Source organism: Poecilia mexicana, unplaced genomic scaffold (assembly GCF_051168715.1).
Source record: "Poecilia mexicana isolate PSO_F unplaced genomic scaffold, ASM5116871v1 scaffold_12, whole genome shotgun sequence".
Taxonomy (NCBI): Eukaryota; Metazoa; Chordata; class Actinopteri; order Cyprinodontiformes; family Poeciliidae; genus Poecilia; species Poecilia mexicana.
Window position 1 is genome coordinate 4,506,535 of NW_028263381.1, and position 66,889 is coordinate 4,573,423.

The following is a 66,889-nucleotide window of genomic DNA, read 5'->3' on the forward strand; positions in this document are numbered from 1 at the left end:
TGTTTGAAACTTTATTCTTATACATGTAAATTTGACAGATGATTCAAAAAAATATGTTGCTCAGTAACTTTGCACTGTGCTTTTTTTCTCTCTCCGCAAGACAGATATCCCCAGTTGTGCCTGAACATTAAGTCCAAATTAAACGGAATAGTTAGAACTTAATTTGGGTAATTAAATCATTAAATATTTGGATGAATTGATCAAATTCAAACAGTTTTGTTTTCTAGCATATAGTTTAATTCTTAGCTTACAATTTCCTCTGGTGGTGGAGTGCTGGAAGCACAGGTTGATAAATTAACAGTATATCCAATTATCGAGAGGATATATGGCCTAATTCAATGAACACTCTGATTAGTTAATAATTAAATTGGAAATCTATATTAATGCTCAGAAGAGTAAGGAATAACTTAAAATATTTAACTTAAAAAAACGGTTTTAAAACATGGTTAATTACGTAGTGTTAAAAAAAAGGGAAAAAAAGAAACGTAACTTCTTACAGTGTCTACATCCATAATCGTATGACCAGAATGTTATTTTGAGTCTTGACTTTAAGTTTTAAGTATCTGATTTAAATATTTTAATACATCTAGTAACACTTTTCACAGTCATATATGTTTCTATTGTGGTTTCGTGGTGGCTGCTCCATTCACTTATAGCATTTTTGCCAACTCTGGCTCTTTTTAGTTTATTAATGCGAGCTGTCCATGTTAAATAATCGGATCAAAGTTTGGTTCCGTCAGCCTAAATTGGGCTGTTACCAAGAAACCTGAAAGCTGGATCTCAGAATATGTTCTCCCATCTGCTGCCTCCCCAGCCCTCCCACCAAACGGGACCTCCAGCCCACGTGTTTCCAAGCTGCAATCCGCCTTGCCCGGGGTCCCTCCTGGGTCACACCAACCGCAGGTGGAGCGCCCCGCCGCCGCATCTCATGCCTCAATTAGCGCCACTGCCCTCCTGCACGGACTCCGATTAGGCCGTGATTTATCCGAAAGAAATATAATTATACCTCCAAATAAAATAATCAGCATTGAAGAGCGATTTCCTTAACGAGACGGAGCGGGGTGGATGTCACGGAGTGGCGCCGCCTCATTACGGCGGTAATGAGACTTTGGGGGTGATCCCGATAATTATCAAAATCTGCAAAATAAGGATCAAGTCAAATGTAACCTTAATTTGTCTGGCAATTGAGTTCAGTTATTAGTATGACTATTTAGGAAGGACTCACTCAGCGGTAATGTAAGGTGTCGTTATTTTTAGGCCATTTGAATAATAGATGGGAGAGCAGCAGGGACGTTTGGTCATTCATAAGTAACTGACAGGGTTTCCCAAAGTGCTCGTCTTTATTGTAGACATCAAGACACAATCCAGTTTAGTCTGGTTAGCAGGAACATACATGCAATTAAATTCTTCCAAATGGTTAGCTAAGTGGATTAAAATAATAAAAAAAAAGAAATGAAAAGCAATGTTAAAGTTGAAAAAAAAAATCTGAAAAAAATACATCCAGGAGAAACTTTACAGTGCATATTTGGGCTTTGATTTGTTAGAGATCATTTTTCACCGTACTTTTTATTTATTCAGAAACAAAAAGGCTAAACAAGAGAAAATAACATAATGCGAGACGACAGAAACTCGTCCCAGAGAAGGCAAAACATTCAAATTTATGAAAAGTCTCAAGAAAATGCAAAAAGCCTTTTCGAAACGTAATGGACCGAAAGTGAGCATTTAATAATCGAAAACGCAGAGAAACCCCCTTCACTCCGCAGTGTTCATAAACAATATTTCACTGTGTTCTTATGGGATTTACACACAGGAGGAGTTGAACAAATGGAGATGGGAGGCGTTAGAAGTAAACAGCAGAAACAATTACATCAAGAGCAAGAAACTTTGAGCGGATTCTGTTGGTCTCTGTGGTTCTGAACAAGGCCTGGAGAAAAGGGAATGGACATTTAAGCCGGCGAGAATCCAACGGCGAGAACAGAAAGCCGGCAGAAATTATCCTTCAAGCTTCACTGAGTCCAATACTTTCCTAGCTTCTTTGTACTCCTCTGATTCGGCCAGATCCGCTTCTGTTTCCTGCGCGCACACACACAAAACACACACCCACAGGGTTATTGCAACCACTGCATTATTCCTGACTCCTATTAAAAACATATACTGAGCTAAATGTTTGTCACCATCATTAGGAAACTTGTTACTGGGAGCTAAAATTAGCAGAGCAGAAGTCGCCGAGAGGGACGTCGCGACCGCAAAGCCGACATCTAGTTGAGTGTTTTCTGAGTTCCTGCGGTGGTCGCCGCGGTGATGGCGCCGCTAATGAGCTGTGATGAGCATGTGCACGTCTGCCTCGGTCGTAGAAGAGGGGAGGTTGGCGACTCACACCTGGAGCCGCTCGGCTGCTGCGCCGCGCTAATTGCGCTGACCCTGAGCCGCGCATGCTTATGTTTGCTTCTCGCCATATCAACTTAAATCCCCGGGGGTTTGGCCGCGCTCTCCACTTCCAATGTCGCAGCCGCGCACGAGTTCATTAATGCAACGTGTGCTTTCTGTTCATATCCAAAAGTTCACTTTATTTAAAGCAGTGAAATGGTTGCTGAAGTTCGCTTTCCGAGCAGTTTGTTGTATTTGAGAAGCATTTTTAATCTTAAGGTGCACCAATTGGGAGTTGTCTGGCCGATGTAACTTTTTTTTTTTAAATTACAGATTTTCAAAAAACCGGATCTGCAGATTCAAATTTTGTCCGATACGGATTTTTATGGTCTAAAATGTCACTAACCAAGGAAGTTGCTGAGTTGGCAACAGTGGGATGACTATTGTTAAATGCAAACTTGCAGACGTGGCCTGGTGTGCGGAGCTAACAGACAAAACTTTTGAAGTGGAGCAGAAAAGGACGGTGGCTTATTTTTATACGCTTGCAGAGGTAGAGAAGATCGGTGGATAAGATCGGCTTCACATGCAAGTATCAGCCAATCAAAATTAAGAAAATTTGGGCCAATTTATCAGCCGTCTGCTCTCTCGGTGCACCCTGACTGTAATCAACATGAAAAAAATCTTTGTGGACTGGACTGCTAATGGATCTTTATTCTAAATTGAAATGCAGATTCTGGAGGAATAATCAGTCTAATATTTTACACAATTCATGTTTTTAAACTCTTTATGGCATTATAATAGTTTCTACTGTTACAAAGCTACAAAAATCACATTTCTTATATATTCCAAGTTTAACACTGTTGTGAGATTTTTGACTGCACATTTCAGCAGCAAGGCAGTTCAAAGTGCTTAACATCATAAAAACAGAAAAAGACCCCACATAGTCAACAATTAAGAAAACCACTAAAACACTATATGTTGGTCAATATTTCATTTGTTATGGATGTAAAGTAACAGGTGGGTTTTTAGTCCTGATTTAAAGGATCTCCGTTTCGACTGTTTTGCAGTTTTCTGGCAGTTTGTTCCAGATTTGTGGCACATAGAAGTTGAATGCTACTTACTAGCAACTGCAGCAGGTCTGCATGGGCTACAGTGAGGCGGCGGCGGCAGTCTGGCACCATCATTCTGGACTCCTGCAGCACCTCCATCTGAACACACACACACACGAACACACACACGAACACACACACACACACACACACACACACACACACACACACACACACACACACACACACACACACACACACACACACACACACACACACACACACACACACACACACACGAATTTTTTAAAAATTGTCGTGAAACTTTCCCTCCAATGTCTCGGCCATTGATCTGAACAGCTAGGTACAGGCAGACTGATTGGCCAGGCTTTTGGAACATGGAGGGGAATGTGTCCACTGTGGAGAAACCTTGAGGAGAGGGTCGGGCTAATCAGAGGAACTGCACTACAGTCGAGTGCTAACGTGGAGCCCCATCCCATAAGGAGTAGAAAAGAGTCAGCTGACGCCATCAGATACACTTCTTGACAGAAACTTCCTCGCCAACCCCGCTGTAGCGCCGCAAAGTCAAAAAACACGCCAGACGAGTCGTCTAGGTGCGACAGGGTGAGGCAGGCGAGTGGAGCGACGCTGAAACGAGAGGAAAGTCACGGTGCCCTCCCCGGTGCGGTGGAATGATCCCATCAGGACGGGATGAAGATGACACTTAAAGCGTATTGATTCCATTAAAACATAAACCTCTAAGCCATCCCGCCTCACAAACCTCTCATCTTCAATAATCCATCTGGCCTCCCAATCCGCCCGTTTAACACCGACTAAGCCCGTCGCTCAAAACTGCCACAGAGTCAACAAACCCAACCCAAAAGAATCTCTGATACAAGCTCATCTTTGATTTCTGAACCACTGTGGGTCCCACGTTGAACAGATGGTTTCTTTACATCGTTTTAAAACAATAATGAAAACGGGTAAATCACACATAAAATCGTACTTTTCTCGCAAGTAAGATTTTATATTGACTGAATTTAACATTGCAATAACAGTATAAATTGCTATTAAATCAGAGTGGTGTGACTGCAGTTTTCAGGCCAATCACTGATATTTAAAAAGCCTGATCTGCTGATCAGTGATTTTTTTTTTTGCCTGAAAAGTCGCTAAATGTGGCAACAAAGGAAATAAATCAACAGCAATACATAATAATTGAAAGCACATCATCAATATCGATTATAAGTCTGATAGAATATTCTAGAATTTCAATGAACTCCGATCCAGGACCGCATGGCATTGTTGGGGATGTAGGCAGCAGAAAGGCTTTCACCACTCACCTTCTCACAACGAGCAAAACAAGGCTGCTGGCATCAACTAACTCACTCATCCAGTCTTTGGTTACCTAGCAACAACCTGTTGAGTAACTTACGCAGCAACAGTTTCAGGTTTCGCCACCGTGTCACATAACTGCCTAAAAACCAGCGTGGAGTGAAAACGGGAAAAGACAGGAAAGGTCTCGTCACCGGTTTGGCAGCATTTCAGATATTTAAAGCAAATAAAACCCTAATCAATAACTATTAGGGTCAGAACTTTAGCAAGTTAATTTCAATTAATTACATAGATTTTAACACATTTAGTCACATTTTTTACATGCAAAAGTCCAGAGCCAGAACCTTTGTATTGTGTTTCTAGTACGCTCATAAATTTGACGCACAAGTTTCATCTGCAAACAACAATGGACGACAGAGCCGCTTCTCTTTGCCCAGTGGGGGTCCTTCAAAAAACAATCTGATTGGACACTGGAAAAGACAATTGTATGCAATTAACGATTAAACATTTTAATCTAGTCCTGCCTGTAATAATTATTGATATCAACTAATATGAAACCCTTATATTGTGTTACGTTGAAAACACAGCATGAGATTATATGGGCCTGTAAACTGCTCAATTACAAACATGTGTCAGCAATCATCAAACTACAATAAGCCAACAGGATCTAATCATGTCTGGGTCAGTTTAAAAAAACTCTAATGACCCAACTTGTGGACTGACCTCATTACATATGCAAATAATCAACCAAAAGATGTGAAGCGTTAAAACCAGAGAACCAGTAAAAGTTGAACACCTGTTTCTTGATGAGGAATTCATCCCCTCCCTCTGCTTTCAGGCGTTCCACTTTCTCCTCTTGCTCCTTTGCTTCGTTTATGTAGGAGAGCTCCTCTTTGGCCAGCCTGGAGACGGACGAGAGCAGAGGAAAAGAAAAAAAAGACACGGTTTAAGGCAAAGACACTGTGTTGTTCCCGCAAACATCAAACACTCGAGACACCGGATAGACTGGACCATGAAAGGCAGGCTGTGATGGTCACTTTTTACAGACTGGGCCATTAATCTTCATGCACTTCCACTGACTGAGGGGACACAGTAGGATCATCTCCCTCAGGATACCATGGTACACACCACAGCAACAAACTCCTCTCTGCTGCCAAAAGACCTGTTAACTTCACCCTTTGACTTCATAAAAAACACCCGAGTTTGTATCATTGTTTATTGCGATACGTTTCTTATTGTGATAACCATTCTGATTTATTGGTGTCACAATAAATTCTAATTAATTGCCTTTAAACCAGCCCAAAACTGTCATATTGTTGGGATTGTTAGTTTTACTATTTTCTCCACTGTTTCATCAATGAGAGTAGAGCATTTGTTGTATCGTTTATCATGATAAATGAGAATTCTGATTCATCGCCATCATTCTCACCAACCAAGTCTCAAATGACCTATAAATAACTTAATTCTTGCACCATTTCTACTTTTGATGGGTCACATTCTGGTAAGTGATTAATGAATAAGATAAAAAGCAGTGGTCCCAACAACAACCCCTGTGGCACCCCATAATTGAGAAAAACTCAACTTAGTTAGCATCTGATAGTTTAGTTTTGAAGGCTTTCCGAAAATCAATAAAGACAGCATCGACAACATCACCTGTACTTACCTTTCATTTCCTGTTTCCGTTTATTTAAATCAAATTCCAATTTTAAAGAAGATATTTTCACTTTAAATGAAAAACATCAATCCTCTATCCATTTCTTTTTCTGTATCAACCGTCCATAGTAACTGCATTGAACTATCCGTTTCACATCTGAACATTACTAGCTGGCCCTTTTAATTCACCTTTACCATCTCTCACCCACTCACTCCCACACACTACTACTCCTTTTTAGTGATTAATTGATCATCAATTCAATCCCTAATTTGGACCAAGTCAGCTGGTAAATGGGCCTCCTCTCATTGATTGGTAGTGAAAACAGGCTTGAGTACATTGATAAATTTTGATTATTTATCAATTACGGGCCAAATGGAACTAAATCTATTAAACAGATTCAGAGCCTGATTGGCATAATAGAGTTTGAAAATATCGCTATTGGTAATGATTTCCATCTAATTGTCTTTTTCCGGCTGCGGCCGCTCGTCGGAGTGACAACACAAATTTCATTTTTCATAACATCAGCTGAGTGTAAGTGAGTAATCCTTCATTAGTCAGTCACATTACTGGGGAGCCTCGCCTCCGTGTTGCTCTGCTCCTCGCCTAACCAAGGAAGCCAACAGCACTCTGTCATATTTTACATCAATTACCCCTTATCGTAATGCGCTTCCATCAAGAAGCTTTTAAACAGGCACCATATGTAACGCCGCCTCCTGTCTTCCGCCCTCACCGTCTTGACGCGCGGTGAGTGATGTCGTCTGCTCGGAGAGGAGAAGGTGGCGCGCAGAGGAGGAAAAGACGGAGGAAAGGAGGCTGGGATAATTTAAATAAAACTGAAGGACAGTCTAATAACAAAACGTCCATTCCTCCTCCACCTTCCAGACCGGATGTTAATTTCTTATTTCTCACAGACTTGGGAGCGCAGTGTGAATGAGGGGTGGGGTCGTGGCTGGTTTTAAATAGACCTGCCACCTCGGGCTTAATGGAAAAGGCAGCTCTCTGGAAAATAGGAAAAAAAAAAAAAAGAAGAAAAGGGAATTAAAGCCAACCGACACACACATTCGGCCGCCTTCTCTGGCACTGTATTTTTAAGCCGTGGTGTAGTCTCTGCTGCGACCGGAATGACAAAGGCAAATTACTGTTGTCATTTTATTAAGGGCATCCGCCTCGCCAGGGCCAGGGAGGCGCTGACTGGAATATGACGGGGGTGGTGGGGGGCGCAGGAAGTGGGGCCCGGATAAAAGAGCAAGGCGGGCTTTACCAGGAGCCCGAACGAACGAAGAGGGCGGAGGGACTGAAGACAGAGAGAGGAGAGACAAATAACTGTGTGTGCTTAAACCCAGTGGTCTGATTAAAGGGTCATGTTTCAGAGACGCTTTTGGTCCGGAGCGATTTGAGATTTAATATCTCCTGTCTGGTGCTGAGAGAATGTCAAAGCTCGATACAGTAGGAAGGGGCAAAGACTGCTCAGTGAGACTGCACTGCTGCTTCGCCTCCGATGGCTGCTGCTGGACAGCGTGTGGCATTTCTGCCCCCCCACAACATCCTCTGAGGAAAATCATTATTACGCAAGTCTGCAGGACCCTGCTGGTAATCTAATCCACGTCAGAAACAATCAGTAGCCTGCTGCACAAATCCAATCAACAGTGGGGAATTAGAGGTCTGCCTATCAAAAGAAATACACTTAGCTCATCAAAAATACCAATACATGTTATTATTACTATTATTGTATTATTGTTTTCTCATGAAACCTACATCTTTGTTAGCTTTTATTTATTTATTTTTTATTTTTTTTTAAAAACACGGGTACATCTGGTTATTAAACTTATTTTAATGTTTGCCCAAGAACGCAAATGTTTTTCTGAAATTAGGAATATTGGTTATTTATTCCTCCTCTGGCACTAAGCATGTCCAATTTTATATTTTTATTCCAAAATGCATTAAACAAATTCTACTGCACAATAAATTGTCCCGGAAATGATTATGATAGACGATAATATTGTTGGTTTGAGCAACAAATTGATAATGTTGTAATAATGACAGTTGGTCCTTCTCAAAGATTGATGAACTTTCAATTTTATGAAGAACATTTTACATTGAAACTGGAATTTTTTATAAAATATAAAAAAATAGATTAACAAAGCGACCAAAAACAATAAATAAAACCCCACACAACCGAAGCCATACATTAACCACAAAAATGTGCAAGAAATGTGCCTTTATGTGAATTCAGGGAATATCTGGCACCATTTGCAGCCACATTGAATATGTATTGTTGTTTAATGATTTCTGTGTAATAAGAAAACCATTAAAACATTTATAACCATAAACATTAGTAAGACTGGAGATAAAAGCATCCAAAAGTGATTAAGTATCTAAGTAACATATTAATCACATAAATAAAATTCAGATTATGGGTGATATTTGATCAATTATGTCATGAGTATGTTGCAAGAAATTATTAAAATTAGAAATTACAGCAAGAAATAATTTCTTTGAACTTTGAAGGGAAAGTCTGACAGATAAAACTCATGATGTGGTGCGTTACATAAACAAGACAAATAGGTAAATAGTAAACTAAATTGTATACGTATAATGTAAAACTTATTTGTGGAACATATAAAAGTGTATTTGCAAAATAATTGTAAGTATGAGTTTCAAATTTGATCAAAAATGTTAACTTTTTTTTCTTACTTAATTGTGGAACTTTGACCTCAATACAAGACTGAAAATTACCCCCAACAGAATACAGCTGTCTTGACCCAGATTAAGCTGTTTGGTTCTATTTTCGGTCATATAGTTTGTAGTTTATATTATTACTATTATCATTGGTTAAAAATACATTATCAATAACAACTGAGTGCAACTTATTCTTCATTAGCACATCCAAAATTAAAACAAATAGAGGCAAAGCAGTGCATCACCGGTACTAGCCATCTGCTAGCAGGTTAGCTTACCTCTAGCTTTAGCGCCTCGAGGTTCTACACACAATTTACCAGTTCATTCTTTACAGTCGACGTCTCGCCTTCATTGTCAGTCTGTACCGCTAGAGAGAGTTAAACTCCAACAGAAGCTAACTAAAGATAACCCCATGCTAAGCTAGCTCTTGCGCTCTAGCAGCGATTCGTCATCGGGATATGCTAAGAGCGCACGCGGCAAATATTGCACCGTGTACGGCGAGAAGTTCCTGTATGACTTAGCTGGTTAGCTAACTAGCATTAGCCTGGGGGTTGCTTTTATGAAACCTCCGCCTTCGCTAACTAAATCTTATTTAAGCATAGCAAACAAAATACCTCTTCACGATGCCCGTTTTAATTTTGATCTGCCGTATTCTTGGCTCCGCCATGACTGTAGAAGATGAATGAACTCCGTTGCTGTGTGATCCCTCGAGCTAACTGCAGGAGGAAAGCAGATGGATTCAGGGATGACAAGCTGCTCACAGAGAAGTCTTCTTCTTCTTCTATTTGAATTTTAATGGCGGTTGGCAAGAAACTTTAGGTATGCATTACCGCCACCAACTGGTAAGGAGTGTGGACCACATGACAAAAAAAAAAAAAAAAAAAAAAAAAAAAAAAAAAAAAAAAAAAAAAAAAAAAAAAAAAAATAAATAAATAAATAAATATTACTATATCCTATTAAACAACTTACACTGTTTTAAGAAATAAAATAAGGCCTCATATCCTCTACTTCCTGAATCTTTCTGTAATAAATCAACAATATCAAATTTCATTTTCATGCTACTAAGGTTTCTAATTAAGTTATTTCTTTGCATCAAATAATTCCTACAACTGAAAATAACATGTTCCAATGTCTCATCTTCCCCACAGTCACATTTCCCTGTCTGATGTTTCCCTATTAGAAATAATGATCTATTTAGTCCAGTATGTCCGATTCTAAACCGTGAAATAATTATCTCTTCTCTTCTTATTCTTTCTGTTCTTCTCATTTGACCAATATTCTTTTGAATTTTATATAACCACCTTCCTTTCTTTTCTTCATCCCATAACTTTTGCCACCTCTCTCTTGTTTTTTTTTTAATTGTACCCTTTATTTCTGTTATACTAAAACTAACATTAATATCTATCTTCACCCGGTTAGTACTCTCTTTGGCCATTCTGTCTGCCATTTCATTACCCTTAATCCCGTGATGTGCTGGAACCCAAACAAAATTTACTGTTAGCCCCATCATATTGATTCTGTAAAGTGTTTGTTGTATTTCAATTAATATATCTGGTCTACTATCTGATTTATTATTTTGCAAACTAAATAATGAAGAACTAGAATCTGAACAAATAATTGATTTTAATGGTCTTACCTCTTCCACCCACTGAACTGCTAAAAGTAAAGCAAGCATTTCTCCTGTATACACTGAGACTCCATCACTGATCCTTTTTCCTACTTTAATCTGAAACTGTGGTACAATAAATGCTATCCCTACCTTATTAGCTGTATTTTTTGATGCATCTGTGTAGATTTGTACATAGTTACAATATTCATTTAAGTATTCTTGTATTATATTACTATTCATATTGCTAAATTTATCTTTATTGCTCTTTTCTAAGACGGAAAAATCAACCTCAGTATCATGAATTAACCAAGGTGGAACTGCAGATAATGGAACTGCCTGACATATATCTAACTGACTTAAATTAATTTCATTAACTTTAGAGTTTATTATCCATCCAAAGCTCTTTAATTGTTTCTTTGAATTTTCCCAGCCATGTTTAAGTACCTCTAATGTTGGATGATCCTGACTTTGTCCCTGTAAGTTTGACCAATAATTTAAGGATAATTGATCCCTTCTAAGTTTAAGAGGCATTTCTCCCATTTCAACCTGTAATGCTGCTGTTGAAGATGTTTTAAAAGCACCGGTACATAATCTTAATGCCTGATGTTGAATAATATTTAACTTATGGAGGTTTGAATCTGCTGCTGAATTATAACTTATACATCCATAATCCAAGACTGACCTAATTAACCCAGTATAAATTGCTTTTAATGATTTTCTATCAGCTCCCCACTCAGTTCCAACTAAACATCTCATTATATTTAATACTTTCCTACACTTATCTACTATTTTCTTAATATGCACTCCCCATGTCATTCTTTCATCAAACCACATTCCAAGAAATTTAAATTGTTTAACCCTTTCTAAATCCTGTCCATATAATTTTAATTTAATTTTTCCATCAACTCTTTTCCTTGTAAAAAACATAATTTTAGTTTTCTCTACAGAAAGTTTAAAACCCCATTTATACGACCATTTTTCTACAGCTAAAATTGCTCCCTGAAGTTTTTTAACAATAAATTCTAAATTTCTTCCTCTTTTCCACATTGCTCCATCATCAGCAAAAAGTGAAAATCCCATTCCACCCTCTACTTCTTTAAACATATCATTAACTACCACTGAAAACAATAACGGACTTACTATACTACCCTGTGGTGTCCCATTTTCTATATTCATACTCTCAGAATAGTCCTTCCCTATCCTCACTTGTATTTGTCTTCCTTCTAGAAAATTTTTGATCCATCTAAACATATGACCATTTATACCCATTCTTCTCATTTTAATTAATAACCCTTCCCTCCACATCATATCATATGCTCGCTCAATATCAAAAAATATTGCCACAACACTCTCTTTATTCACTTGAGCCTTTCTAATCTCATGTTCTAAACATAAAATTGGATCCATTGTACTTCTCCCTCTTCTGAAACCACTCTGATAAGATGATATAAGTCCCTTCTTTTCCATATAATATATTAATCTTTCATTTATCAATCTCTCCATTATCTTACATAAGTTGGATGTTAACGCTATTGGCCGATAATTTTCTGGTTTGGATTCATCTTTTCCTGGTTTTCGAATTGGAATAATCACTGCTTCCTTCCAACTTTTTGGTAATTCTCCATCCTCCCATATCCTGTTGTACATTTCTAATAAAATATTTTTAGAAGACTCACTTAAATTACTAACCATAACATAACAAATTTGATCTTTTCCTGGAGCTGATAGCTTACATTTTTTGAGTGCCATATTTAATTCATTTATTGTAAAATACATATTCAATGGATCATTTGTATCTTCCATTTGTTGCAATAAATTCTTGTTCTCCAATATTGTCTTTTGCCTTCCTTTTTTCCCCTCTTCACTAATATTTTCAGAACTATGGATTTTAACAAAAGTATTTACTAACATTTTTGCTTTTTCTATATCAGTAACTGCTGTTATTTCTCCATCATTTAGTATTGGATATCCACTTATTCTCTTAATCCCATTCATCCTTTTAATTATTGCCCAGACCTTAGAAATATCTGTCTCCTTCCCTATTGAATTACAAAAACTCCTCCAATAATCTCTTTTTGCATTTTTAATAATCCTTCTTACATTTGCTTGCAATTTCTTGTATTCATTCAGATTCTGAAAATTATGATTTCTTTTTAATACTTTGAATGCTTTATTTCGTTTTTTTATAACTTTAGTACATTCTGATGTCCACCAGGGCACCAACCTTCTGTCTCTTCTCCCGCCTTCCTTCCTTATAGCCTGATCAGCTGCTTCAAGTATGGCATTACTTATAAAAGAATTTAAATCATCAATACTACTATTCATGTCTACTTTTAACATTTTTATTTCACTACTTTTCCTAAATTTTCCCCAGTCCGCAGACCTAAAAGACCACTTCTTTATCCCTTTTATACAATACCTCTCTATATTTAGCTTTACTTCCATCCTAATAGGATAATGGTCACTTCCTATAGTTGTTTTATTTAAAACTTGCCATAAACAAACCCCTGCTAAACAATTTGAAACTAATGTTAAGTCAACTGCTGACTCTGTGTTATCTCTAAAATTAATTCTAGTCCCACTTCCATCATTTAAACAGACCAAATTTTTAACATCCATTATTTCTTCTATTATATCCCCATTTTGATCATTATGATGACTCCACAAAGAGCTATGCCCATTAAAGTCCCCACACCAAATAACTTTACCCTCTAGAAATACCCCAATTTCCTCCATTAAATCTAATGATAGTCTTTTACATGGATTATAAAAGTTGATTATTTTAAATCGTCCATTTACTGTCCAAATTTCAGTAATGATATATTCTAACTCTCTTCCTTTAGCTAATAATCTAAACTGAATTCCTTGTTTAATAAATGTAATACACCCTCCTCCAGATCCCCCCTCTCTGTCTCTTCTAATGCTTTCATATCCTTTTATAACAAAATCAAGATTTGGTTTAAGCCATGTTTCTTGAATACATATAATATCTAAATCATCTTTATACTCTCTAATAAATCCTTTAAATTCCTGTCCATTTGCAATAAGGCTTCTAGCGTTCCATTGTAGGATGATCAGTTTTTATCTTCCTGTCCTTCGACCTTTCCTTCTGCCCCTAACCTCGTATTTATGTGTTCCCAAGATATGTCCTTAATACCAAAAAACCTCTCTGCCCCTTTCACAATTATTTTGATTTTTTCTGTTTTGTGCTTAACTTGATCTGTACAATTAATTACATATGCAATGAACAATAGAATTTTTTCAACTGTTAACCCAGTTTCAGTTCCACTCGGTCTCTGTTCTGTTGTTGGGTTTGGTTGAACTTTCCTTATAACTTCCTTAGGTTTCACTCTTTTAACAGCTTCAGCATAACTTATATTATTAGTAGCTTTGACTTGTTCGATTTCCATTGCTTTCCTTCTGACTTCACATCCTCCATAAGTCACCCTATGTTGCCCTCCACAATTACAACACTTATCCTTCCCATTTTTACATTCATCATAATTATGCTCTCCTCCACACTTTGGACATCTTTGTTTTCCCCTACATGCAGCTGCAATGTGTCCATATCTCTGACATTTATAACACCTGAGAGGAGGAGGGATATATGGCCTTACAGGGAAGCACATACACCCGACTCTTACCCTTTCAGGAAGAACTTGTGTTTGAAACTCCAACATTACTGAGAGACTTTCCACCCTTTCACCTTCCACTGTTCTCATCAATCTTTTGATTTTACTTACTTCACCTCCATTAATACTGTGTCTAAGTTTTTCTAGATCTTCACCAACTGGGATACCTGTGATCACTCCTCTTACCACTTTACCCTCTCCCAAAATCTTTATCTCAGTAATCAGTTTTTTACAAATACTGTGGGCGTTCATCACCTTGTTTTTCTGTTCTTCATTCCTCACTGTGATCAACAGATTCCCATCTCTAAGAGTCTTAGCAAGTGTCAGATCTCCAAACTTCTTTTTTAATTCTCTTGACAGAGCTAACGGACTAAGTTGTATCCCTTCATCCTCCTTCCTAAACTTTATGATCAACTTAGTTTCCTGCCCAACAATCCTCTTGCAACCTGCATTATTTTCATCTGAACTATTTTCTTCTAGACTCCGTTTGCTACTACTTTGTGTCTCCACCAACCTTTCTTCCTTTCTACTTCGTTCTCTTCCTGATCCTCTACTACCACGTACTGGAGTCCAGTCACCAAAATCCATTTCATCGTCTCCCTCATCCTCAACTTGAGTCGCCATAGCAGTCCAGTCACAAACCAGTTTATGCCAACCGCCAAGATCAGCTGTTTCTGTATCAATTCTGCTCTGTCAACTCCGCGATCCACCTTCGTTAGCCTGCCAACCGATGATCCTCCACAGAGAAGTCGATCCGCGGAGTAGATTGTTATTGAATTTTCAGGTCTGAGTGGCAGGTCGAGTGAGAGCCCTATCTGAGTGAGCTGGTCTGTACCTCACTTGATTTCAAATAGAGCTATCAGTGATTTACAATTTATAAAAGCTTTGTAAATTATTATATTATATTATATTATATTATATTATATTATATTATATTATATTATATCTGTTGATAATTTTAAGACTTTACCACTGCAACAGTACCAGCAAAAGAATTTAAGAAAGAGTTTAAGTTATAGTTAAAGAGTTAAAAATCAGTGGCAAAACTAAGATTATTATTTCATGTTCACAGATTCAATTGAACTGAGCTTGATCTGTTGCCCATAAAAACTGGTTTTAAAAATGTGTGTCACGATGGCAGAGGAATTCTAAGGCAAAACAAAGTTGGTTCTAAAAGGTGTCAAATCCACACCACACTTTTCAAATTTTTATTTATACAAAAAGTCATCTTCTATTGATTTTACACTGTTGCACTACTGTATGTTGGTCGATTATATGGAAAGTTTCAGGGAATATGTGAATGTAATTTCTGGGAACTGTACTTATCCCAACATACACCAGTGAAATTTGAGTGAACACTTGACCACTTTTGTACAATCCATACAATACGTTTTTAAGTTAGTAAAAAAAAGTTTAATAAACCATATCTAAAGCACAAAATGAGATCCTGAGTGTCCCACTGGGAACCCAAACAAAAACCACCTTTCATCTGAAACGTTTTTCAAAGTAAAATCTTTAAATGTCCTGTTCATTTACAGTGCACTGCTTTCATATCTGCCTTTGCGATTACTTTGAACAAGAATTAAACACTCCACACTGAAATGTGTCAAATAAAAGGTTATAGACCAAATAAAGAAATGTATTTATTTACACAGTGTGCCACCTAAGCTAAACAATTGACATGCCTTTACAAAGCTGTTTTACAGCGACAGCGCATTCAATATCATTTGAATCTGTCTGCGTCTCGTATTGATTTGTGTGATCACAGAGAAAAGAATCAATTTCATAGCATTATCCAAGGCAACTTATGTCAAAAATATGTACTGTATTCTATGCAGTTTAGATTTTTGCCATGTGCTAATCACGATAAAGGTTTATGTACTTAAACAGCTCTCTTTTATTAATCATACTACTGAGAAGGAGGCTAAAAACTCATGCTAATATCAAAAGTGTTCATTGAAGCTGAAAGTGATGAATTTTGTACAAGCTAAACTTCTTCTATAAGAAAACAATATATAAATCAGAATTGATGCACATTAAAAAGCTCTTAATAGAGCATATGTTTATTCGTTTCGCAAAATACAAATAGGCTTTTGACAATGTTCTAATCTTTGTTGTGTGATGATGAAAAGCAAATGTGGGCAAAGAAATCCATTGTGAAGGAGGAAATACAGTGAATGTAAAGGCATTCAATTGCTATCAAGTTTCTTGGATAAAAGCAGAGGAACTGTTTGTGAAGATTAATGGATCAGAAGGAGATTTAAAACAATTCTGTGGAAAGAAATCATCACTCAGCATTTAAAGGGCAGAATTGTGTAAAATAAACTTATTTTGAGCTTTACATCATGTTATAATGTTATTTCCTCATCAAAAACACACCTAGAGTGTTGCCTTGATTATTTCATGCATATTTGAGAAATCCTTTAATCTCCAGTGGCAACCACTCAGCTGTGCAAAACGTCTGAGTGGACCTAGCTCCGCCTCCAAGGACGAAGCTCCTCCTCTGACCTACAGTTTCCGAACTCCCCGGTAACTCCATACTCTCCCTCCCCGGTATCCACACTCTGCTCCTTCAAACTAGCTAGCAGCAATTAGCAAACACTTGGTGGAACTGGATCTGCTAAGCTAATTATAGGAGCTACTTCTCAGTGAAACTGTGGTTTAAAACAAAAGGTAAGCTTTTTTTTTTTTTTTACCTTTTTGTTTAAGTAAAAAAAAAACTTGCACTCAGATTTGTCTTGCATTTAGACAAATCTTGTTGCGTTAGTGCCACTAAATCTGCTTATTTGAATAATGTACAAATGAGATTAAACTAGATCGTGTCAATATTTCTTAATAAAGATTAATATTTCATTAGGTATCCTCATTTTTTATTACTGTACATAAAAAAATACAGATATATAATATTTGGACTTTTTTTAAGCTGCTACTTTCCTGTTCTTTAAAATACATACAATTGTCCACTCATTCGAAGACAATATGAACAATCTGTCAATTTGTACTAAACATTGACAATTTTTGCGCACAACTCCTCATTTGAAATGTTACTACGATTAAAAAGACATGTAAGCTGACATAGACTGCAAATAAACAGAAGGTATAGTGCTGACTTTCTCTGCTCAAGAGCACTAATTCAGTCCAGGCTATCGCGTGATTGCATCTGAGTGGTGGTGGTGGTGGGTGGGGGAATCCGGGGCTCGTTCCCTGCATCTCCATGGCCGTTGATTATTGGTATTTTCCGAGTTTTCCAAACTAATAAATGGCACTATCAAGCATTTGGAAGCGCCGGGAGACTGCAGACGGGCTGCTCGGCCTAATTGATATTGAGCGCGGCGCTGGTAGGCGCGGACGGGGCCGCTGCTGGGTAATTTGCAGTTTAATCAGCGTTTGTAATGAGGGCCGCTGATTAGCGCGCGCTGAAAATAAAAGAGAGTTACAAGGAACGTCTGTCAGAGTCCAGCGATAATTCCCCACTAATTGTAATGATTAGAGAGAAAACTGGATGACTTTGGAGTTTTCTATCGCTTCGTCGTGACACTATGTGTTAGAGCTATACGCTGCGTGTTCCCGCGCCTTGTCCTATACGTGTCAATTTATTCTGGCAATCCCCCCTCCCATCAGAAATGACTTTTTTTTTTTTTTTTTTTGCATGCGCACCGGAGAACAAGGCGGAATAGAAGAGATTTGATTATCAAACGAAAACAGCTCATTTCTGACAGGGGGCCTTTCAGGTGGGTTTGAATGAGGGTTTGTGTGTGTGTGCGTGTGTGTGTTGGGGATGGGGGGCGGGGGGGGTGTTGGATGGACTCTGCGGCAGAGAAGGGAAGAGATGTATTCCTCGAGACGTGCCTCGACCACTGCTGGAATAGCAAATGTGAAATTAGTGAGAAATGTGTGCATGAACGCCTCTGGTCAATTAGCGGGGAGAGGAAGAAGAGGCAGGAGGCGAGAAAAATCAGCTGGTGCTCTCATAGTGCAGGCCTGACTGGTAGAGAGGGAGAAGGAGAGAGAGCACACACACACACACACACACACACACACACACACACACACACACACGCACACACACATACACACAGCTGCGGTAGCAACCCCTCCACCCAGCCTGCTGGCCGCCCTCCCTTCTCCTCTTTGAAGCTTTATGTGATTCCCACTGAATTATAATGGAGTTGGAGGAAATAACTTCTCTGACTGTGATGATGACCAGAAAGAAAACTCTCAACTCACATTGCTCCCTTTAGTGCAATTTAACGAACTGTAAATATGTTTTCCTGCTTTATTAGGTTTTGATTGGCTTTTTTAAATGTCGACCTTTTCCCTGTTTGGTAATGGACACTGAAGGTCTTGTTTTCTAAATATACTACTCAGACCTGCTACTCCAAGATACAAGTAAGCTAGGTCATATCTTAAGACCTCCAGGACAGCAGGGGGCACCCTCAAAAAGAGTTTTGTTTCGCACACAGAACATGTTCCTTGTTGCCATACCTTGTTGCTAGGCCTGTTGCAATAAGCAATAAATCAATGAATCAATTAATCATATGATCAATTAAAACGAACTCAGTAATTTCCATTTTCATGATTTATCGCTTCTCTTTTCTCTCTTTCTATAAAAACTGGAGGATAAAAGTCATCACTCCAGTGCATTGGTCTCAACTAGCACTTGACAATTTTGTTTGCTGTCTTCATAATTCATTTTATTTGTTATTTTGTTTATTTTTAATATTTAAAATGTTGTCCAGTGTTAAACTTTAAATTATTTAAGATAAATTTAAAGTTCATCCTAATGAACTTTATATTCTTTTGGATTTAATGTTTATTAATCTGTGAGCATGGGTTCTTGCATTATTATACCATTTCCATAATATTACATGAATATGATCTCCAAATAACAATATTATTGTTTGTCATAATTACTTCTGACAATTTATCGTCCAGCAAAATTTGTTATTGTGACAGGCCTACGTGTTGCATTTATTTTAGAAGTTGTAACATGGTTCTGAGAATAACGTAAAACAACAAAGTTAACTGTTTAAATAGGTTATTTAGGGTTCTATCTATCTTTCTGTTTCTGTGTGAATTTTGACATTTTAATAAAATGTTGGGTAAATTTGCAATATTTTTGCCCAAAATCATCTCGGTGCTTAAGTAGAGATGCTGTAAAAAAAAAAAAAAAAAGAACTATTCTTCACTGTCAAGACAGAAGTGCCAAGCCGAATGAGGCAGCTGTTAAAGTTTCAATATTTGGATGGCCAACACACACTCAACGGCTTCATTCACTTCCTCCGCTGCCATTGCTAAAACTACAGACTACAATCCTAAAATGGCACAGAAAATTGACATCATTGTTCACAACTTCTCCTTCTGTTTGCTGATTGGACCGGTAAAAAAAACAACAATCTACTGGAGGGATCCAAGTGAATGGAAGAAAGCCCAGACTGATCTGTGAGTGGATAAATGGGGGAACAGTGCTTCTTACGGTCGTGCCAGTCCCACGTACCCTCTATGTTCATCTCCATACATACATCTTTTGGTATGTATGTATGGACATACTTTACAACACAAACACTGTATAATGATATGTAATAATTCAAAACTAAATGGACGTTTGTAGGTACAAAACTGAAGTTGTCATTTACGAAATAGACTAAGTTCACACAGCAGGTAAAAGCGACCTAAGTCAGATTTTTTGCCCCATATTCAACTTTTTCATGGCATCCAATTCTGATCTTTTCACTCTCACAAACCCCAAAAATCCAATTTGTGCCACTAAATGGTGTTAAATAGTATACTCATCAGATTATTTTCAAAGTGTCTGTAGACTAAACAGTCATGTTGCATATTATCCCACGTCTATGTCAGCAATGTGTGATGTGTCATAATTCTGCACCAGAATAAATCAGACGCTGTAAATCCATGCATAAACAATGGCAAACATTGAATTTATAAAACAATTTTTTTAACATGTGGAATTAGGAACATGTTTTGTTGTTGTTGTTGTTGTTGTTTTACTTTAAATTTGCCAGTAAAAATTTAATCTGCAAAAATATTTGGTAACACTTTATTTGAAGGGGCGTGAATAAGACTGTCATGACACCGTCATAAACATGACATAACACCTGTCATGAACATGAATAAGCCTTCATGAATATTTATGACTGTTGTCATAAAGCATCATTCGGTAAATTATGACACTTTTAATACAAAGTTGACATTATTTCTTAGGAACAAAAATGTTCCTAAGAAAGTTTGAAGTAACAAGTGCTGTACACAACTGTACACCACACTTTTCAGAAATTTGTTGCAAACAAGTTTGTGAAATTGACTTGTGCTTGCATTCCACTTTACAAGAAGTCATATTTGTTCTTTTGATAGAAAATGACAAAATGTTGAAAAGTTTGCAAAAGTCGAAAATTCTCAACTTTTGAAATATTTTTGAAATTTCTTTGTTCTTTCTAGAAATATTCTTAGATTAATTTCAAAATATCTGAGGGTTTTCAAGCAAGTTTTCTGATTTTTCAAACTCAGAAAATGTCCTTGTTTTTCTTCCAGAAAATTTCTGAGATCAATCTAAAAAAAATTCTGAGTCCTTTCAAGCAAATCTGCAACTTTTCAAAGTCAGAAATTTACTTATTTATTTAGAAAATGTCTGAGATTAGTCTAAAAAATGTGGAGATATTTGGCGGAAATCTACTTTTTACTTTTCTGTCTACAATTGTCCTAATACGCCGTCATATGTGTATACTTTTGCAATGTATCATAAATAAAGTAACTGAGATTGAGTTTCTCACTCGGTTGGAAAGAAGCGTCTTTGCCCACCGTTTCAGGGACCCCAGCGGTTCTCTTTGGGATTCTGTCTGGTAAAAAAAAAAAAAAAAAAAACCCTATTAAAATGCAAAAAAGCCTCCCTGGGCACTGCAGCTGCACAGATGACCTGTTCGGTACCAGGTGTGATGTGCCACTACGCTGACCTTCTCAATCTGATCCTCTGGTGGGGCGGCGCGGCGCGACAGGGACCGGACGAGCCGGCAGGGGCCAGCAGGAGTTGGCGATCGATTCTCCAGCAAGGGGTTATCTATATGTGGTATTTTAATGTCACGGAGTCAGGCCAAATTGATAGTGATAAATATTTGCCGGAAGATTAGGTGAGGAGGAGTGTGTGTGTGTGTGTATGTGTGTGTGTGTGTGTGTGTGTGTGCGTGTGTGTGTGTGTGTGTGTGTGTGTGTGTGTGTGGGGCGCTCCATCTCAGACCTGTAACCCCGGCAGAGCTGTTCCTCTCTGTGTCGGATTAGCCCCATCCATCCAGTGTCAATGGCTGTCTTGTTGAGAAAATCAGTGGGTAAACACGGCTGACAGGGAGAGACAGAACAGTGAGTGTGTGTGTGTGTGTGTGTGTGTGTGTGTGTGTGTGTGTGTGTGGGTGTGTGTGTGTGTGTGTGTGTGTGTGTGTGTGTGTGTGAGTGAGTGAGTGTGTCGGGGTGAATATATGTGTGTTAGGTGGTGGATCGGCGGCTGATTACTCATACAAATAGACTCCCTGGTCTCTTTGGAAATCTGTTTTCTCTGTTCACCTTATCTCCTCTCCTTCTTCTGTCCCTCCTATATTTACTCCCCTCCCTGCTGTCTCCGAGGACCACCCCGCGCCCCGTGCCTCCCCATCCCTCCTCTGGTTCTCCCCGCCACCTGTCCTGCTGTTCCCACTTTGTCCCCATCAATCACTGCGGCATTGTGTCCTGGATGTTATATAGAGTGACTTAATATCCCCCCCTTCATCTCTATTCACTCCTAAAATCATTCTCCATGAGGGTCCAACCCTGCAGCTTCACATATGACCATGAGTGTGTGCGTGCGTGTGTGTACTTGTGTTTGCAAGAACAAAATGCAGAGTTAGAAAACAATACAAAAACCACAATATGCCACTTGAAACAAGTTCAGACTATTTTCTGAATTGAGTCTCCTAAAAAATTTTGATACTAATTTGGTTTGCATGACATCTTGTTACAGAGATCTTCAAATTAACAATGATGCTGATTCATTAAAAATGTGTGTCCTAAAACTCTGGACTGCCCCCTTTTTAATCTGAGTCTGTCTTCTTCCACCTCTAAACATCGATCTTTTTTTAGGAGTCTCCACATTTCCTCAATAACCCCTATGCCCAAATATGACAAGCAGCATTGAGCGCCCATTGTGGTGAAGCTGCTAAATAGAGCTGCACAATGCACAAAATCGCAATCAGTGCAACATCACAACCACAGAGGAATGCTTGGAAGCAGAATTCGGTCAGCTATTACATTTCAAACGCTATGAATTCACACCCTGCATGGCGGTAAGACGCTTGGCAAGTTGGATGGATTTCTAGATTCCTTGATGATATAGATAAAAGCAGCAGGAAAATGCAAGTATTATGAACAATAGGCTTGAATATAAACAGTAGATATTTACTAGAAACTAGAGGAAGTACATCAAACACGCTTTAGTTTGTATTCCTTCTGTGGACATATTCATCCATCCATTGTCTTCTGCTTATCTAAGATCAGGTTGTGGGTGCAACAGTTGAAGGAGGGAACCCCAACTTTCCTCTTTCCAGCATCATCCTCCGAGGTATTCATGGGATGCACAGTCCCTCCAGCGAGTTCTGGTTCATCCTGGTCTGATTCATGAACCACCTCAGCTTATTGCATTGAATGCAGAGAAGCAGCATCTCAACTTTGAGTTTCTCACCTTCTCGTCCCGGTCCCTTCACACACAGCAGAGAATTGCGTGCTGGAGGTCATGCCCTGAAGAAGCCAACAGAACATCAATGTCATCAACGTCCTACCCAACTACTTGAGATCCAGTGAATGACCAACACATAAGGGATCAGTGATAAGGGGCAGCTACGGTGGAGTCCACTGGGAACTGTTGTGGTCTCAGAGGGTTTTTATGACCTGGCATGGAGAGATGGTTGGATTCGTGGACGTAAGTGGCTGTGATTTGATGGATGGGCGAATGAGTGAGTTCCTCTAATCCCGAAGATTTGCTAATGGGAGCTGATGGCTGTGACGCTCCTGAAGACAATGGTGGATGATGTAGGTTTGAAGGAGATCCAGAGCAAGGTGAAGTTTGGAAAAAGGAACCAGTGTGGTTCCTTTTCAATCAGGTGTCACCTGATTGAAATCAATCAGGTGACACCAAATGGTTGCCGCTTAAAAGTCACACCATGCAAAGGAATTGATTACAGCCAGGTACGAAGGCACCAGCAGGTGGATTCTGTCCTCCAGAACAGACACATACAACCACTAACATGAATCTTAACAGGAACAGACTCGACTTTGAGCTAAGAATGCGAACACATCTCTTTCTTTGGGCATGCAAGGATTGGATAGTGGTTTCAAACTCCAGTCATCAAGTGCCAGTATTTCACATGTGTCTCTTGATCTACACACTGGACCTAAATGACTAAACTGCCTCACTAGTACAGAGCTAATCTCTACAGAGCTCTGCTAATGAGCTAATATTGAAGCCATGTGTGCTGAAGGAAAGAAACATCTAAACGTTGAAGGAGACGGGGTCCTGAAGACTGGAGTTTGAGACCACTAAAGGTCCCCAGATATCCCATAGTTCCACAGCAACCCCATCCCAAAATTATCTGGACACCAGATCTAACCGGAAAGATAATATCAAAAAATAAGCAACATTCTCAATTCAAAAACCCTTTTTGCTGCTAAATTATTGAATGAACAGACAGAACAAACAGAATATGAGCTCAATAACAATATTTGTTTTTAATCTGTTAGGTTATGCAACCATCAGATTGGTGCAAAGTGCTATCCAACCCTTTCAGCTTTCAGGTGTTTCAGGAACAATCCCTCCTAGAGCTTCTCTGAAAAAATGTGAACTGTGGACGCTGACGTTAGAGTTTGGGGCGTCTGTGCTGCTGCAACATGTTTAGCAATGTGACGCTATTTTAGGCTTGAATAGTGTAGCTGATAGGCTAACATCTTTTAATGCAACTTGAACACAAAAATAGTATTTTCCAAAGTCCCATCAGATTGTTTTTTGAAGCAAAAGTTGAACGCAAGAGAAGTGAAGTTTGTTGTCCACCGCTGTTGTGCGACAGTTTTCAGGTTGTAACGGAAACACACGAATATAAAGGTTCCTCTCTGAACTTTTGTATGTAAAAGAAAAAAATCAAATAAATAAGTGATTGTGTTAAAATTCTTAACGCATTAGAACAATTCATTGAAATTTAATTAATCAAAATTAAAACATCAAAATTTATCTCAGAAGGCTTAATTTTTGGCTTGCCTAACATACTGTTTGGATTGAACACAGATGTAATAAGTTACATCTACTTAACACACTCTCAAAAATATCTGATGGATCAGATCTTGAACATATAAGACAATTCCAGTCCACTCAGTGACTTGGTCTGTTGGGGTTTATTTTCATTTACATCTACCTGAAATGCATTCATGTCTTTTAGTCTTGTATTCAAAATGAAGACATCACGTCTCCACCGTCATCCCCGTGTTTTATGAAGGGTCCCTGACAAATAGGGGCTCCTCGCCACGCTCGGGCGGCCCCCTTCACTCTGCTCTCGGCTTGTTTACATAGCACCAGGACCATTTCCACAGATTAAACAAATCACCACCCGAGGGGGACATCCATAATCCGCTAACGGGTCACCCACAAGACAGTTAGAAACCTCTGTGCCTGGCGGTGGGGGTGGGAGAAATGTCCGTGTCCAAAGATGACCTTCTCTGAATGCAGCACCTGCAGCTGTGAGCGGTTTATTACGCCACAGCAGGAAGAAGAAGAAAAAATAATAAAAGGAAGAAAGAAAGGCTTTGTCACAAGATGTTTTATTAGATTGTTATTAAATGGTTCATTGCAATAACAAGACAAAAACAGATATTTCTAAAAAGCCAAACCTCAGTCTACTCTGTTAACGCCAGGCCCAGCGTTAAGAACCCATCACCATTTATCAGCTTTTATTGCCACATGAAAGACTTTGAGGCAGCCATAATAATAGCAGGAGCCGTTTCTCCAACAAATAGAATGGCCAGTGAAATAGATCAGTAAAACACAGAGTGGATCTTGGACCAATTTAATTCATCATTCCACATTACGGCCTTATGAATTGCTCAAATTTGATAACAAGCTCTCAATTCGCTCTATTATGTAAGCTAAATTAGACTTTGCATTTTAAAAAAGAAAAAGAAGAAAAAAAAAGTTGCGGGGTTAGTCAATGGCTTCTTGAATGAAACGTAATTTGCGAGAGAATTTGTTGTATCTGTCACAAATATTCGCAATTAGCAGCGGTAATTATTTGATAGTTTCTGCAATTACCGGCCTAAATGGTTAAATTCGGAACTGTGTGGAGGCCTAATTGGCCTAAATGTGATATTTTGCATATTTGCATAATGAGGAAATTGGTAGAAAATTGTGTTCATTCATTTGTGAAAAATCCTATGAATTTTATGAATTCCAAAGGCCTGCGCCTGCAGTCTGTGACTTTGCCGGCTGCTCCCCGAGGAGCCCAAGGGAAAGTGGGGCACAGGCAGGGCGCCAGGTGGAGGTGCATTAAAAAGGAGAGAGGAGAAAGTGAAAGTGGCCTTTTACAGAACTTCACGTCTGCAGCCACAAACTATGTCAAGCTAGCCTGGAGTAGTCATTATGATACTTAAACCGACACTGTAAACAATGAATTCTGGCGGGATTAGCCATTCACGTCATACATTTTAATGAGTTTAAGTCCAATGTTAAATGTTGGCTAGATTCTAACATTTCCAACCTTATTTTGGTAATGACTCCAACCTAAACCATTTGACTGGAATATAAGTGGAGGTGTTGAGTAATGTGGGGCGTCCAGTGGAACATCACAGTGAAGCATTTGGATAAAACGTTGTCTTTCAGAAAAAACGTCACGAGTTCGAATCTCATAATTGGGTCTTTTTAGATGGATTAGCATGTTCTTCCTCTCACAACCAAAAAAAAAAAAAAAGATTGTTACATGGAGTGAATACTCTAAATTGATGGACTCTCCCTTTTAAGCAGTGTTTTTTCAGCCTTACGCCTGCCTCTTGCCTATTGGTCGCTGGTGACGTGAACCAGCACACCACCAGGTTAAAGACAGTAGATGATTATATGGGTTATGTCATGAATTACTTTATCACTTTACTAGATGTGGTGAATTATCATCAGAGTTGTGGTTGAGAAGAATTGAAATCCCATTTTTAGCTAGCTTAGCAACAATGCTAATGCTGAAGTCCAACTTGCTACCAAGCTAGGCCTGTGAGCTAAGTTACGAACAGCGGTTATTGGGGAAAAGTTTAATACACCCTCTTGTTAGAATAAACTTAAATAGTCTATCACTTTTTTTGCTGGGTTATTAATCAATTATTTTTTTATTTTCAACACTGGAGGACAAACTGGACGTGCAGAGCAGCTAGAATTGAGCTAGTTGAGTCAGTCCATTTTTAAAAAAGTCACTATTTAACTAAGTTTGTTTTATTTTTAAACTTAAATATCAAACTGTTTTCTTTGAAGACATTAGTGAACAAATAGGATTGTGAAGGTCAAAGAGCACAGCGATAACGTTCTGGAAGAGTTTGAAGCAGGGCTGGGTGAGATAAATGGAAAACAGAAATGGGAAGAGTGTGGTACTGAACTGTTGAGCAATGAAACTTTCAAAGGCAGCAAATCTCTTTCCACAGCCAGAATGAAATTAAATGGTTTAGAAAAATACACAGAATCAGTGGCAGGGCCTGGAAATGGGTGTTTACGGACGCCTTCCTTCCAGTGTGACTGAGCTTTTAGAATTTCCCAAAAACCACTTCAGCTACGACCCATACAAAACTTACAGAGACGTCCGAAAGACTTCCCACTGCCACTGAGGTGAAAGTTGGTTCAATGAACCGTTGAATGTGGAGGCTGAACACAAGCACACATCTCACTGCTCCTTATATAATATTTAACACCATGAGTCATTTCCTTCCATGAAATGTGAAAACGTTCATCTTTCAAGTACTACAAATTAATTCACTCTGCACACATAAACACCAAACCACTTTCGATTCTATACTTGACTGTTTATTTTTCATTTTCCAAAGAAAAGAGCAGATCATTCCCTCATCATCTTAACGGGAATCACGTTTGTTTGTGTTTTGTGCTTCAGCAATCGTCCACATCAATTAAAAATCTGACAGTTTCAATTAAAACAATACAGGCCGACAATATTATGACGGGGTTCCCGTTGCCTCAAAGCGAACAGCTCAGTGTGAAGGTTGAGCGGCTGGATCATGGGGGCCTGACGGGGAGCTTTCGAGGGCGCACCTCTTTCCCCCTTTATTGTGCTTCCCTGTCATTACCCAGAACCTCATAAAGCTCATAGACAATAATGATTCTGCCATAGACTGTAATGATCCCACCATTTCATGGGGTATTACACTATAATGATGATAGTCCCCCCTTCCTTATTGCCCCCACCCTTTAACATTTGCATCCCATCCAGGCTTTAGTTGCCGAGCTGCACCTCCATCTTACCTGGCACGGGTAATTTATAGAGCAAAGGCGTGAATAAGACTCTCTGGAATAACATGATCCACCACAAAGATTTATTACGAGATCGTAAACCCCGAGAAGGCAAAAAAAATAATAATAATAATCCAACTGCATGGGAGATTTTTTTTTGTGGTCAGTGTTGAGAAATAAAGACATCCATGAGAACCCACCAATGACAGCAAGATAAAATATGATGGTGAGAGGTTGGAGGGATGGGGCGGAGGGGAGGGGGACCTGGGAGGGAATTAGGGGTGTGGCAGAATCATAAAAATGCTTGAGAGGGAACGAGCGGAGAAGTGTAAAAAAAAAAAAAAAAGAAAACAAACTCGAGTGTAGACGTGCTCTTTGGCCCAGAAATTTTTTACTCCACCGTTCTTTACAAACAGAGAGACAACGCGCGGCGCCAAGACGACACACACACACAATCGTAGAAAGGGAGTGGGGGAGGGGAGGTGGTGAGAAAAAAAAAACAACAAGCCTGTGCGTATTTTACTCTGAGAGTTAATGGGAATAAAATACCTTGGTGGATGAGTGCAGATGTGTTTGATACAAATAGTCATTTTCCTATTTGCTGCCTCATTGAGCATGATGAATGATGGGAGTCAGGGAGGCGGCGTGATGAATGGCAGCACCTTGGCTCCATTGCATGCCCTATTGATTCTCCTTCTTTATTACTCCTACAACCCAGCTGGCTGCTCCTGCCCTCCCTATACTCTCTGTTCTCCATTGACGGGGGAGAAGAGGAGGAATAGGTGTGTTTGGTGGAGAGGTTGGTGGTTTGGGGGATCTTCTTCCTACTGTAAGACCCCGCCTCTTACAGGAAAAAAAAAAGAAAAAAAAGAAAACGCAGAGCTATGTGTGTCTGTGTAAACATGCAGGTGAACAAGCACAATCTGTGTGTGCATGTGTGTGTTTGTGTGTTATTTGCAGTCTGCTGGGAATTCACGGATAGGGGGGAAAAATGAGTTTTCTGATTAGCAGATTAGAGGCCAGCAGTCTCTAATAGGGACTTGGCTGGGAGCTGCTTAGTTAGAGGGAGCGCTCAGTTGGGGGGGCAACAAATTAGCAAAAGGCTGGAATTCAAAAAGTGGAAGAAAATTTGGCAGTACAGGGAACATGTGGGGTTGCTTAAGAAAGTAAAACACATAACAGTTCGACTGACATCCTTATCAATGCAGCGTGGCTGCATGCACCATTGTGTGCAACAGAAGCATTGTAGGAACATTTGGCACACCTGTCAATGATGTGGAGGTTGTTATCAGATTTAAACTTAGAGTGAAACTCCGAATGGGAATATTTTTAAGGAAATCTTAGACAGATTTGATCCCTCCATGAATCAAAATCGAGAATATTTGGTCTGGTCCAACCTGAGCTGAATCACTGCAGTGGTGGTCAGTGGGGCGCCATTCATGCTAGAACTGCCACCGCTAAAAGAAGCGTGTTCCACAGAACCTTTAAACGAATTACATGTGAACAAAACCTTCATGAGCTCCTGAGGCTGCACGGTTTCCCTCAGCACAAGTGTATTTATTCATTGGTTCCTGGGTCGACTCAGTCACCTTCTAGACAAACGCCTTCATTGGTTCCTGCAGTCACATGATTGTCCTCTAGACAAGTGTCTTCATTGGTTCCTGTGGCCACCCTCCAGAAAAGCACCTCCATTGAGACTGTGTGGCCACAAAGGCTGTGCTCCAGATAAATGCCTTCATGGGTTCCTGCGGCCAACAGGCTGCCCTCCAGACTTGTTCATTTTCCTGCCCTTCCTTCTGAAACCACTTCTTCCCACCCACGTATTGGTCAGTTTTTGTTTGTGGACTAATTTGGGCATCTGGAATATACTCTTAACTGAGAGGTTCTGTTATCATCGTTGGGACTTCAGTCTTTTGTGTCCCGATTTCCTGTTTCTTTGTTATCTTTGGGTTCGCTGAGTTTTTGTGTACTTCTAAGTCTATATTTCAGATAGAGTGCACTTCTGTTTGTGTTTTGGTTCCCAGATCTGTCCTGTAGGGATAGAGCTCACTTCATCTGCTTGTTAAAAATCACCTATTATCAAGCTTCTCAGTACAAAAACCTCTTGGTTTTCTCACCAGCAGCCTGATTCCCGGTGTTCCTCTCATAGTTTACTATTTTGGTCCTCCCACACCAAATCACAAGACAACACTTTCCCGACACTCTTTCTTGCTTTTTAAGGAGGACTGTTCCTACTAGTCTTGTCGGGGTGTTTGTAAGTAAGAGATAAAACAAGTGTCGCATAGAAAGCTACGTGAGTGACAACTCTGTGTTTTCTGCAGAGGAGCCTTGAGAAGATCAGCGATCAGAACCCACGCTATGGGACTTCAACCCCGTTCCTGTTGGCTCCGTCAAAACAAAGGCCTGCTCATCCATCCGTCCCTTCATGTGAGTCCACATCTGAGAGGCTGGGGGGCATGGGAGGGGGTGCTCGGCCGACAGCTCCTGTGGGGAGGGGGCCAGCGAAGCGAGTGTCTTCATGATGAAGGTTTCTCTCTGGTCAGGATGCAGCTAACCGGGACGGGACTGGCTCTCAGGATGCCACAGGAAGACTAGCCAAGGGTCGTGACAGCAGACACTGGAAAGCTGGAGGCTCTAAAGAAATCTGCAGAAGTGAAGCATGAAGAAGTGATGACAAGTGTACTTCTTTTGCTCTGTGTATCTTGCAAAACTATTGACGGCCCTTGAAGTTTTCCATACTTTGCGAAGATACAATCGATACATTTGTAGGTATTTTACATTATTATCAACGCAACGTAACACATAATGGCAATAAAGTAGGAGGGAAAATGTATATGGTTCTCAAAATTAATGAAATGTGGCATGTATTTGCCTTTAGCCCCCTTTACTCAAATGCCCCTAAATAAATCCAGTGAAACCAAATGCTAATAGGGTAGTAATATCTACTGTTGTTCTGCTGAGCTATTAGAGGTTTGTCATAAAGCAGGAAACCAAAAATGACCTTTGTGACCTGCATGCTGACCTCATTGCAAAAACACAAAATATTACAAAGCATTTTTCTTTACTTTCTAGTGCAAATACCTTAATGTGTATATTAGAAATAAGACAAAACTAAGTTAAAAGTAACTTTTCAGCAAGAAACAGGGGCTTGTTGTGAGTCAGTAATTCTTTGATATTTATGAAAAAGTACCAGCAGATTATTTCACCTGTAACAAGGGGACATTTTCTTGTTATATGTGAAATAACCTTCCAGAAATTACTAAGAAATTATTTACTTAAAACAAGCTCCTATATTTTTCTGAAAGGTCACTTTTGAGTTAGTTCTGCCTTATTTCTGGAGCACCAAAATATCTGGAAAACCTGTTAGATGCTGCTAAAGACTTGAGCCTGGAGTTGAGATTAAAGCAGGACAGCAACATGAAGCAAACGACTGGTTTAGATCAAAACATATTTTAGCGTTAGGATGGCCTAGTCAAAGTCCAGATGAAAGCCCAGTTAAGAATCAGCGGAAAGACTTGAATATTCATGTTTACAGATGGCGTCTTTGTGATCTCGTTAAACCTGAGCAATTATGGTAAGAAGAACAGGCAAAAATATCAGCCTCTAGAAGCTGTTAAAGGCATTTCCCAGAAGGCTTGTGATTCTGTATGCAGTGAATATTGATTCCACAAGGTGTTGACTCAGGGGAGCTGAATACAAACGCGGGGGCCACGATTTTCATATTTTATTTGTAAATCCTTTGAGGAACACTGTACGCCTTTACTTTCAGAGTGTCTCCTGATGAGACACTCTGAACATGACAGAAAAGTTCAAAAAGTATTAAAAATATCAAAATAACAACATTCTGTCTGAAAATACATCCCGAACACTGAAACCAGTCTCTTTTCTTATGCTAATTCAAAACAATACATTGAAAATAATGGGCAGTCCTGCAGCCTGCTGAAATAAATTTTGATAAAAAAAATTTTCTAAAAGAGGCATGTTACAATCCCCAACCAATAACATGCACTAATGCTACACCCGAGGCGCACAGATACACACACACACACACACATACACACATACATACACACACACACACACACACACACACATATACACACACATACACACATATCATCCTCACACACCAGCGTCTCGCTCTCGCCTCGGCCCATACGCGCGAAGCTTCCCAAACTTAAATTACAAATGTTTCGGCGGATTGGAGTTGCAGGACATAATGAAGCAGTGCGGCACGCTGAGAGGTAATTACCCAGCAGCACTCTCTCCCGGTGTCCCCCTGCCACCCCATGCAGCCTGGTGGTGAGGTGAGAGAGGAGTAGGATGGGGGGGGGGAAGATGAATAGCCAAAGTACAAAACCACTGACCCCTCAAAAGTTTCATTTACCATCTCCTCCCTCGCTGTCTCCCCTCCCTCCTGGTTTTGGGGAGCTTGGAAGAGGTAATCATCTAGGGACAGTTTTGGTGGCTTGATGAATGGTGTGTGTGGCTTTGGTGCTCCGACGCACATGGATACCTATTTATCTGCTCCGACCTGGACCCAGCTGAGCAGGGGCCCTATTGAGTCACAAGAGCCAGCAGAGTGGAGAGACGGGAAAGGCAGGAGAGAGGGAGGGATGGAGGGATGGAGGGATGGAGGGATGGAGGGAGGACGAGACCAGCCCTGGCTTGGAGACGATCAATTCCCCCGCAAACCCCCAACTCAGCCTATCAGTCATGTCCTCTCACTCTGTCCGTTTCTGCTGATGACACACTTTCTCTGCCCAACCGCCCATTTCCAGGCCAAGGGGAGGAAAGGAAAAAAATCTGGATTTTGCCTCCTGTGTGTGTGTGGATGTTTGCGTGTGTGTGTCAGTCAAGAGTTGCAAAGACACAATTGAGGGGCGGCTGTCAGGAGGTTGGAGTAGCGTGGAGGGAGATGAGGAGGCTGGCCGTTCTGTCAAAGCCCCCCCTCATCCCCCACAGCCCCTCTCTCGCCGGGCAGCGGCCCCTCAGGTGAGGCCCCGCATCCTCTCCCAGGCGCCTCGGCGAAGGTGGCAGCATCCAAAAGCCTTGTCAATGCATAATGCATTAGAGACCCTCAACCCCCCCACTACACCCTTCTACTGACAGCAGCCCCCACTCCACTCTAGAAGCCAGGCCAGCTAATCAGAAACGACACATCCGAATGTCCGGGGCGTATACACACACACACACACACGCACACACACACACACACACACACACACACACACACACACACACACACAAACACTCACAACACACACGCACGCACACACACCCTCGTGCTCGCGTATGGGCAGAAATTTACTAATCAAAAAGTGTATTTCCTAGAGGCCGACTCCCAGGAGAAATCCGGCTGGAAGAAATTGGAATAATTTATTAGCTTACAAGTTTTCGTTGACAGTTAGCCCGAGGCTATTTATCTCCGTAATAGAGAACGTCTCCAATGTGGCAAAATTGACCAAATCAAACAGCTTTGATCAGAAAATGAATCTGGCAAGGCTGTCTGTCTCCGGGTGTCCCGGGAGGTGAGAGACAAACAAACAAAAACTGTGAGATGGAGAAGCAGACTCTGGAAGAAAGAGAGAGAGAGATTATTTAAGAAGTGACCAGAGGGATGAAGAGGAGGAGGGGGGAAGGAGTGAAGGATAGGTTCACATTGCAAGTAAAATTATGATCAAATCCACGAAACACGACCGGCGATACTTATAATGGAAGATGCTGCTGGATAAATAATGACAGCAGCAGAACATCACAGCAATTTGTTGGGTTTGCGGTCTGTCGTCATCAACTTTGAAGTGGTAGAAATTGTTCTGCTTTTTCATATTACAGCTGCAGAATCCTTGATTCACTTTGTCAGCTATGAAGTTGGTGAAAGAAGGGAGGTAAAGAAAAAAAAGAAAAAAAGACATGTTTTTGACAGAATGAATATAAAAAGAGCAGAAGACGTCTGGTCAGCTCTGGTCACTTCACGAGTTCTTGGTTTGGTTATGTCAGGGGTGTCCAAAGTTGGTCCTCGAGGGCCGGCATCCTGCATGTTTTAGTTCTCTCCCTGGTGGTAGTTGCAACCTCAATGTTCTCCTTAGGCCTTCTAATGAGCCATCATTTGATGCAGGTGTGTTAAACCAGGGAGAAAACTAAAACATGCAGGATGCCGGCCCTCCAGGACCGACTTTGAACACCCCTGGTTTATGTTTTTGGATTGGTCTCAGTTTGGCTCACATGTGTGTGTCATGATATTTACATGCAAACTTTAACAAGTATAAGCTTACCTTGCCAATACAGTACGGCCCCCTGCTGGACTGGAGGTCCTAAAGGTGCAACCAGCCCTTTAGTTGAAGTCTGGTTTACTTGCCAAGAAAGTCCGGTTCATCTGGGAAGTTTGAAACATCGAAATCTGATGTGGGCCACAAAAAAAAAAAAAAACTCTGATCCGCCTGAAGCAAAACTGGAGACCGCTCCAAAATCAGAAGGCACTCTACAACGCAGTGCATTCTGGGTAAATACAACTAAAACAAATGAATCTGTATAGTAGTAGGAGAAATAGTTTGTGGTCTAAGCTAAGGTGTATCGAAGAGGAGGTAAAGTTCCCTCAAACAAATATGGTCATACAAAAAACAAAATCACACAAAAATAACTACATTTGATGAAAAAGGAAGTTAGGCTCCCGTCTTCAGAAGTTTTCCTGACGTTTCCTTCAGTGGTTCTTGGTGCAGCGCCACCACAGGCGGGGAGGTGAAGTGTTTTTCAAAGGGTTTGGTTGGTTTGACACAGTACAGGGTGAAAGGGAACCACAGCAGCTGAAAATGTAACAATGTTGACACTTTTGGTCCCCGATCGAACCGACTCTACCGGACCATCAGGTCTGAAAGTGCATTTAAATGGTTTCTGGATGAACCAGTTGCTCACACACCAAGGAAAACCTCCAGAATTCGAAAGTTAGAGAAACCCGCACAACCCAAAATGGCAGGCTTTGTACACTAAACAAATGATACTATTTTGAATAATTTCAGACACTAAGGTAATATTTATCCCACATAATTCAACTCAAAAACCTAAAAATCTGTGTAAAAATAAAAACCTGTGATAACATAACTGCATACATGTGAACACCCTTAAACTACTGCTGTATTATTCTGAACCACCTTTTGATTTTGTTTCAGCATTCGGCCCTGTTGGATTCACACCTGCCTATGCAGTTACAGCAAAATGCGATGAAACTAAATCAGAGTTCTACTGCATAGCGGCACAGCAGCAAAAACGACTCGAGTTCGAACGGGTTAAAACCTTTGTCTACCTTGATATTGGTAACAGGCCCACAGTTTCGGTTCACGTCTTCCTCCATGGTAACACAATTCCCCTCTCTTCAATCTCCCAGCTACTTAAGGGATTTGCAGACACTTCTAAGTCAAGTCTATTTCCACTCCTGCACAGTATATATCTCTGTCACTCCGTCTCAGTGACAAAGACACTGAGACGAGCTGTAAAACACGCTTTTGACACGATCCCCACGGCATGCCTCTCGCGGCGAGGGACACATTCATTTGTCGAGCCGGTTGACAGACAGTTCAAGGGGTCATCGGGCTGACACCGAAAGGGGGACAGTAAACACACCGCAACCGTCTCAATTAGCAGCCGGGCCCTTTGATTCCCAGCTGTCACGCTCAGATCCAGAAGATAGGTCTCATTATGTTAAACGCATGTCAATCACGCAGACTTTAAGGGTAGCGGGAGACGAGGAGGCTGCAGAGGACCCAAAGAAAGTTATGCCGTGCAAACTGAACTAAAGTACTAATAACCCTTAGAAATGTTTGACATTTGTGAATTCGGTGAATTTTATCTATTTCACAAAAGTGACAATGCATATTAATCAACATGAATGCTTCACACAAATATGCCAGATTTAGCCAAAGAAGCTAATTTTCATCTGAAGTTCATTAGCAAGGTTGATGGAAAAAATTAAAAGGAATTACAATTAACATGCATAACATACATGACCTATGTTTTATAACAGATTTCAATGTATAGCTAAAAGTAGTGTAGTTTATAGTAAACATTTATAATGAAAATAAAATTTTTAAAAAGTCACATCTGTAAGAAAAAAAATATTAGGCACACTTTCAACATTGAAGTTCAATATCTTCACTGGGAGTCATATAACAGGCAAATAAAAGTGAATGTGTAGCTGGAAAGTAGAAGTTATGGAAGATATCATATCGGTGTGTTTAGCATTAGCAACAACCTGCAAGGGCTCACATCGGCAGTAGCCCAGGGCTTCACGCTTTGGGACGCCCCAAAGATTTAGAACGTTTTTGTAATGAATTAATGTTTTATATTGTACCTTATAAAAAACTCAGAAGTCTGTTTTGATATGTTTTTATCCATGTGTATAATATTCAAATGTTTTTAAATTCTGAACTTATAGTGCATCTTTTTGGGACCAATATGTGTGTCTTAAACCTGCTGATGTAAAGACCTGAATATTAATGTAATTTGCTTGAGTAAGGTTATTTTTTTAAATGTTTGGATAGGGCACCAAAACGTTCTGTAGCCCAGGGGCCCTTATCCATCTAAATCCAGCCCTGGCAAAAGCACTATCTTTCATTTAACTTCTCTTTGTTAAAGCTGCAGGATGTAACTTTTATAAAGCATACTTTCTTTACACATTTGTTGAAACTGTCACTATGTTGTGACATCATGGTGTGAGACAGATGATGTGAAAAAAATCAAGGTCCTCTATCTTACAGTAGTTAGAGTGCTATCTAGAAACAACCAATCAGAGCGCTGTCAATCACACTGGTAAGCCTGCTTCCTCCCCTTTGCTCTCTGCTATGCTACAGGGTATTCCTTATAGCAGAGTTTGCTAGGAATGCTAAGGCTAGTTAGGATATCAAATTTTTACTTTACAATAAATTGTCCCAGTAATTACTGCGATAAACGATAATATTGTTGTATCGAGAGCTGCAGGGCCCTCTTTCACACATTGAGTTACATCCTTGCATCTAAAACCGCTATTAGCTTGCAAATACACCTCAGTGTGTGAGTAAGTATTTTTGTGAAGAATTTCTAGCTTTTCCAGCAAATTAACAAGACTTTCCGCGTAAACACTCCACATGTACGGCGATTGGTACCTGCCAAGTCATTAGCATGCATAGATATGGTACAGATATGAATCTGTGCGAGAGAAGCGAGAAGCGCACAGGGGAGAAGATTTTCCATTTTGTGTTTCGCTCCAGTTCTGCCTCCCCTCAACCATCATCCCCCAAACACCCCCTCCTACCGAGGATCCAATCAATCTGCCAGCTATTAAGTTTGTTAATTGATAATGCATACTAATTAGGCTGTGCGCAGTTACTTTGGAGACTCTGAGGAGGTAATTGTAGGCACAAGTCCAAATGGAGTTTAAAACAGTCTGTGCCAGGTAAAAATTCATTAGGCGGATAGATTGGAGAGGACGAGGGAGAGGGAGGAGGCGCGGAGGCAGAACAGGTGGAGGTGGGTGGGGTGTCGATGCTAATGCCAGTCCGTGGAGAAATTTCAGTCTTTGATCCAATCATTGTTTCCATACTGTGGCTGCTGCCCGCTTGTGGAGGAATTTGTTGTTCCGTAAACTTCCTCCCCCTTCAGCTGCGAGGTCATCGAGTTGAGTTGATGTGACTTTTCTGCTGGGGGTGAAGCTCTGAGCGTTTCGCTCTTTGGTCACAAATCTGGCAGCATGCAACTTATGTAAAACAATATGTCTCCTCCACGAACTCCCGACCAAACAGGAGGGTCTTAGCACTGTCAATCATCCTCATGTAAGCTGCTAAATGTGCTACTGGTGGAGAAACAACTTACAGTTTGAGGAAAACTGTTTGTCCACCATCATCAGAAGCCATGCTAACTATAAATACTATTACATACACATATCGCTCTTGTGTCTCTGGTCTCAGAGTTATTGATATATTCTGGGCAGAACGTTTTTTCATACATCTCGGTTGACAAATATTGTGTGATTGGTCATAAATTTGAAGGGGGCATGGCTACTAAACTGACCCAATGCAATGCAAGAGATGGAGTGGAAGAACTTGAGTTCCTGTTTTGTTTTGGAGGAATTGTCAGGGGTTCTAATCAGTCTGGCACTGCTGATTCTGATGAAAACAATTATTTCTAGAGTTAATCTAATGAAACGAAGGTCGGATTTTCAGTGTGACACAATACTATCGCAGGAAGCTGTGAATAGGGTTGTAAATAAAAAGCGTGTTAGTCTTGGTTATACATTTTAAGGTAATGCTTCTCATAAACTCCTAATTTACAGCATATTTGTCCGCCTCAATTAGCAAGTAGATTCATGTTTCTGTTTAAGCTAACAAAAAAGGCTTCTTTTTTTCCTTTGAAGTGGAATTCATGGTAGTAAATGTCCAGGTCTTTTCTTGCCTTTTAAACAACAGGATTCCTCCCCCGTCCCCTCCCATCTTCAGTAATGTGTAACAAAGTATGTAAATGTCAAATCTGCATCGGGATGACTGAGTGTGATTTTTTTCGAGCTCCAGCCGTCACCGGGTTGCACTTAGAAGAGCGCTGCCTTCGTTCCCTGCGACATAAATAGACGCGGCATTTGTTGTGCTTCGTTTCTGCTGCAGCAAATTAAGTAAACATGCAGCTGAGAATTTTTAGAACAAGTTCAAGAACATAATCAGGCTCCCTCTTGGAGAGTTGGAGGCGTGTTGTTTACTCTCTAATTTACAGCTTGGATAAGGTCTCGCTATGACGGCGAGGAAGAGAAAACTTCATGTGTTTCAGAGCATCATTGCTTAGTGTGGGTTTCACAGTTTTCACTGACTAAAAGGGATTGTTCCTGTCATGTGGGATATGTTTTATTCTGTCCTTTGTCGAAATTACTGATGCTGTTTTCTATTTTAAGACCGTGTTTATTGACATAAAGGCCTTACAGCAGCTTAAGATATTGTCGCAGTATTCTGAAATCATGTAGCTAAGCACATGTAGATTAAACAGCGTGTTATTTACAATGAAAGAACAAAATTTGCAACAAAAATGTTAACAGAACTTACATTTTTACACATTTTGTCATATTACGACTGTAAACCTCCAAATGTTTTATTTGACTTTCATATGATAGACTAACGTGAAGTATTGTGTAACTGAAAGAAAGGATTCATTTATTTTTTGTCTTACAAATAAAACTATAGAATGTTTCACAGTGACTTTTATCCATCCCCTAAAATCCAGTTCAAGCACCTTCCTTTAGGAGATTCATAGCTAGAAGTGAACACAGATTGAATATGTGGAGCCACCCTGTGGTCCAAAGCCGCTTTAAACTCAATCCAGAATCTGTGGTGAGATTTAAAAAATCTGTGCTCCCCATCCAATCTGACTGAGTTGGAACTATTTGAGAGAGAAAACTGGGGAAAAAGTTCGCTAGATGCGCAAAGATGGTAGAGGTACAAAAGAAGTAAAGGCGGAACATGAAGCACTTGGTTCTTCAAAATAAAAGTCAGAAGGAAGACCAGCCGACTCGTGTCTCCTTAATCAAAATGAATTTGCAAAGTTTTTGAATTTTTAAACTTTGTTGAAGGTCATGTGAAAGAATCGCAATCAGATTGAACCAGACTTTGAGGAGGACTTCCTGGTAGGATTTCAATAATGGTAGTGCTTCATAATCAGAAACAGATGAGAAGATATTTTCCTTCAGGATTGCTTATGGAGAACATTTGCAACAAGGTGTCTAGTTCAAACAAATTAGACACAGAATTTGGCATTCCCACCACAAAGCTGCACCAAGACAATGTACAGCTCTGCTGCAATGAGTCAATTAATAGCATGATAAATTAAAACAAACTCAATCATTTCCATTGGGATGATGTATTGTTTATATTATATTAGTTAAAAATGGTCTCAAAACAACAATATTATCATTTATTGCAATACATTCTGGTTCAATTTATCGTCCAGATTTTTTTTTACCATAACAGGCCTACATATTTTTCCCTATTGTTTTGTTTTCTGAGTTTTTGAAAAGCTGCTCTGCTTGTTTTTAACTGAAGTTCCAAAGCCTGCTTGTTCGATGACCTTTGACCCACTTCATGTTGGCAGGCAGGTTCTATATCTATATAGTGAAATTAAACTCGGTTTTCTAAATTTATCCCCAGTATCTATGGAAACCAATCAATCAATACAATCATCAAGCTTGTCTTCTCGCACCATCAACATATGGCCTTCTCACCCGAACACATTCTGAACTGGAGTACTCAAACAATTCAGTATCAGAAGCTTTAAAAAAAAAAGAAGAAAAAAAGGAAAGTGAATCCTATGAGACAAGCCCGGCATAGCAGACAAAAAAGTGGGCACCATCACAAACATGTGTGGCTAGAAGAAACCAATTTGTCAGGGAGATGAAAATGTTTGTAAAAGCAGCCATTCATTCTCCGGACACTGACGTCGCCATTAAAAAATGCTGTCTGACATAAAAGTCGCTGAGTGGATGAGAATGTCTGCATTTTTCACTCCTCTTTTTAATTAACGTCTATTTTTTTTCTGCAGATCCTTATAAAATCCCCCTCGGAATAAAAAAAACAGAAAATAAACAGATGCTGTATTTTATGGTCGTGCTGTGAAACCTGAGCGTTCATCAAAGGATCTAAAATAGACGATTTCCACCTTGATGTCAAATACTCTCATCATATCCGCCCTGCTAAAGTCAATAACTTTGCGCCCTTTTTTTTTTTATAGAAGCATTTATTCTCTCTTTAAAACGCAGAGGGGGGAGGGGAGGCAAAAAAATATTCCACCTTAATATCAGTCTTTACGCGCGAGGTTAATGCTCGAATAACATTCATAAACGCATTAGCAAAACATGTTTGACAGAGTCACTTTACATGCAAATTGGCCAATCCGTCCTCGGCTCTGAGTGCGCTGGCCGTGCTGTTGGAATTAATGCCGTGCTCATTCTCTGCTGTGAATCCAAAATGTTTTTCTTTATTATTCTTTTTTTTTTTCTACCTGATTCAAAACGGTCTGATTGGAGAAAGTTGCTTATTTACATAAATATCAATGAGACAACATTACTACAATTAGCCGGCCCGCTGGTCACCAACTTTATATGCTTGGAAATATACTTTATTTTCATTAGGAGGCATGAAATGCAGTCATTAGAGCATTAATTAGGGCCACTATAAACAATTATATGGGTTAGTTTCTCCGTTATCCTGTAATGGGTCATTGTTGTGTTAGAATCAGCAGCGAGCATGACTCTAATCTCCCACACAACACCACTTAGGACGGGACAAAAAGGGCGTGAGTCCCTGCAGCGAAATGAACAAATGGAATAATGTTTGTGCTTTTATGGAGCTTTTTTTCTTCTTCCTTTCTTCTTCTTCTATATTTGTGGTAAAGATGGTCTCTCAGCAGAATAGCACGGGGTAAGAGTGGGGGGTTTGGGTGGGGGTGGGATCCAGTGGATACAAAAAAACAATCCATTACCTGGTGCAAACACCGGTTGTCGAGATAGTTCATAGCGCGGTGATACAGCAAGGCAGAGATGTGCTGTAAATGCAGGGAAGCAGCAAAATTGAAGTCACATACAATGAGCATCATGCCAGGGAAGAAGAAGAAGAAGAAGGGGGTGCAAGGAAGGGGGGGCGCAGATTCAGCAAAACACCGGAAAAACTTTGGAGAAATGTGAAAAGGAAATCTGATCTTTCCTTTTAAAAGAAAAAAAAGTGAAATATGGTTGAATTATTTCCTTTTGCTGTAAAAAAAACAAGTACAAGAGAACAAAATGACCTCTGAGTAGGACTGCGTGTCACTTTGTACCCCACTTCTTTGCTCGAGAGTTGCTATGGGATACATTCCTCTAGGGGTCGGCATTTATCATATCGTTTATCTTTTATCGTGATAAGAATTTTGATTTATTGTTGTCACTATAAACTTTAATTAATGAGGTTTTTAAAAATTTGACAATATTATTGGGAATGTTTTTTTTTTTTTTACTATTAATCAATTCTCTGGCTAGAGCATCAATAAATAAATCCCAAAATATGATTAAATGTAGTTTCTGTTTTTTGGTTTAGTGATATAAATAAAACTTCTTTAAGGGAAGGAGCCTGTTTCAAATGAGGATGTTCTTCAGGGTCAGTATTTGTGCTTGTGGGGTTAATAATGCTGTGTGGCCTTCAGTCAGTCATCCAGCTGCCTAAAATTAGGCAATGTATTAATTTTTTTTAGTCACTATTTTTATCATTATTGCGATGATACTACAAAATATATGAATTAATAATAATAAATGATAAAATTCTAAGCCCATATCGCCCAACCTTCTCCATGTCGTATACTAAACAAACCGATGTAGGAATTGCAACCAGTCAGGTCAGTCCTGGTAATTTCGGCTCTATGCCATTTCGTACCAAATTTTGCTATTTGGTACAAAATGACGTACCAGTAATTTCGTACCGAATTCATTCGCTGATTTGCTCTCTTGAATCAGCAACTCAGGACCACTGATTCGTTTTGTTGGGCTGGCTGGTACAAATTGTCTACTGACCAGAGCATTGTGCTCTTTTGTGATAGTTTGACAACCATTACAAAGGATTTCTACACTCTACCAGTGTAGTGTAAGAAATGTGTTTCTATGACTTCAGTTTATACTCATTATGAGTAGAAAGGTCGCTAAGAGCTAATTGTGTTTTCAGGTGGTTGTAATCTGTCAAGAGCTCCGAAAAGGGATCAAAACAAAGATAATCTGAAGAGAGTGCAATACATTTTGGCCCATTTTTTAATCAGAAATAACAAACAAGAACCCTGGAGCAAAATGATCAACTCAAACCTTCGGATATCAGTCTGTTTTTCTTGTTGTTGCAAAGTCTAATAGCCAAAAGAAGTGTGCAGAAATCTCCTAGACATTCACTTAGTCTTATACAATGTCTGAACTTTTATATCGGACCTTATTTCAACCGAGTGTGATTCTGATCCTGGTTATTGGATTCGATTGTGACCCCTACTCAAACAGCAATAATTGTGAGCATTTTTCACATGTAGATATTGTTTAACTGACTCATAAAATCACATGACCTACTTGTAGATTAGGCTTTCGTTGGTTCCAAAATGACCCAAAAGGGCTGATGAGTCAACATATGGTTGGTATCCGGATTGATTCCATAGTTACCAAACATTAAAATATACAAAGCTACAAAATGACAAATCAGTGAAATAGCCGGTGCAAATCTGGTGGGTCATAAATGGCAGAATGGAGGGGAAAAAACATAAAGAAACAGAGCATAGAACATAAGCAGATCAGAAGTAATAAATAAAAATGATGTAGCATTAGATTTCAATTTAATGCAATCCCTCGTTATGGAAAACCCTGTTGCGACACTGAACAACATTTGTGATATTGTATGGAAAAGTATTGATGCAGGAGAATAAAAGTTATCAATAGCATTTATCATTGAAATCAATATTGTTTCTTTTTTGCATCATTTTAACCAGATTCATTATTACAATACTGTTTTTTCCTGGCACCTGTAGCTGCCAACAGCCATTAATATAAGTAAAGCTGTTGTGAATTTAATTTTGCACATTTGTTTGTGAAATACAAACCAGGCAAGTTGTATCATATTGGAAAGAAAACAGCTAAATCTAACACGTGTCAAAATTTCAAACAGAACTCATGGGTTTGCACGATGGACTGAAATATTCCTGCTGTTTAAAACTTGTCCCTTTAAAATAAATAAAAATCACATTGTGTTCAAAATTTCTGAGGTAAACGGTGATTGCAGGCCGGAAGTGAAAGCAAATGCGGACTGATTAAGGAAGAGCTCCCATCCTTGTGTGATTCAGCTTCGAAAGTGTGTCTAATCAGCTGAGAGCGCGCATTAAAGGGCGCAAATGAGCGACTTATCAGGAGCGCTGATTCGATTTGTAGGGCTAAATGAACATTTGGGTCTTTTCGAATGGCTGCAAAATGGCAGCGATGAAACAGAACCATGCGCTGGCTTCACAAAAACATCCCAAACAGGAGCAGAAATTGGCTAGAAAAACATGGAGGGAGGACATATGAGGGCACCTCCTTCATCGTCAATTTCGCTCCTAACCCTGCCCCCCTTCTTCCTCCTCCTCCTTACTGATGTATATTTCGTTGTCCGACGGCTTAATTTTGATTTATAGTCCGCCCATAAATTAGAAAAATATGCGTTAGAAATCCAGAAAAAAAGAGGGGGCTCGTGATGTCAGGGGACCGGCTGATATTTAAGATGTCAGAAATACATATTGGATTAGCGCGCTTTGTTCCCCCAGCAAAAGCAGGTGTTTAATCACGGCTGATGGCTCGAGCGAAATGCGTTGGGACAGGCCGCGCGCGCCGCCGGAAAGAAAAAAAAAAAAAAGCAGCCGCTTCGGCTCCCATCGCGATAAATCACGTCGCATCTCTCCTTTCCTTCAACACTAGCTTTGCTTCCTTCCTTCCTTCCTTCGCTCCTTCACGCGCACAGACACTCTCGGTTTACCTCGTCACGTGACGGTCGCGCGCTTTCCCTCACGCCTGAACTCGCGGGTTAAACCTGCTGATCAGGAAAGTAATTGAAGCAACAGTCCTTAATGTGAGCCTGATGCGATGACGGTAAAACAATTACTGGCTGATATTAATTTAATTCTTCGGACTAATCAGGATTCGCGAAGCTTTAGATGATCTGCTTACATTTTTTTCCTTTTTCTTCTCTCTCTCTCTCTCTCTCTCTCTCTCTCTCTCTCTCTCTCTGTCTTTCTCTCCAAGCCGGTAGAGGTAGCACCGGCAGCACAGGTGAGATCCGCTGTCATTTCCTCACATTAGCACGGATGAGCAGTTGTGAACAAACCCGATGCAGGCCTTTTTAAGCTTATTTAATCGCTAAATGACACAAATTAATGCCATCCATCATTTAAAGCAAAAGGCGCACTTGCACTTAAAGTATCAACGCTATAAGTTATTTCAATAGCTTTTTAGAAGACATCAACAACAAAGCTTAATTTGAAGGATTTTTTTTTTTTTTTTTTACAAATAAAAATTCCCTCATTGGATTCAGAAGCAGCCTACAGTCACGTGTGTAATTTCATATCATTATGAAAATAGATACAGACAGACAGATAATTAAGAAATGTTGACTTCTAAAAATGCTACATATATCTTATATGACTTAAAAGAAATTTACTTCGTGATCTAATGTCTTGAAATTGGACCTCTGCCTCTTTAAGAAACTGGTGTTCTTTCTGGAACTCTGCTTTCAGGAAGTCATCACAACATGGCTCCTGTATTAACCCTTTAACATTTTTATCAGCATTTCACTGAGAAGCATGAGCTCAGCAGATGCGCAGTTCCACCAGGTGTTTACCAATTGCTGCTGGCTAGTTTGAAGGAGCTGATTAGGGGAGTCAAAAGCTTGGAAACTGAAGCTATGAGGAGGAGCTACATCTTGAAGGCGGAGCTTGGTCTCCCCCCCCTCCCCCCCAGGTGTTTTGCACAGCTGAATGGTTGATATGGGAGATTAAAGGATTTATCAAACATCAAAGCAAGGTGTGTTTTTGATCAGTAGATAACATTATAACATGATATAAAGCTAAAAAAAAAAAAGTTGAATTACATAATAATGCCCCTTAAACACGCAACATTAGAGAACTCATTCAGGATGGAACTGACAGAAATCGTATCATCCTGTTGCTGTTAATGCGCTATTTTGGTTTGATAATCCTGCTGCGTTGGATGGAAGGAGGTGACTCCACCTCAAACCCCGTGATCACCCTCAACGGGGAGGATCGAGACCAGTAACGCGGCCTGTCCGGAGCACCGGCCGGGAATGGATGAGGGCTGCCTGGAGCTCTGAAGGCTCAGACTGTGCGCACTGGTGAAGGTGGTGGAGGTTTGGGGGAGGTGTATCGGTGTGCGTTTAGGAGAGCAAACATTCCCAAGGTCACCCGGTGAACTGGAACCATGGGAGGAGAGACGCATGGAGAAAATAGTGCGTTTTGACATGAGCGCGGCGTTTGATTAAAAGCCAAAGTAATGGGTTTAAACACACGCAGCGAGAATGCCTTCAGACTCTCCGCCCCTCCTCTTCCTCCTCCTGCAAATTACTTAACGGTGCAGTGATGGAAATAAGGTTGTAATGTTTGGTAATGGAAAAGAAAGCCTATGCGGGCCGTTCTTCTCTTTTTCTGCTCTTCTTGTTTTCTGACATACACAAAATAAATCACCCAAGCTAATAACCATGGCGCATGAATTCTGTTTTCTCTCTCTCTCTCTCTCTCTCTCTCTCTCTCCTTGGACTTTTCTTCTTTTCCGAGCATTTTTCCATTCACAGTAATGCTGAAAATGATGAGGCATCAGTCTTGTAATGTAACATTAGCAGCCGAGACTCGAGGGATGAAAAAAGAGAGAAGAAGAAAACGAAGAAGAAGAAAAAACACTGGATGTGGATTTGAAATTAAAGCTGAATTAGAAGATAAAAAATTGAATGTAGCACCTGCAGAGGACGAACAGGGAGGGTTGCTATGAAATCCACTTGGAAAAGGAGCTCAAGTATATTAGTTTCCAGAGAGACAAAGTGCTAATCAAGCTTTATTGGACACGAAAACTCAACAATTAAGTGTAGGAATCCACCGATGGCAACGAGACTCTCCCTCCGTCAGTCAGTCAGTCAGTCAGTCTGCTGTTTGTCTTGGAACCACCTCCTCAATAAGTCCCCTAATTCCTCTCTAATTCCGCGTGTCAGGGCCCCGTGTCCCTGCCGTCCCGCCCATTGGCCCCTCCGTCGCCCCGTTTTCAGCTCTCCCCAGCATTAGTCAGCTCAATGACACACGGCAAATTGCATTTAATAAATTAGCTTAATGGATCCGACGATCGGTTAGCGGGCGCAGTGTTTCCTTTGGTTAAGCGAAACATTTATATCCTCTTGATCCTTTCCTCTCTCTCTCTCTCTCTCTCTCTCTCTCTCTCTCTCTCTCTCTCTCTCTCTCTCTCTCTCTCTGTCTCTCTCTCTCTCTCACACACACACACACACACACACACACACACACACACACACACGTTTGTTTTGCTATCTTTGTGGGGACTTTCCATTGACTTCCATTCATTTCTACTCATTTCTACAGCCTAAACCTTACCTTTACCCTTTTCCTAACCCTAACCATCACATACCTAACCCTAACCCTAACCAAAACTCAATTCATACCTTAGCCCTAACTCTGACCCCTGACCCAAAAACAGGGTTTCCCCTCGTGGGGACCAGGCTCAGGTCCCCACGAGGAGCGACTAGTCCCCACAACGTAGCATATGTCAGGAAAATCGTCCCCACAAGGTATTACAAACAAACGCACACACACACACAAACAGTGCCTCGCAAAAGTTTTCACTCCCGATTAACTGAACTGTCCCTCATTTTTGTAACGGTAAACTATACCTGTCACGATACAAACAAAGAAAATGTTGTTGGACGATACATTGTCCAGACGTTATTGCCGTAAATGATAATATTGTAGTTTTGAGACCATTTTCAAGTAATATTGTTACGGCCCCTGGCCTCTTGAGGCTGTGCAGGCTCCCTTTTGTTATGCAGGTTCAGCTGTGAGAGCACATCTTCCTGATTGGCTGCCTGGTGGCTGTAGGAAAGCAGCTACACCATTGGACCAGCAGAGGATTGTCAAGTCAATCAGACGTTGATGAGGCTCACCTGCACCATATAAAAGGCTCCTAAATTCATTCCTCTAGTGGGGCAGCTATTTTGAAGAGGTTCTGTGAAGCTGCCTCCTCTCTTTTTTTTTTGGTGGTTGCAACTACTTTAAGCTAGCTTGGTCTTTGTTTGTTCTTGTTTGTTCAGTTTAGTTACTTTGCTCCAGTTAAATATGAGTTAGAAGCCGGTGTTTGGGAGGCTGCGTGCTTCCCGCAGCCTCTCCTTTGCATGTGGTTTCTTTTCTTTGTGTTGTTTCCTTTCGTGGTTTGTTTTGAGTTTACTTTAAACTGACTTGTTTGGATTTTTTTTAACTTTAATTTGCTCCTGACATTATTGAGTTTGTTAATCCCTCTCTTTTTTTTGCATTAATTGGGTTAAATTGTATTGTTTTGTGAAACTTTATTTTGTAATAAATCATTTTTACTTTACACTGTCGCTCCAGACTCATTTTATGTTACTGCCCCTGGACCCCTAGACCTTGGGGGCGTAACATAATTGGGGGCTCGTCCAGGATCCCTCGTTAAGGAGGATCCCTATGTCTGGAGTGTTTGGAATTAAAAGAGGAACATTTTGGGTTGTCTGTATCCACTAATTATGTCAGTACCATTTAATCTGGAGCACTTTTTAGCTAACCCCTCCTTTGAGCTTATACATAGCTGCCGCAAGTGTGAATTGCTGCAAATTGTGGAGCACTTTAAGCTGCAGGTCCCAAAACAGGTCCTTAAACGTGACCTAAAGGCTCTGGTAGTGGGCAGGTTGATGGAGACTGGTGTGATCAAAGAGCCTGATCTGCCTGAGGCTGCTGCAGTGCCAAGCCATAAGGCCTTGTCTGTGGAGGACCTCAAGGATGGTTCTAGTGTGGAGGTAGGAGTGAGTGAACGGGGAAAGACACCTCGTACACTCCCTCGCTATGACCCACTGTCTTCTGTGAGCTCAGAAGGACGAGATGGAGCTCGTTTGAAGGTACGGTTGGCACGTCTGCAGATGGAGGCTGAGGAAAAGGCCCAGGATAGAAAAGCTCAGCTGGAGCTTGAGATCAGGAGGCTGGAAATAGAGGCAGAGAAAGCTATACAGCTGCGCAAACTTGAGCTGGAGGCCCAGACTCAAGCGCCTTCTGCCTCTGTCACACCAAGTTCCACCTCCATGTCTGCTACGCCATTCGACATCAGTAAGTGCATTTCTTTAGTACCTGCTTTCAGAGAATCTGAGGTTGATTCATACTTTGCAGCATTTGAACGCATCGCTGGCGCTTTGCAATGGCCTAGGGAAACCTGGCCTCTTTTGTTACAATGTAAGTTTTCTGGTAAAGCTCAAGAGGTGTTGGCAGCGCTTCCGTTAAAGGATAGCTTGGATTATGATCTGGTTAAGGCTGCTGTCTTACAAGCTTATGAATTGGTCCCAGAAGCTTATAGACAGAAGTTTCGAGAGCAAAAGAAAACTGCAGGACAAACACATGTTGAGTTTGCCAGAGAGAAGGGCATTCTCTTTGATAAGTGGTGTGCCACATCGAAGGCTAACAATTATGATGCCTTACGTGAGCTAATATTGTTGGAAGATTTTAAAAAGTGCATTCCTGATCGGGTGGTGTTGTATTTAAATGAACAGAAGGTGACCACTCTTGCATCTGCTGCTGTTCTTGCCGATGAGTATGTGCTTACCCATAAGTCATCATTCATTGTTAATGAAAAGTCACATGTTAGCTCTGTGCCACAGTTTCCATTGGTTAAACCCACAGTTCCAAAGGAAAGCCGTGAGTGTTTCTATTGTCACAAACCTGGACATGTCATTGCTGATTGTTTAGCTTTAAAACACAAATCGCAGCCAAATTCTGAACAAACTAAAGGTGTTGGTTTTGTGAAAAAAGAACCCCGTAATAAGAGCACTGGTTGTGGTGGCAAATTACCTGATCCTTGTTTTGAACCATTCATTTTTGATGGCTTGATCTCACTTGCATCTGATCCCTCTGATTTAAAACCAGTTCACATCTTGAGAGACACTGGATGTTCCCAATCAATCATTCTCTCAAATGTTTTGCCTTTCTCGTCTGAAAGTGCGTGTGGATACAATTCTGTTCTGAGGGGGATAGAGATGGGCTATGCTCCACGACCAGTCCACAGAGTTTATCTAAAATCAAAACTTGTCACCGGGTGTTTCCCTATTGCTGTATGCCCAGAGTTACCCATAGATGGGGTGGCTATGCTAATGGGGAACGACATTGCTGGAGGTTTAGTACTTCCAAGTCTGGAGGTTTTAGATAATCCTTTAAACCAGACAACCCCAGACTCACTAGACTCTGGGCTGTATCCAGCCTGTGTGGTCACCCGTGCACAGGCACGCAAAGACTCGGATATTTCAATTTCTGATTCTGTTTTGATGTCTCCATTTTCTAGCGAGGGTGATGCACAACCCAAAAGTAACAGCATTTCGTTACTTCCAGATTTGGGGGAGCTGGAGGAGCCTGGTCCACTCTGGGAGGAAGCATCCCTCCCCCTGACCAGACAACATTTGTCATCTGCTCAACAAGCTGATGAGACATTACAAAGATGTTTCAAGCAGGTGGTAAGTGCTGAACAAGCCAATAAAGAGAAGCAAGCTTTCACTGTGGAACAGGGTGTGTTAATGCGTCAATGGTCTTCATCAGATGCCGGCAGCTTAGACTGGGGTAAGGTTAAACAGATTGTTATACCAGCCGCATATAGACAGAAGGTCCTGTCTCTGGCTCATGAAAGCCAGTGGTCCGGTCACTTGGGTGTTACCAAGACATACCAACTTCTGTTAAAGCACTTCTTCTGGCCTGGTATGAAACAAGATGTTTCCAGGTTTTGTCGCAGTTGTCATGTGTGTCAAATTGCTGGTAAACCTAACCAGGTAATACCCCCTGCTCCACTGTGCCCTATTCCGGTGATGGACCAACCATTTGACCATGTAATAGTAGACTGTGTTGGACCTTTGCCCAGGACAACAGGTGGAAATCAATATTTACTCACAATTATGTGTACTGCCACACGATTCCCTGAAGCCATCCCGTTGAATAAAATTACAGCGAAGTCTGTGGTTAAAGCTTTGACAAAGTTCTTTTCTGTGTTTGGTTTACCAAAAACACTACAAACAGATCAAGGAACAAATTTTCAGTCAAAGTTGTTCAAGCAGGTAGCTCAAACCTTAAACATTAGGCACGTTGTTTCATCGGCTTACCACCCAGAATCTCAAGGTGCTTTGGAACGATGGCATCAGACTTTAAAGTCAATGCTGCGTAAGTACTGTCTGGAAACTGGGAAAAGCTGGGATGAGGGGGTTCCATTTGTATTGTTTGCTGCTAGGGAGGCAGGTCAAGAATCCCTTGGTTTCAGTCCAGCTGAATTAGTATTTGGTCACACCCCCCGTGGCCCTTTAAGAGCGTTAAAAGAATCTTTCTTGGTTCCTGCGGAAGGTTCTAAAAAAAGTGTGACCAAGTATGTGCAAGCCTTTCGTGAGCGCCTAAGCCAAGCTAATGTGCTAGCAAAAAAACATCTAGCTGACTCCCAGAGAAGGATGAAGCATCGTTATGATAAAACATCCGTCAAAAGAGTTTTTCAAGTAGGAAATCAGGTTGTTGCACTTCTACCTATTACTGGTTCGGCCTTATCCGCCAGGTTCGATGGGCCTTATGAAGTTCTGGAGAGAATAGGGGAGCATGATTATGTCATTGGTACCCCAAATCGGCGGCGCAAGACTCGCGTCTGCCATGTGAACATGCTTAAGTTGTACCACTCCCGATCTGCTCCAGAACCTAATGGGGTGTGCGCCCCAATTGTAGTTGCAACTTCACTAGAAGTAGATGAGTCAGACAATGTTGATGGTTTAAGGGTGAATTATCCCATCTGTTCAAGTCCTCGCCTCCCAAACTCAGAAATGCTAAAATCTCTGGCGAGCCAGCTTGACCACTTATCCCCTGAACAGCAAAAAGAGATAATGGACCTAATCAGTGAGTACACATGTTTGTTCAATGATGTACCAACACGTACAACAGTGCTAGAACATGACATAGATGTTCAAAGTGCAAAGCCAATCAAACAGCATCCTTACCGTGCTAATCCCACAAAACGTTCTCTAATGAGACAGGAAATTGAGTACCTGCTTGAGCATGGTCTAGCCAAACCTAGTCAAAGTCCCTGGAGCTCACCCTGTTTGTTAGAGACCAAGTCAGATGGTTCACCACGCTTTATCACAGACTTTCGCAAGGTAAACTCTGTCACTGTACCTGATGCCTATCCTCTCCCTAGGATTGAGGACTGTGTAGATAATATTGGAGCTGCAAAATATGTTACAAAATTGGATCTTCTCAAGGGTTATTGGCAAGTCCCCTTGACTGAAAGGGCTTCCAACATTTCAGCTTTTGTGACCCCAGATAACTTTTTGCAGTACACGGTTATGGCATTTGGTATGTGTAATGCCCCTGCTACTTTTCAGAGGCTGATAAACATAGTACTGCGTGGCATCTCCAACTGCAGTGCTTATTTAGACGATCTGGTGGTATATACTGAAACCTGGTGGGAACATTTGCAAACACTATATCGAGTATTTCATAGTTTGGCCCAAGCTTCCTTGACCCTTAATCTGGCAAAGTGTGAATTTGGCAAGGCCACTGTAACATATTTAGGCAGAGAGGTAGGCCGAGGGCAAGTCCGTCCCCTCAATGCTAAAGTTGTGGCAATTAATGGGTATCCCACACCCAAAACACGACGTGAGCTGCGTAGATTTCTGGGCATGGTTGGCTATTATCGGAACTTTTGCAGAAACTTCTCTTCAGTAGTTCAACCGTTAACCAATCTACTTAGCCCAAAGACTGACTTTGTTTGGTCAGATGAATGCCAAGATGCTTTTGAGAGGGCCAAATCTCTTCTTTGCCACACACCAGTACTTGCTGCACCTGATCTGACCCGACCTTTCAAACTGGAGGTGGATGCCAGCGCTGTCGGGGCTGGTGCGGTGCTAATACAGGAAGATTTGGAGGGTTTAGATCATCCTGTTTGCTACTTCTCCCGAAAGTTTAACAAGCATCAACTAAATTATTCCACCATTGAAAAAGAAACCCTGGCTCTGTTGTTGGCTCTTCAGCACTTCCATGTTTACCTTGGGTCCAGTAGTTTGCCGATTGATGTATTTACTGATCATAATCCATTAGTATTTCTGTCACGCATGTACAACCACAATCAGCGCCTTATGCGGTGGGCATTATTGCTACAAGAATACAAACTCAACATTCGACACAAGAAAGGAACAGAAAATGTTCTTGCAGATGGCCTTTCCAGGTTGTGAGTATGCTTCTTTTGTTGTTGTTTTTTTTCTTGCACTAAGTATTTACAAAACATGGTTTTGTAATTTAAGGGGGGGAGTGTTACGGCCCCTGGCCTCTTGAGGCTGTGCAGGCTCCCTTTTGTTATGCAGGTTCAGCTGTGAGAGCACATCTTCCTGATTGGCTGCCTGGTGGCTGTAGGAAAGCAGCTACACCATTGGACCAGCAGAGGATTGTCAAGTCAATCAGACGTTGATGAGGCTCACCTGCACCATATAAAAGGCTCCTAAATTCATTCCTCTAGTGGGGCAGCTATTTTGAAGAGGTTCTGTGAAGCTGCCTCCTCTCTTTTTTTTTTGGTGGTTGCAACTACTTTAAGCTAGCTTGGTCTTTGTTTGTTCTTGTTTGTTCAGTTTAGTTACTTTGCTCCAGTTAAATATGAGTTAGAAGCCGGTGTTTGGGAGGCTGCGTGCTTCCCGCAGCCTCTCCTTTGCATGTGGTTTCTTTTCTTTGTGTTGTTTCCTTTCGTGGTTTGTTTTGAGTTTACTTTAAACTGACTTGTTTGGATTTTTTTTAACTTTAATTTGCTCCTGACATTATTGAGTTTGTTAATCCCTCTCTTTTTTTTGCATTAATTGGGTTAAATTGTATTGTTTTGTGAAACTTTATTTTGTAATAAATCATTTTTACTTTACACTGTCGCTCCAGACTCATTTTATGTTACTGCCCCTGGACCCCTAGACCTTGGGGGCGTAACAAATATACTGCTAATGGCATAATAATGCAAGAAAACACTCTGAAAAATCAATAAATGTTAAATTCTAATGGACATTTAACACTGTTCATTAGACATTTTAAATATCCAAAATAATTAAACAAAACAACAAATACAACAAATTATGAAGTCTCTGTAAACAAAATTGTTCTTCAAAAAAGGGGGTTAGTTGAGACCAGAGCACCAGACTGAAGACTTTTTTCATCCAGTTTTGATAGAAAGAGAGAGAAACAATAAATCATGCAAACAGAAATTATTGAGTTTATTTTAACTTATCATGCGATTAATTGATTTATTGCTAACAGCAACAGGCCTAGGTACAACACATTTCTATGTGTTTTATTTGGTGCTTTACATACATTTATTTTTCAATTCTAAATCTACACAATTATTTTCAGAATCATCATAACGTAACTTCTAGTGCATGGAGGGTCAGAATGGGTTACAAACTAAACAAATAACTATTCTATGAGATAATTCAATGTAAATGTACTAAATTCACCAAAAAAATGTCCCATTAAATGATTATTATTCATAAAGGGTTATGGTCTGCAAAGTTTGTGAACCTCTGTAGTAAACAAACAGCTCAGTGAAGACCAAGGGAGAACGCTGTGGAGATGTTTAAAGCATGCTTGGGTTAAAAGAAGAAACATCCCTAAGGAACCGGAAATTCACAGCCAAGGTGGGAAAAATGAGTTGACAGGACGATGGGCCAGACAATGATGGGCCAGACAATACCAAGGCTCAACAAAGAGATGGTAGGGGGCGCTAAGCGCAGGAGAAATCTGCAAGAACACCTGTGAGACGATTCAAAAGACTTGACACTGGTTGATGGTCTGTCTTCCAGCAGGACAACGATCCCAAACATGCAGAGATCTAATGGAATGGTAGAGGTAGAATGGTCCAGTCAAAGTTCAGAGATAAATATGGATGTGAATCTGACTGGAAAATAGATGATCAGAGAAACTCTCAATTTTGGACATATTTTTGGTTTTCTTTACATGCCCCATGTCGTGTTGGTTCTGCCACATGAAATCCAAACATGACACGGATAAACTCTGTGGTTCTTCAAGGGGTTTGAATACTTTTTGCAAGGCGGCATGTTCAGATACAACAAGGGTAAGCGGAGACCTTGAGTGGAGCTGTGCCCTTTCGCCTCCCTGCCGTCGTTCATACCCGGAGCATAAAGGAGGGAGGCTCTAAAAAAACCTTTTCAGACCATAAATCAGCATCATCAGCATCAGCGCCAGCAGCAGCAGCATCCTGCACTCTGGGAGCCACGCTGGCTGCACGCACCTAAATGTCACTACATCCCTTTATGGCCTCTGCATGTTTGGTTGCGCAAAACAATCTCATCGGACATTATTGATGTTACAGATGTTATAGTAATCAAATTATCGGCCTGTGAAGGGCCTCTGTGTCACAGCGCCGTGTGATGAATTACAGGAAAGGTCACTGGCTGCTGCTGCTGCTGCCGGAGGGTTGATGCTGACGCTCAGGTGAAAGGATGCAAACACTGTTTTCTTTGGATTTCTTTTTCTTTCTTTCTTTTTTTTTTTTTTGTCTTGTTCGGCTTTGTCTCCAGGGAGAAAGAACGAGCTTTGTTTTGTGACGCAGCCTTTACCTTTTTTTGTATTTACAAGTGGCAGGATAAACAAAAAGTGTTTGTTGGCAATTCTGAGGAAAGTTTTCTTAAATTTAAAAGCATAAAAATCTAGTCATGAGAGTGTCATTATGCCTTCAATGCTTTATGGAAAGATTTTTTTATGTGTGACTATAAGCTAAAGCTGTTCAGAGCTGATTATAAATGCACTGTTTCAAATTGAAAATGATTTTGTTACATAGGCTACAAGACTAATTATTTAGAAGTCATGAGGTCCTATTTAAAGATCGACACAATCCATGTAAGGATGACAAACATGTGGAAGAAAGTGTTCTATAGTCAGAAAATAACAATTTAGCTTCCTAAAGCTACAGTAGGCTGGAAATAAACGTTATAGCTCACCCTTTATACACATTTCCCATAAGTAGAACACGGTGGTGGCAGCAGCATGCTGTGGAGATGCTTTTTCACAGCAAGGACGAGGCAGATGGTTATAGGGTTGGTAGGGAGATGGATGGATCCAACTGGAGGGAAAAAAACATGCTAGAGGCAAAACGGTTCACCTTCCATAAGCCTCGTCTGATTCTGTTAGATAAGTTTCCTTATTTTAAGCAATTTGTACCCAATATTTGTACTATTTTCCTTTTTGCTTTTGAAAGGTGACTTTTTGCAGCGTAATCATCTTTCAAGGTGGGTACACTGTAAAAAGAAATCAGGTGATCCATGTTAAATATACTGCGTTACAAGCAATCACATTAAATTTACCCAAGTAAATGTATTAAGTTGTCATGTTAAACAAATGTAACTAAAGGAAGTTTGACAAAATTTGATTACATGTGACAAATTACCTGTTTTTTGTTTTGTTTTTGTTTTTTTTAAGTTGGAGTTCCGTTTATCTTGAAGTTTGACATTTTCAAATTCAAATTCATAAATATTTTATTGATCCCAAAGGGAAATTAAATTAGATTTATGAACACAACAAATACTGTCATTGCTAAAAATAAATGAATAAATAAATAAATAAACAAACAAACAAATAAATAAATAAATAAATAAATCTACTTTTTGCTTTATAGTAGATGACTCAAATGTGCTTTTAGATGCATTCATTCACAGCAGCACTTTGGGTTTAATTTTTGATCAACAGAGTGAGATCGTCCCGCTGGTCCTTACTGAGCGGGGAGAACCGGCTGCTTAAGGCGGGAAGCTCCGCTGTCACTTCCGGCCGCATTAATCCAGGCGCAATTAGGTGTCAGAGCGCCGCTGCTCTCTGCTGTGATGACGGCCTTGAGGCTGAGAGAGAAAGAGAGAGAGAGAGAGAGAGAGAGAGCCCTAATCAGGAGAGTAAACTCCGCTATATTTCAATTTGGGAGGGCGCTCTTCCGCTCCGGGGGGCTGTGGCACCGGTGATAAATAAAACGCCCATTTACTCCCCTTTTCGCCCGCAACGCAGACATCAAAAAAAAAAAAAAAAAAAAAAAAAAAACTGCGCTGCGCCATCGGCCCCCGTAATCATCGCCGAGCGCGCATTTTTTGGACGCCGAACATAAATCACGCAATTGGAAACGCCGTGATTAGAGGAGGAGGAGGAGGAGGAGGAGGGGGGGGAGGGGTGCCAAACTCAAACAAATGCAGCGTGTAACCTTGTCAGCTCCTGAAATCATCTCCAATGAGAAATGAAACAAAATGGAACAATTGACTCATATCCAAACAGGAGGAGGTGGAGGAGCGGTGTGTGTGTGGGGGGGCGGGGGGGAGGATAAGTTGCACGTGAATAAAGAAAGGAAGAAGGAGGAGGAGGAGGAGGAGGAGGGGCAAAAAAGCTCAAGATAACAAGATTACAACCTCCTCTGGTGTAATCCCTCTGTATTATGACACATCTGTTATTAAGAAATGTGACAAAGGTGGCCCCCCGAGTGGCCCGGGCCCTAAAGCCCCTTTCAAATGTTAACCAGCAGGTTCCCGGAGCCGCTCCGGAGTGCTAATTGGCCGATTGAGTCCATTTATGTAATCCCTGCGCTCCCCTGCTGCCCTCCAGCCCTCCGCGCCGCCAGTGGATTTCGGGCTGAAGTGCCGCACACGGTTCTCTATTCAAATACTTCCATATGACAACTGCTCACAGAGCGCTCCAATTAAAGGCCAGTCACTTTCCATTTGGGCCGCGTCAATGGATCTGCGCCGTGTGCGTGGCGCAAACAAAAGGACCCTTCCAAAGCATTTAACTCCCCCTCCCTCATACATCCCCAAAAAGTGACCGCTGGGTGCCGCCCCTTCAAAAAAAAAAAAAAAAAAAAAAAAAAAAAAGCCCCTCTCAGGGGATTACAGGATGGACTTGGGAGGAGAATCGGGACTGCGCTAAAGAGATCCGTGGCTGTACGTGCTCAGCAGCGTGAAAATGAGATGCGCATTTAAATCTGGGAGCGGCTGGGTCCACGCGCCTGCCAGAGAAGCCCGGACCGGCACCGGCACCGCGACACCGCCCCACCAGGCCGGGCCGGGCCGGGCTGGGGTTAATTAAGCGGCCTTCAGAGCGACAGAGGCAGGAGAGGCCAGCCTCGATTCTCCCTACATCTGTGATTTCAGATTCATCCCCAGTGGCAGAGGGGAGGATTTTAAATGGTAAATTAGCATTCAGATGAGAGGCGGCTGCAGATTACACATTCTTCAGAGCAGCATTCAGATAAACAGTCCGCCTGCAGCAGGAGGTTCATGCAGCCAACTGCGGCTCAGAGCAAACTCTACAAATGTCTCCGTAATGTGGAACACGAAATATTAAAAAAAATATTTCGGAAAACATTTTTGTGATGTTAAAATAGAATTTGATCATCACTAAGTTTGATCTGTCTGCAAATATTGATCCCATAAAGTCACAGCTAGCATGGCCATTGCCTATCCAACGCCTCTCGATTGCAATATCAGTTCATAGACAGTCTGAGATTTATGCCATTCACTTGGATTCCCCTTTGGTTGAATTTCTATTGGCCAATCAGCAAACAGAAGGAGAATGACATCGATTTTCTGAGCTTTTTCAGAATTGTAGCCTGTCTGTAGTTTTAGCAATGGCAGTGGAGGAAGTGAACTAAGCTGATCAGTCCGTGTTGGCCACGCTTCCAAATATTGAATCAACATGAACAGCCATCTTGTTCGGCTCAGCATTTCTTTCCTTGCAGTTCATAATGGTTGTTCAAATCTGGGCAAGCAAGTGAACGTGTTCTTCTGATCAGAAAGATTTAGGGTGTTCTTACATCATAAGACTATTAGTTCAAAAGATTTGGTTCTGTAGGGGATCAAAATTGTAACTTTTGTTACATTTTCAGCTGCTGTGGTTCGCTTTCACACTGCACTGAGTCAAAGGAACCAAACTAATAAAAAAAAAAATCCTGTTCCCCTTCTTGCCTGTGGTGGCACTTCACCAAGAACCATTGAGGTAAATGACCTGAAAACCTCTGAAGAAGACAAGAGCTGAACTTTCGTCTTCATAAAATGCAAACAAAAATGGAGCCGGGGTCAGATTTTAGCAGTTGTAGGATTTCACTTTTGTTGTTGGTAAAAGACCACAAGTCATTTCTCACGCTAGCGCTAGACTAGCTTTAGTTTTGTGTGCTTACTCTGAATGCCCTCCACTACAGTCTGCTACCTGCTCTTACAGCAGCCTCCAGCTTGTTTGGCAATCATAGATTAATTCAAACCCCACCAGAATTCACTTCAACTGAGATCTCTGATGGTGTGTTGAACCGCATCAGAGTCTGATTGTGCATTCACACCTTCCCAAACGAACCAGACTTTCTAGGCAAATGAACTAGAGTTTTATTAAAGTGGACTAAACAGGGCTGATGTGAATTCAGCCTCCTCAGTCTTAGTTATTATTTACAACACTTTCAGTCCGGCTTTATCCAGAGCTAAAGTTCGACCTGAATGACTCTACTTTTGTCATCTTTACATTTGAAGGTGAAAAGGTAAGTCATAGTTCTGCTCACATGGCATGGGTTTTTATTTAGTTTTGTCTCAGTTTTAGTCCAGAAAAATAGTCATAATTCAAGAAGTTTTTAATCATTAAACTAAAAGGCTGTTTTGTATTTTAAATGACCTCACTGTATTTGATCATCTATAACTCAAAATCTGCAACACTGGCTGTGTTTCCATTACAAATGTGTGCAAAACTTTGTCAATATTCTGCTAATGTTGAGAAGAAAAAAAATCCACAATTTTGCAATTGCTGTGTTTCCCAATTTAAATCACACATGAATAAGTTTGTGCAATAACTCATTAAGAATGATACTGCGCCATCATCCTCCAACTACTTCCTGTTTTCTTCTTCGTGGTTCTCAGCAGCGGCAACATCTGTTTGTTGGTCAAATGACTCCTATGATGCGAAAGAAAGCATTTCCATTGCAGTTTTGCGAAATAAATTTTGATACAGCTGAAAAAAAAATCTTATCCTAGCGCCAAACTTTTTTAGCAATAAACAAGAGTTTTTCTGAAACTGTCATGTTTTCATTATGCACATTTTTTTTCGAAACGTCAAATTGCACTGCATAGTTCTAACTCGAACAAAAAGAGAATACTTTAAAATTCTGCTTTGGTATCTGGACTGTAATACTGTTCACTAAAGGGAACAATTTCTACCTGAATTGTTCTGCACTGATTTTGGATTCTCTTGTATTTTGTGAAACATTTAGTCTCTTTTTGACAAGAAATCGCCAAAATCATTGCAAATATTTCACCTCATCTCTCTTCCATGAAGCTAATATATCTGGTCTTTGAAATTTGTTGTTCTGTACATTTTTTGTTCTGTAAAACAAGTAAACAGAGGAACAAAGAAAGAAAAGTCCCGATTCACATATTTAGAATCTACCTTACAAAAAGGTAGAAAACAACCTGTATTTCTGCATCTGTATAGAAATATTGCAGCCCTACTAGTGAGAAGAAATGAACTCGAATGAGAAAAAAAATAGACAAGAAAATGAGCAACGACCACCGTGAGGAGGCAAATCACGATTAGAAAAAAAATGGCGAACTCAAATTCCACGAACGAACAATATGTTCATTGAAAACAAGACAAACAGGCACGCAGAGGCACTTCTCCCCTGATTTCCAGCCTCCGTCTCGGCTTTTATAATCATTGAGAGCCCGATGCGGACGCAAAGTGTTTGCGGGCTCCGAGGCCCGGCCTGGCACTCATCTCCTGGTGCTTTATTGTGCGCTCGCCGCGCCATACAGGTCTTCATTATGAGCATCTAGAGACTCAGTGAGGGAGGGGGGAGCTGGAGTGGGCCTTTGTGTGCCTGTATCTTCGTAGTTTATGTGTCTTTAGCACCGCTAATAACGCCACTATGTCAGATGGAGTCTGTTTTAGTGCGCGAGCCTTTATGGGCGACAAATTGGTGGCGAATAAGACAGCGGAGCACTTTAGCAGCACTCACCTTCTCCTCACCCCTTTTAACTTATTAACTTATATTAACTCAGTTTGAACCTGTCAACAGGGCTCGCGCGCGGATGGCAAATAAATCCCGGCAGCTGGGCGTGGAAGAGTGAGCAAAATGTGTTTACCGCCGTGTGAAAAGGCCCGCACGCGCGTTCGCTCGAGGCTTCTTTTTTTTCACCTAGCAGTCACTATTAATGAAGCCAATCTTCATTTTGACCGCGTGATCACTTTTTAATGCACTTGAGTGGCTTTTAAAGCGCAATCAAATGCTAATTAAAGGCCAGGGCTGACCATAAATGCTCTTTCGTGTTTTCGCTTCTTTTTTCTTTTCTTTTTTTTTTTTGAGCATGCTCTCAACTCCAGACTGAACGCAAAGCATGAGTCAATTGTTAAATGCACCTGCAAGGAGGTCGTTTCTATGAACTGTGTGCTTCACAGGAGCAATACAACAACAAGAAAAGAAAGGAGTCCGGTAATAAAAGCAGGCTTTTAAAGAATTTGTGCTGAATTGGTTTTGTTTGTCCTCTGAGAGGCTCATCCAGAGGTATACATTAGAACAGGTTTTTGCTAGCCATTTAAAGATGTAACATGGCTATGTTTAAGGGATTTTAGTTGCAAAAAAGGAAAAAAAGGACTTCCACTTCACCATCCTTGATTATTTTGAACCAAAATAAAAATTTCACATTTTGTCAGGCAGTAAACATCCATCTGTTTTATTTTGATTTCATATCAAAACTCAAAGTCGCACATAATTGTGGCACATTGTTTTCCAAAACGTATATATGTACAAATATTATATCTACAAGCGTTGTGTACAATATTCCCATCAGCTCTGACTAGCTTCTCCGTTCCTGCTGAAGAAAACCATCCTGACAGCATGATGCAGCCACCACCGTGCATCACTTTGGAAACGGGCGTGTTCTATTTTATCAGCCACAAATAAAGTTTGTTGGTCAAAAAGTTGAATTCTGAACTTATCAGCTGCACATGCTCAACTGAAATCAGGTCTGGACTTTGACTGGGCCACTCTAAAATATAAATATGCTTCAGTATGGCCGGAAGTTAGGCATGTGGATTGTTGTTCATCTAGCCCTTTCAAATCCTTTTTCAGCCTCTACAACTTTCTACCTAGCGCCCAGACCTGAGCGGCTGCAGGGATTTTTTTGCTCTCACTTCTTTCCCCCTTTTTGGATAGTTATGATACGTAACCATGGCAACAATGTATTGCTTTTACAACTCTAAAACCTCTAACCTCTAACCAAATGGCCAGACAGAGATCTAAAGTGGAGCAGTGAAAGCAAATGAGGCGGATTAGCGGCGCTTGCTAACAACTTTGCTATAACAATTACGCTGTCCAGGACATTTTCCTGTGGAATATCGCATCTTCTGTCCAGATGTTCAGCTGTTAGCATGTGACGACAACAACGAGACCATCATCCAGCGACAGTCTTCAGTCAGAGGCCTTTTCAGAGTCAGTGCATGACTGACTGCTACTGGAGATCCTTCCAGCCCATGGATTCACCATCCACAAAAACGATGTTCGTTTTCCTCTGAAGCAGGGTGGGAACAGTAAGTAAATAGAGGACATCATATGATTTTCTCAGGAGCATTTCTACAGTCACAGGAATTGTACTTAGCTCATCCTTGTGATTTGTTTAAGCCGCCTTGTTTAAAGCATTTAGTAAACGGAACGTGGATGTGAGTTCAGAGCAGTCTCGTTTGTAGGACTGATTAATAAAGACGTTTCCTCATAAGCCGATGCTTTATTCCGCAGCTGATCTTTTCCCAAACGCAATTTCAGCTCCTCCTCCAGCGACGTAACATAAACGTCCCAGTAATGCGCTAAACAGTCACAGAACCACAATCTCTCACCCCCCCAAAAAACAATCACACTGTAACTCCAGCACACCCCTGGGAACAGTAATTGTAGTGATTATGCTTTGCAGCCATTCCTGTGTTTCTTGTATCGTAATTAGATTTTTTTTTTTTATCTCTCTCTCTCTTTTAGTCACACCGAAGTTTCTTTTTAGAAGCTTCTTTGGAGCGTGGAGACTAATGACTACATGTTTCCGCGCCGAAATATTCAATAAACGGCTCATTAGGGCTACAGACACATTCAACTCCGCTGAGTTGATTTTTCACTCTCCTGTTTTTTCTTTTTCTATATTTTTTTTTTCTCGGAGTCGAGCATTTATCAATCTGCGGACCGGAGGAGATGAGAGGAGCGATTCCTGACAGGTTACCTGATCCTTATACTGCAGGATAAAAAAAAAAAAAAGAAAAGAAAACATTTTGATGCGACAAAGTCACAGAGTTAATTTCTGTGATGTGATAGTCCAACAAAAAGTAATTCAGAACAACATAATGAAAGAAAAAATGGATTTTTTTCCTTGTTTCCCCCCCAAATATAGATCTGAAAAGTGTGTCATGCATCTGTATTTTGCCCTTTTGACACTGATTCCCACCTTGGCTGACACCGTTTGTTGGCCAAGGTGAGCCAACAAACACTGACGTAACCAAATTCACCACCGACCTGGTCTCTCCTTTTCTTCATATCTGCATTACCAGCAGGTCAACAGTTTCAGGATGTTATAAAATTACATATTTATCTCATTGACTTTAATCAGGTATAATGACTAAGTGGATTCTTTGTGACTCCAAATATCCAACAAGTAACCCATGCCACTCATCATATCAGCTTCTACAAAAAGCAATATCGTTGCCACATGGAAGAAAGGCTTTTTTTCTTTATTTAAACCGCCAGTATTTTTGCTACATCGACCTTTTTGAGCTTTGCATCCTGTTATAATGTTTTTCATTAATCAAAAACATACCTGAAGTGTTGCCGTGATTCTTTCAAACATGTTTGAGAAATTCTTTAATCTCACATGACAACCATTCAGCTCTACCAAATGCCTGGGTGGACCTAGCTCCGCCTTCGAGGATGAAGATCCTCCTCAGAGCTGCAGTGTCCAAGCTCCAGAGTGTCTGCCTCACAGTGCAGCCCCTCTCAGCTCCTTCAGACTAGCCAGCAGCAATTAGCAAACATCTGCTGAGCGAATTATAGGAGCTACTTCTGAGTGCAGTGCTGGTAAAAAACGTTGTTAAAGGGTTAATACAGGAGCCATGTTGTGATGACTTCCTGAAGGCAGAGTTTCAGAAAGAGCAGGAGTTTTTAAAGAGACAGAGGCCCAATTTCAAGACATTAAATATCAAACTCAGATTTCTTTTCAGTAATATTTGATATACATCGTATTTTTATAAAAACTGAAGGTAACCGTTACTTAATTGTGCCATGAAATGGCACTGTGTGTCTGGAAAACACTGTTTAATGAAAATAAAGAACTCAAGGAAGATGAAACATGAGGATCTGACTTGGTGGAGGATAACATTTTTACACCTGTCATGGTGATGCTGTTAGTCATTAGAGGTACTGCTGAGAATTAGGAGAAAACGACGTTGGGAGGGTCATGATATTCACGACAATTCAAAAGTGGACAATGACTTGTGCAGGTAGTCCAACTGGGAGGTGAACTCTTTGCTCTATGTACCATGATGTACACCAGGGGTGTCCAAAGTCGGTCCTCGAGGGTTGGCATCCTGCATGTTTTACTTCTCTCCCTGGTTTAACACACCTGCATCAAATGATGGCTCATTAGAAGGTCTAAGAGGAACACTGACTTGCTGAGGAGGTTGTTACAACCACTAGGGAGGAAACTAAAACATGCAGGATGCCGGCACCCGAGGACCGACTTTGGGCACCCCTGATGTACACGTTGCTAACAGATCAGAGCGAGTGCTAACATCAGCGATTAACCAAGATTATAATGCTAGAGGAAGTTATTATCATCTGAAAGTGGCAGCCTCACAGGTTTTCTGTATCCATCATTTAAAAACACCAAAACATCATCTGCATAGAGGCATCATGCTGTAGCGCCATAGTGGAAGGACTTTTTTCTTAGTGGATTTGTTGCTGTGCTCTAACAGACTGCAGATGGGAAACAAACACATAAATCTTATTAGATGAAGTAATCCCATCAGTTCTTATAAAACTAATGGAATAGCAGGCACTTTGCCTGACGGCGATATTTTCAAAGCTCCACTAGTTTTTTTTCTACTAGCAAGAAGAACAAGAAAAAAAGCTACTTTGGCAAAAACAACTTAAGACAAGCAAATACTTTAAGTTTTCTTTATTTCTACCAAGTCGTAGTGGAAAAATGTGCCTCCCTTCTCTCTCCTTCTGGATGACAACTTGATTTTTACGATTTGGGGATGTTTCCAGAAAATAGATGCAAGTCGGCGCGACGTCCTCTGAAGTGGTGATGGAAACACGACTGTGTGCAAGAAAGATCCATTTCCTCGGCGCTGGCACCTGCTGTGATGGGCTCTGGGGTGGAAACAAGAGAACGCGGAGCCGCCTCTCCTCCCCGTCGGCGGCTCCCTCAACCCGGCCGGCCGGTGACAGCTTGATTTTTGGCGCCTCTCTGAGGCGGAGCGCACAGACGTGACGGGCCTGTTCTGCTGGTCTTATCACAGCCTCTGGCGTAGAAAGAGGCTGGGAGCGGAGATGGAGAAAGAAGCGAAGAGGACAGAAGCAGACACTAGCTGAGGAACTGTCTGTCTGACCTAACCAGTGAGATTCATCTGTCATCACCCAGGACAACTTGGATCATCCCAATGCAGACCTGACAGGGAGTCACAGATATGCACGTAAAAATTGTGTAAACAAAGACAAATTGATAAATCCTTTATCAATTTGCAAAAACCTTGCATAGAAATAACACTTTAAAGGGCCAGTATTACATAAAATGACATTTTTTGAGCTTTTCATCATGTTATAATGTCATTCCCTCTTCAAAAATGTACCTGGAGTGTTGCTGTGATTCTTTAGAACACGTTTGAGAAATCCTTTAATCTCCCATGGTGACTATTCAGCTGTGCAAAATGCCTGGATGGACGTAGCTCCTCCTCTGAGCTGCAGGTTTCACCACTGAGCTCCTTCAGACTAGCCAGCAGCAATTAGCAAACACCTGGTGGAACATCAGCTGAGCTCTGAGCTCATTATAGGATCTACTTCTCAGTGAAATGCTGGTAAAAATGCTGCTAAAGGGTTAATAGAGGAGCCATGTGGTGATGACTTCCTGAAGTCGGAGTTTAGAAAGAGCAGGAGTTTTTAAAGAGACAGAGGCCTGATTTCACAAGGGTTTAAAATACAAAAATTTCTTTTAAGTCATGTTTGATACATAAAGCATTTCTATAGCAACTCAAGCTAACAGTTATTTAATTATGCTATGAAATGGCACAATGTGCCTGGAAAATGCATAATCCAGTTTGTTCTGAGGTCATTTTGCAGAATGTTACCACAAACCTTTAAATTTGCTGAAACTATCACCGGTGCTCCCTGATCAGATTGTTTAACGATTAATAATTTTAAGAAATATGAACTGAACAGTGAGAAGGAGTTAGGACATTATTTTACCAGGAAGTCCCTTGAGATTATCTTTTTAAAGGAGAGACCTAAACACAAGGGTAAAACGGTTGGTATCCCTTTGCTAATGAATGTAAAGCCAACAATGGTCACTGAAATAACTTGAAATTGACAAAAGTGACAGTAAATATAATGACCAATGACAATCAGATACTGCTTTTGAATTGTGTCTCATCAGAACCACTTTAAAAAAACAAACTATTGAAAACAAGCCTGGGAAAAACTGATGCTACCTGCAACTTAATATTGGGTTTTGCAACTTGTTCAGGAAATCACTGCAATCAAAAGATTTCTGTCGCATCGAGGAAACTTCTGGAGCTGTTCAGATATTTTTGCTCTTATCCTCTCATGTGTTTTTAGCTCTATTTTGCTTTATGATTAAAGTGAAATACAATCCCCTTCTTTTGCAGACTTTGAAAAATTAGACCTTCATGTGTGAATATTTATTAATACAGAGCTACATGATAATGGGATGTCCTGATTTGTTTTGTTCTCTCCATCTGGCCGGATGAAGAGAAGCATTTCCCGTTGTTTTTTCTTGGTCATCTGGAATTGATATAATTGTTGTTGTGAAACAGGATTTGAATCAGCTGTGTCTCTCGTTTATACAATCTTGTGCTATTGAAGACAGTTGCTCATTATATTGCTAGATGAGCTGCTTATGAAACGGAAATGATACAACACGCCAATGACAAATGAATAATTAGCACTAATGAATCAGGCCTCGTCAACAAACACCGATGTAATGATCTTTGGATAATCGAAGCGTTTTCTCCACTGCCTGCTCTTTT

The 66,889-nt window shown here is 40.6% G+C and overlaps 1 protein-coding gene across 1 annotated transcript; it reads right to left on the minus strand.

The window, feature by feature from the left end:
• Positions 1 to 1,321: 1,321 nt before the first annotated feature.
• Positions 1,322 to 9,848, minus strand: tbca (tubulin cofactor a). Its single transcript, XM_014984364.2, has 4 exons — positions 9,696 to 9,848; positions 5,545 to 5,650; positions 3,489 to 3,575; positions 1,322 to 2,073 (listed from the first exon to the last, which is right to left on the minus strand). Exons 1-4 carry the CDS (start codon positions 9,746 to 9,748, stop codon positions 1,993 to 1,995), a joined length of 327 nt encoding a protein of 108 aa, XP_014839850.1. The 5' UTR covers positions 9,749 to 9,848; the 3' UTR covers positions 1,322 to 1,992.
• Positions 9,849 to 66,889: the final 57,041 nt, after the last annotated feature.

Bases quoted from the DNA above. Each gene is read 5' to 3' on its own strand.
- tbca (XM_014984364.2), bottom strand. From the start codon at position 9,748: ATGGCGGAGCCAAGAATACGGCAGATCAAAATTAAAACGGGCATCGTG. The intron at 5,651-9,695 runs GTATTTTGTTTG...GTCCGTCTCCAG, and splicing joins AAAACGGGCATCGTGAAGAG to GCTGGCCAAAGAGGAGCTCT. The intron at 3,576-5,544 runs GTGTTCAACTTT...GTGTGTGTTCAG, and splicing joins AATTCCTCATCAAGAAACAG to ATGGAGGTGCTGCAGGAGTC.